This window comes from Mixophyes fleayi, chromosome 8 (assembly GCF_038048845.1).
Source record: "Mixophyes fleayi isolate aMixFle1 chromosome 8, aMixFle1.hap1, whole genome shotgun sequence".
Taxonomy (NCBI): Eukaryota; Metazoa; Chordata; class Amphibia; order Anura; family Limnodynastidae; genus Mixophyes; species Mixophyes fleayi.
Window position 1 is genome coordinate 48,082,619 of NC_134409.1, and position 72,089 is coordinate 48,154,707.

General features: G+C 41.3%; 1 protein-coding gene across 1 annotated transcript; it reads left to right on the forward strand.

Annotated features, from left to right (window-relative positions):
• Nucleotides 1-11,096: 11,096 nt before the first annotated feature.
• Nucleotides 11,097-56,314, forward strand: LOC142100234 (putative defense protein 3). The gene is made up of 6 exons (XM_075184166.1): nucleotides 11,097-11,174; nucleotides 39,328-39,526; nucleotides 51,715-51,851; nucleotides 53,435-53,526; nucleotides 54,076-54,253; nucleotides 56,159-56,314. The coding sequence occupies exons 2-6, from the start codon at nucleotides 39,328-39,330 to the stop codon at nucleotides 56,312-56,314; spliced, it is 762 nt and encodes a 253-aa protein (XP_075040267.1). The 5' UTR covers nucleotides 11,097-11,174.
• Nucleotides 56,315-72,089: the final 15,775 nt, after the last annotated feature.

The following is a 72,089-nucleotide window of genomic DNA, read 5'->3' on the forward strand; positions in this document are numbered from 1 at the left end:
GGCAGAAGGAGCTAACACCAAACATTACTGCAGGGTTGTGTCAAACCAGGCAGACTGCAAAGATCTGGCAGATCCGCATATTTGTGACACTCTATATATTGGGCCACAAATTCATATAGTTTTAATTGAGAGATGCAAAAAGGGTATGGTTATCCAGAAATGAAAAAATGCTATTTTACTTGTACATAAAAATGCAGAATTCTCACACACATTGTATGTATGGTGAGCCACCCGCCCCGTCAAGGCACTTCTGCTAATAGGGTGGTCCTAACTCTAAAGAATGACAGTCCCTATATATTGGGACACACATACATGTGCTTTTATATTGAGAGCTAACTTGCCAAGAGGTGCCCCAGTAGCCTCCAAATGGCAATAGAGTACCAGCACTTCCCATCAGCTACTGACAACAAACATGCCTCTCAAACAACAATACAGAAATGGAAGTTGTTCAATCAATTTATAGGTTCATAGCAGGTGCTTGGATGGTGGGGTCATCCATAAAGGAAAAAATGCAGAGAAAAATCCTCCAGCAACACTGCTGTGAGGCAGTAAAAGAGCTGTACTTATAAAATGCAGTAGGTGTCATACTCAACTGAGGCACATGTCATTGGTTCCAATTACAGAGGGTCTTCCAGCTTCTGTATGCCCTGCTGAAAGGTTTGTTCCTCTGCAATTGCACCAATTGACCTGCTGTGAAGCTCCAGTGTGTTGCCTGAAAGTTTTCCTGACCCAGAGGAATCTGCTGCACAGAGTCACTTGTCACCAGTCTCATTTCCAGAGGTTCCCCCAACTCCTGGATGTCGTGTTGAAAGACACAATGTTTTGTGATGACTCATCACCTTGAAAGCTAAGAGAGCCAGAAAGCTGAGGCCTGGTAACCTGGTGACGCTCGTGTGCAGGAGGTCCCTGAACAAATCCCATGGGTAGAGGCCGCAAAGCCTTGGGGATGGATGCAGGCTGATAGATTTGATTTGCAGGCTGTGCTGACTTAGTCACCAGGATGAAGGAGCAAAAGGGGGAACCAAACCCCATCTCTATCCCTGGGGCATTATGTAAAGGGAATTTGGGGATATGGCGCGTTCAACTGCGGCGAGTACCTGGGTTGGGAGTGATGAGCAACGATGTAGGAGGACAGGGTGCAATGGAGGAAGAGGAATGAAAAACCTCCATTGTCACAACGATTGGTAGACACATCGGATCCCAGGATAAAAAGAACAGCACACCCGTACCACCGCCATATCTCGAACAAAGTCTACGGACGAAACGCGTAGGTTACCTGCACCAGTACTCACGACATTCAATCAAGAGAACCCTCACGCAACCACAGAAGCCCGGATCCACCTCTCCACCAGCAAACAACTTCAGAACGGAGAAAAGGACATCGGAGACCTGCACAGCAGAGGAACGCACCGGCGTCTGTGCTTTCCATCCAGAACCCGGAAGTTCGGCATTTGGAGCGCATTGTGCGTTCCAAGTGCCACTACAGGAAGCCGCTCGGCCCTAGCTACCTCACCGCTCACCACCAATGGAGAGGCCGTGCATCCCACCGGCCATCACAAAAAGGAAGGCCGTAAAGAATACACAACTGTTCTTATAAGAGCAAACACAAAAAGAGCACGCTCTTCAATTCCACATACACACTACACATACATCAGTTCTATAACCACCTCATTCACATCATACACATATTTCCATTTTTAGACACATAACAAACACATAGAACTACAGAACAATCTACACAACACCACAATATCCCCCAGACACATAACACAATAATTACACCACTGAACACTGCATACGAGCTATAAACAAAAGAGCTCTTAACCACAGAGCTAAAAATTAGAGCATAAACTCGGAGCTATCAATACGGTGATTTAAACACTGTAAAAATATCCAGAATAGGACACCGAGCTATAAACATTGAGCTATAAACAAACAGTTGCCACCACCTAAACACTCAATATACATTGCAATAGAGCTATAAACAGAAAAAGCAAAACAGCTATAACATTTAAAACCGCAAAAAGCTATAATCATCTGCTGCATCTCCAGCAAACCAAGTATATTGTTTGTACCGATACATCTGTATATTCCCCCCATTTCTCCCCTTCCCCAATACCCCACCCAATTCTATAGGCACCTCAAGTTGCGCCACGGCAGAACCAACCATAAACATTGACATTTGTGTCTGTGGTGCAGCTTCAGCAATCTTTGCCAGTTTGATTTTGTGTATGTGTAACCCATCTGACACTGTCACTAGTGTCCTCTTGCAGCCTCTTCACTCACCTCTTGGGCTATAACACCCTCCCTGCTGTCCTCTCTACCAATCTGGGTCGTACTAAATTTTGCTACATTACGTCTTGCAGCAACCCTCTTTACATGCTTCCCCCTATCTAGACATCCCTCAAATCTATTCCATTTCACTCATATTCTATCTGTTATGATGTACTTTGGCCCCCCGTGTCAGCAGGCCACGGACCCACTCCCAAATTTGCTGGGGAATCCCAGGAATTTCTCCCCTCCTTTCTGGGTCCCTGGTTGTGGCATTCTCACCACACACTTCTCTTTATCTCATACCAGCCTTATATTACTAAGTAAAAGTTCCTGGTGTGTCTCCTCTGGGTCCTAGTGTTGGGGCCATACATCCAGTCACACAGAGGTGTGAATAACAACATCAGAAGGGCTGTCACATGTGGTTTTAACATTGAATACAGTCTCATTATTCATATGAACAGTTTATGGCATAATTATTCTGATTAGATTGACAGATACATTTTAATAGATTTATAATAACAGTTATGTTTCATGTCACACAAACAACTTATCCTGCTATTAAGATATCTGTCTCTTATATTACTAAGTAAAAGTTCCTGGTGTGTCTCCTCTGGGTCCTAGTGTTGGGGCCATACATCCAGTCACACAGAGGTGTGAATAACAACATCAGAACGGCTGTCACATGTGGTTTTAACATTGAATATAGTCTCATTATTCATATGAACAGTTTATGGCATAATTATTCTGATTACATTGACAGATACATTTTAATCGATTTATAATAACAGTTATGTTTCATGTCACACAAACAACTTATCCTGCTATTAAGATATCAGAGACATATACTAGGACTATATTTGTGTGAGACTCATTTTCTTAATGTTTACCACAGCTACTTTCCCTTATAACACCCCTATCATTCAAGAACTGACATAAAATTATTAACCACTGAGAAAATTCTGGGGTTTTCCTAGAATTATAGCTATCATTCCAGTGAAGGATACCTCTGCTTTTGGCTTTTCTGACCACCCAATGCTATATTCATTTGAGGACTTTGCTACTGGCATCCCAATTGCCTAATCAATTTTGTTTACAAATACAAATTTATAATACATGCCATTCTGTCTCTGTTCAAGTTCTTGACATATCTATAAACTTCATACCACAGATTCCTTCTTCCGCGCACAACCTCTCCTCAAGTACAACCATATCTCTTACCACTAATAAATAAAGACACCGACAACTTCAGCTTTGGCTTAAAAAGGTCACAGTTTATTAAATGTATAAACCTGGTGGGGCGAGAGCACTTGCTTTCAGCTAACTAAATAAAAGCGAAACCAAACAGTGTACGGCCCCCCGGCCTACCACTGATACCGGGACCTAGTCCCTTACGATTGGCCGGTGCTAAATCTGGCGTAATAGTGACCACATCACTTCAGGGCTCACAAATGAATTGCCGTACAATGCAGAACACAGGGTCCCCGTACCGGGTAACCACGAACCAAGATGCTTCGAAGTATGTGGTGGCATTACCCAATCAGCGATAGCACCGTATGCCCCAGTTGCCAACTGCAAGGACTCTCCTGCTTAACCTTACTTACTCTGTGACTACCAAACCTTATAATATAACAAAAAAACAAAACAACAGGGTGGGTGGGAGGGGATTTCTGCGACGGAAGAGACCCAGCATCCTCTGCGTGAGAATATATGGGCACACAAACCTAAACACTCCCACAGGATTCTATTGGCTGGAGATGACCAACAACTTAACCCTCAATGGGTAAGTGCTATGCTTCTGAACATGTGGATAAGTTTAAGGACGTTTGGCTTAATGTGCCTCACTTCTCATAAACTTCATACCACAGATTCCTTCTTCCGCGCACAACCTCTCCTCATGTACAACCATATCTCTTACCACTAATAAATAAAGACACCGACAACTTCAGCTTTGGCTTAAAAAGGTCACAGTTTATTAAATGTATAAACCTGGTGGGGCGAGAGCACTTGCTTTCAGCTAACTAAATAAAAGCTAAACCAAACAGTGTACGGCCCCCCGGCCTACCACTGATACCGGGACCTAGTCCCTTACGATTGGCCGGTGCTAAATCTGGCGTTATAGTGACCACATCACTTCAGGGCTCACGAATGAATTGCCGTACAATGCAGAACACAGGGTCCCCGTACAGGGTAACCACGAACCAAGATGCTTCGAAGTATGTGGTGGCATTACCCAATCAGCGATAGCACCGTATACCCCAGTTGCCAACTGCAAGGGCTCTCCTGCCAAGCTGATGACCTTAAAGGGCAGCCAGCCCGCCACCAAGTGACCTAATGACCTCAACCAAAGACAACCCAATCTGCTCTATAAACAAATCGTTCCCTACAACCGACAAATGTACCCCGTCTTGCCTATATAGATGAACTTTTGTAGCTGTGATCAAAGGATGAGGAATAACCACCCCTCCCAGGGACTGCAACGTCTTGCTCGCCATTCTATTGGCTTTGGAAAGCAGCGTTTTCATAATGGCCATCGATATGGGGGACCTCCACCTAAGCCTAGGTATAATAATTGACCAGCATATGCGCACTTGCGGCCAGTAAGCCTGAATAGCGCGCAAATCTTCTCTTATTGCTATAAAAGGATCAAGGGACTTCCCCTTACCCAAATCGTTACCCCCTAGATGCAACACTAAAATGTCTGGTCTTCCTTCACTACACTCCAATTTCTTCAATAAAGGAATAAGAGCACTCCACTGCATACCCCTATAACCAAACCATTTAATTTGAAACGAATCAGGTATTTCTGAACCTCTTACCTCCCTATCGTGCCTGGATGCCCAGTACACATAGGAATGACCTACCAACCATATCTGTCTCTCTCGATCCGATGCACCTGTAAATAAAATCTGCATTACAACCAGATCGCACACCACGATCCTCCTGATCCATTCACCTCAGTTCACAACTCCTTTACCTGCCACCTTTACCAATCCTCTGAGAAAACCTTTTACCAACCACTTACCATTCCAATACTAGCTCCATATCAACCGTAACCACATATCATATGTAAAAATAATCTTGCATGAATACATCAACAAACCTTAGAATAATATTATAAGCCTACAATAACAGTAAAGTGATAAGGGGTTTAAACGTTGACCCAGGTGGAGGTAAACACCCAACCATTCATGGAGGCGCACCACTAATCAGGCCTTGATCCAGAAAGGATGAAAAAAATCCCTCCACGCCCCTGCTAAAAGCGACGAGCAGCGGAGCCCTGGGCTAACGTACAATGAAGGGGGCTGCTAGCCTAGCTCAGGTCTAATATATTTCTTATAAGCATCAGACTTCCATCTACCTATAGACTTAATTGCAGATATAGACGCTCCTCTCCCAGCCGCTGCAGTAGCTGCCCCAATCCGAAATGAGTGGGTACCATACAACTCTGGGTTCAAACCAACATGCTTCAGCGTAGCTTTAAGTACTGCATTGAACTGAAACTTAGTCAATGGAGTCCCATCCGCATGTATCAACCATGGCTCAGATCCACTGGGTCGGACCCCCTCCAATTTAGAGCATAACATAAACGCACAGATACTCTGGTCCTCGTGAGCTTTAATCGACATCCAATACCCTTTGCTCATTTGATCCGTCTTTGATCTGAGAATCTTACAAGAGAGGACATTATGTGCAAGTAAAACATGCCTAGCCATTAGTGCATTGCCGATAACATGTTTAGAGGGGGAAACCAATTCGCTGATTCTGAACGCACCAAAAAAGGCAAGGGAAAATGCAGTACTAAACAACAGGGTTTCATAATCTGACTTTGTAACACTAGCCAGCGCAACTATCAACTGCCTCAATAGACTCGCCTCTATGGGCCTACGATGATCCTCAACTGATGGCTGCTCCCTTGCCCAACCTCTCATGGCCTTTGATATAAGAAAACCCTTTGTTACGTCATTAAACCCATATAAACGAGCCATAAAGGAGATGCCCGCTAACATGGAGGACATAGCCGCCTTAGATAAACCCTCCTTGAAACGTTCCCAAATAAAAGCATCTATATCCTCTTTCTGACCTCCATCTTGTCGACCCTTTGATTCCAGAAATCTACACCACTGCTGCCAGGCTGCCTGATACACTCTCCTGGTAGAAGGGGCCAACGATCTTACAGCTAGATCTTGCAAGCCTGTTCGACAATCTGCCAGATAGATGGGGGACACGGGGAGCCAGTGAGCTTAGCTTGAGGAGCCAAAGTTCTAAACCTTGTCCATTGAAAGCGCGATAAGGCATCTGCTATGTTATTGTCTACGCCTGGAACATGCCTAGCGCTAAAAGTGATGTCCTTGTCCAGGCAGCGCAGCACCAAATGTCTTAGTAAGGCTATAGCGGGAGGAGATGAAGAACTCTGCTTACTGATGCATTGCACCACCCCCAGGTTATCACACCAGAAAATGACTTGTTGACCTACCAGCCTATCAGACCACAATTCCACCGCAACCACAATAGGAAAGAGTTCCAAAACCAGCAGGTTTTGAACTAACCCTCTAAGCCGCCATAGATTGGGCCACAATGCAGCGCACCACTCCCTGTCAAAGTAGGTTCCGAAGCCTGTCGAGCCCGCTGCATCGGTGTGCAGGTTCAGCTGCTCGTTAGAAGCGATGGGACTGGGCCCAATACGAATTCCGTTAAATTTAACGAGAAATGACAACCAAATGCGCAAATCCTCCCTAATTTCCTGCGACAGTGTCACCCAAGCATGAGGACGAGTGAAACCAATGATTGCCATTTGCAGCTTCCTGCAGAAAACCTTCCCCATAGGTATTATTCTGCACGCAAAGTTAAGAGACCCCAAGAGAGACTGTATGCTCCGCAACTGCAGGGACCTAGACCGCATGGCCATTTGAATTAAAGTCGCCAGCTTGGTAACTTTTTCCAATGGCAACCGACAACATCCTTTAACCGTGTCAATCTCTATGCCTAGAAACGACAGGCAGGTCATAGGTCCCTCAGTCTTGCCCTGAGCTACTGGAACCCCTAAAACTGAAAACAGATACTGCGCATCACGCAATACGTTGGAGCAAACTGGGGAATTGGCTGGCCCCATGAAAAGGAAGTCGTCCAGGTAGTGAGCAATACCCGGATGACCAGATCCTGCCTGCACACACCAGTGAAGGAAGGAACTGAACTTATTTAAAATAAGCGCAGGAAATAGAACACCCCATCGGGAGGCATAAGTCCACATATATACCGTCTGGAAGCCTAAAGCCCATATAATGGAACGACTCTGGATGCAGGGGTAACAACCTAAAAGCCGATTCTATGTCTAGCTTTGCTAACAAGGCCCCTTCCCCAAATGATCTAACCAACTCCAATGCTTCCTCAAACGACTGGTACAACACTGAACTATCTTCCGGGTCAATAGCGTCATTAACTGAACTTCCTTGGGGGTGCGACAGGTGTTGTATCAATCGATACCTCCCCGCTTGTTTCTTTGGGACTACGCCTACCGGTGATAACACTAAATCCGCCAATGGAGATATTTCAAACGGACCTGCCATGCGACCTAAAGACACTTCCGTTTGAACCTTCTCTAACAAAATCTCTGGAAAAATATAGGCAGAACTCAAATTCTTTGCAGCCTGAGCGCACACAGCACCCTTGATGGGTAAACTAAAACCATAACTAAATCCTCTAAATAAAAATTCTGCTAACTGTTGGTCAGGGTGAAGGCGTAACCATCTAGTCAAAGCTTGCACCTTCACTGGTGAACGTGCTTTACTGCTTAGCACCTGATGCCTGCCCTCCTCTGCCTGCCCCTTCTCTAATTCTTGTGCAATCCCGAGCCGGGTGAGTCCCTCTGTATAGGGTGCAAATGTGCTTGTATTTGCAAGCGACTCCCCTTGTACATGTACCGCTATTGAAAGCGAAGCATTTATTGCGAGCGGGAAAGGAGGCCCCCTGCCTCCCCGGCCCTGGAAACCTGGGTACGGCGTTACTTCTCAACTCTGAAACTGAACGTCTAACCATATCCATCCATGTTTCAACATCCTTGGTACCAAACGGGATGTCCCTCTTACCACTTAACCTTTCTCTGAACACCTGATCATACTCCCTCCAGATAAATGGGGCGTCTGACTCGTACATCACCGTTATCATATGCAGATAACGCAGAATATCACGCATGGCATCCGGTCTGGTTTCCAGATATACCGCGGCAAATGAGCAGAAACCAGAAATCCACTTGGTAAACGTTTTGTATGCCTCCTCACCCATACCTCCTTTACTTGCTGCCTTTTCTAACTCTTTTTTCGCACGCCCCGTGATTGAAAAAATGTCTACATAAAAACCTTTGTTTATTCGGTCTCTTATGCATGGCCTAATACCGGTAGTAAGCCCTGTGTTAGCGCAACGCACCTTGTCACTGCCATCACCTCCTTCTTCATAAACGGGTACTGCGCCTCCTGAATTCCTAACCCCTTTTGCTCCGCCAAAATGCTGCTGCAACACTTTCATGAGCTTGCGCGGCCCAGCCTCTGTGTCAGATTCGTTGCTACCCGAGGATGACATGGGAGGACTACATGAATGAGCTACCGGAGAAAAACAATTTAAGTACTCACCGCTGCTTGCTGCTTCCTGCCTGGACGCAGGCGACGCCTCCCTGGTTCCGTGCGACGTTGAAGTACCGCCCTGTGGACCCGACTCGACCCGACCATCAGAAGAAATGCACTCGCCTCCTGGCATACCCTGTAATACTGAATGACATATCAACAGCGGGACTGCTCCCTTGTAAATTCACCCCTGCACCCACCGCCCCACTGTCAGTACTGAGAACTTGACCCGGGAATGGTACTAAGTTGAAACCAGGCGGCATTGGGAATTGGCTGGACGGCGCCTGTGATTGACAGGCAGAAGTCTGCAACATTTGAAGGTGGGCACTATGTACGGTAGCGGATATCGTGCCAGCATAGGGGGTAGGCAAAGACATGGGAGAATTAGGAGGGGGGTAAGGGGCGGACCATTCCCCAATGGCATCACCTCTGAGCGGCATCCCTTGCTGAGACTGAGTCTGCGTAACGGGACGAAACTCTACCTGTGCGGGCTGGGGAAATGGGCCTCGTAACGGTAGATAGGAACCGGGACCAACTAATGTCTGAGAAGGCATATACCATGTATGCGGTTGTGCCTGACTATGAAACACATTCTCCACGTGACCTAGCTGTGGGAACCTTGTCCCGTTACTGTGCCAGGCTGTCGTGTGAACCTGAGGGATGGGCTGGGTAGGGGGGAACGGGGTAAATGAGGAACCGCTAACATCCCGTGAGAATAATAAAGGAGACATTCCCTCTGCTTGATAGCTAGAGAAGGGGGGCTGTGTGTTAAGAGCTGCCCTCTCCCTAGCCTGATTCTGAACAAAACTGTCCTGTGATTGTACGTTTTGGTGCAACCTGGGGTCAGGTATCTGAGCAGGCAAAACAAGATTCCTTGCAGCCTGAGACACAGCGACTGGCGGTGGAAAACATACCAAAGACATGAGAGGGGGGGCGCTGTTGGGCCTCGTGTTCTGCGGCTGCCTCTGCCTCACAGTCCCTACTTCTGACCGGGCATATGATGGGCTAGCTCCATTCCCCTGTTGCCTGTGAGCCACGGGCCTCTGCCCACTACCCCCCACCCCCAAAGGGTTAATAGTGTAACCGCTACTGTGCTCAGCAGACCGAGCACCCACAGGAGAGGGGGACCCTCTCCTCACCGCGCTCAGCCTGACCCTCCCCACTGCTGTAACGTCGGATACAGGCGTCACGGCCTCCCTCTCCGGCGCGTGCGCCCGCCTACCAATGGCCTCCGGAGTTGCGCCACTCCCCTTTGATGAATGGCCACGGCGGGAAGAGCGTCTGACCCTCTCTCTTCCCCGCCCGGCTGCCCACGCTGCTGTGCGTTTCGCCCCACTGCTCCCCCGGCGTGCAGCCCCAGCGTCAGCGCCGGAGGAAGCAGCGGGCGTCTGGTCTGTGGAGGAGGCCAGGGGGACATTACGGGGAGGAGAACCAGCGCCCTCCGTGAATCTAGAGGGGGCAGGGGCGCTTCTCTTCGGGCGGGACATGTCCTATTAGTAAAATACAATATGCAAGTGTAGAACTCAGCGAGGGAATGATTAAAGGCCCAATGAAGAAATAAACTTATGGGTAATGGGGAGAAAATTTAAACACAGCTAGTCGCCAGTAATCACAGAGAAACGACAGTCAATACAGTCACACTGTTCACATAAGTTTAAATGCAAACCACTACAGAAAGGACAGCTAAAATGCAGCTAAATCACAAAATGCAGCTACTCAGCCTGACACAGCTACTCCCTGGGGACTTCTGCGATGGAAGAGATCCAGCATCCTCTGCATGAGAATATATGGGCACACAAACCTAAACACTTCCACAGGATTCTATTGGCTGGAGATGACCAACAACTTAACCCTCAATGGGTAAGTGCTATGCTTCTGAACATGTGGATAAGTTTAAGGACGTTTGGCTTAATGTGCCTCACTTCTCATTCATTCTTAATGTGCTAGGTTAGATTATGTTGTATGTTGTAATATATCAGCTTTATTTTTGTATTTGTCATGTTATTTATGTTGTATTTCATTATTGCAACTATATTTAATTATTACATCACTGTTGTATTAAATTATATTCTATTAAATTATAATATAAGTTATTTCTTAATGTGTTATATTATCATATTGTGTATTGCAATACAGCTGTCTCAGTGTATACTTCATTCTAGTGAATGAAAGAGCAGTCTGGCACCACCCAGTGATGTTTGTTACTTAGCTGGTTATCCTACCTTATGAATAAGAGGACACTTGAATCATTTTACTTGTGTAACAAACCCGACAGCACATCTAAAGGTAAGATTCACGTCTCTGTGTAGACAAACTAGAGAGCAATAGAATGCCTTATAAAACAGCAACTACATTTGGCAGCAATTTACCTTTCGATATAATTTTTGCATTGACAATAGACACAGCTGCTCAGAAAAGAGGACATTAATTTTCAAGGGAATAATAATTATGTATACGAGTGGTATAGTAGGTAAAGAGGAGTCATATATTCTAGCATGCACCTGTTAGATCAATTTTAAATGTTTTACTAATGAACAAAATGTGTGTGAATACATTGCACCTCTTTTGAATGCTATATAAGTAAAGTGACTTTACTAAAACGTATAATAAATTAGATGTATACATTTTAGACCATTATTATAAAAGGCAAGTAGCTTTATAGCATTTCACAATAATATCTCCTTAATAGAAAGGTAAAACTGGCAAAATCAGCAACATTTTTGTATCCATGATAGAAGCTGGTGTGATACAATCAACTACATCATAATAATAGGTTATAATCTGATTAAATAAATACAATTCAATTAAACAAATTGGTCCAACTGCTATTGACAAAGTTTAAGAAGCTTTTGTTTTAGTAACTTGCAGCTTTTCCTGTAGCATTGGGACCACTGTTCAACATGCTTACCAATTTGATTCATCTTTCATATTTTTAGACTATTTATTTTTAAATGTTTTACTACTTAAGTAAGTTGAACAGTGCAGCTTCACAGTGCATACTGTTTGCGCAAATGTGTCCATTTGAGTTCTGTACACATAGATTGTGATATCAGTGCACATTCAAGTAAAGACTGCAGTCCTGTTTGGACTGTCTCTTTAATTACAAAACTCAATTTTATCTTCTTAAATAATATGTTTTGCAGCCATATGTTATGCCTTAAACAAATAATGAGACATCATGGACCATCTTCATTTTCTCTTTCACATTTCTACATTTTAATGTTTTTAGTACATTGGTATACATGTAGCTGGTACCAGATATAATATAGGATATACCGCGAGGGGGCCTATTTTTTCTTTGTTTTTGTCTCAAAATATTGCCTTATGTTGTCATAGCAGCTATCCATCAAGACTATTTAAGGCCCATTTGGGTGTGACTCGCAAGCCAGCCCCTGCTAGATGTCAACCCCTATATCTGGGAGATGAATGCATCTGATTTTAACTGCATTTTAATGGTGTTTAAAACATATATGTCAGTGTAGGACCTGCATATAATGAGGTGCCCTTGACGCTGGGATGCAGGCTTAAATGTTTTGATCATAATATAAACTAATACCTGATGTTTTCATTTTGCTAAATACACACATATATGTTAAGGATAAGCACTGTCTTTTTGATTGCTATACATATATTTAAAGAGAGTAGAAGCTAGGGACATGTCTTTGTGTACTATGGAGTAGGAAGTGGGGTTTCTGCTCTCCTGCAAAAATCTGTTTATACTATCCTTATCTTCTGGTGCCGGTTACAAGGGTCCTGGATATCCCTCCAGCCTTTGGACCACTTTAGATTTTATTGCAGCCTTATTTTGCCACGATAGTCCCTAACCTGCCGACTGCCTCTGTGTGCTGGGCTTGGACCTGCTTGCTGACGGTCATGTGTTGTAACTGGGAGTACAGTTCCTTCTTTCTGGACCTCTGCCCCTCATGCTCAGACTGTTGAATCTGCTGTGCTTGTAGTCTGAGCCAGAGGAAGGTCTATCATATCTCTGCTATACAGAGAATTACAGTCTGACGGGCATTCATCTTGAATTTGAAAGGAGGCGGACAGCATGCACAATTTTCCCTTTACAATGCAGCGCCGCTTGAAATTTAATCGCCGAACACGCTGAACACGCGGGTGTTGAAGAACCCGCATGTTCATACATTTACCCCCAGATCTCTTGACTGGAGGACACTACTGCTCTATTCAAGTCAACTTGCCACACTGGCTACTTAGATCACTCAATGTAAGCAAAAAAATAACTAATTTGGAGGGCCATCTTCACCGCAATAACCTGAGCTTTGTTTGCCTCCCTGTGTGAGACCTTCCTCGAGAACTGGTTATTCCAAGAGTTTGGAAGAGAGGCCTTGTCCCCTAATTTCACAGTTGAAAGGGCTCACCACTTCCCTCCACAGCACCACCGCTGGGTGTGCCATTGTGTACCTTTATTGCCAAGATCCTGCATTTCAAAGACTGGCGCACAATTCTTAGACTTAGACGCCAGCAAGGCCCTCTTAATTTTGAGAACCATACTGTTTCTTTTTTTCAGGACTTTGCATTGGAAGTTCAAAAATCAGGGCTATGTTTACCCCAGCTAAAAGAAGGCTGCATGTCTTAAAACTCCCAAACTCCCATACTAGGCACCAGGTGACCATGGATGGTAGGCATCACTTTTTCTCTTTTCCACAGTGATGGATTGGCTGGACAAGAGACCGCCGGCAAGAGCTTGGGATGCATAATGCCTAACTTTAGATGTTTTGTCTTTGTATATCTGTTCAAGCTGCTTGGGGATTTTGCCAACAGCTCATTTTGATTTAACGAATGTCCTATTAGCAACAGTATAGAAGTCATATACAGAATGTTCCAACTAACAATTGCTTAGTTTGGTTAGCTCTCATAGCTTACCTCTATTCTTTCTTGATATTGGGTGTTTGGGGTGTTAGCAACTAGTTATCATAGGTTTCAGGTAGTTTTTATTTAGTTCTGGGTTCCAAGCTGTTAACATTATGCTGGGTATATGTCTTAGGTTGGGTTGTAGGTATTTTCCACTATGTCTATTTTGCAATACTGTATTGTATTTTTTTGCCAATAATGTTATAACAGCAGGATTTTTGGGGTGGGTTAGTTTTAGTCAGTGGTCTGTCTATTTGTGTGTATTTCCCTGTTTTACGTGGTACATGTCCCTTTTGTTTTTTTTGTGCCAGCTGTTGTAAATATTTCATTTGTTGTGTTCCTGTTGCGCGCCGGACAGGCTCCATGGGTCCCTCATTCCACCAGACGTCCTTCACTCTCAATTTGCTCCTGATGTATCCATTTAAACCCTGACACACCTTGGTAGTGTGTTAGGGTATACATCCTGTTGTGGGGAAGGGGCTCTGTTTGCACATCTGGAATGTTTCCCAATCATAATTCTCACACACTATATTTGACGCCTAAGAACTCAGAGGTAGTATGGGTGACTGTTCTGCACCCTCACCTTAACAAGTTGAGAGAGTCCACAGCCCAGTTACCTCCCCGACCCACCCAATTCCCCAGACTCATGGAGGAGATGGGTCTTGTTGCTGTATGGAGACTTCAGCATCCAACACACAACCATTTTCATGCCATTCCACCTTTCTCACATAGAACTCATTCTCTTGATTCATAGACTGGTTCCCCTTGTGACTAATATTGAATATTTGGCGGAAGAGGAATCTCTGATCACTCTCCACTGTTGGTTCGGGTTGACATTGCGGAAAATTTTTGGAAACTGAACCCAGCTTGGCTTCAACCGATGGCTGTTGGTTCGTATTTAATCTATATATGGGAGGACTGTTTAAGAGACAACACTCAGAACCATGGCCAGGCTCTTTTGTGAGAATTCTTTAAAGCCTTCCTTAGAGGTACGCTCATCAAACAGGTAGCAGAAATAAAGAAATTTAACAGACATAAAGAAACTGAACTGGAACAGGCCTGCAGGGACTTGGTGTGCTCATACATTTCCTTGCGTTCACCGGATGGTAGGATTAAATGGCTCCATATGCAGTCTGTGGGGACAGATTACCTATTTGACAAGTCCAAACATAGGCTCTTATTCTCTAGACATTCTCAATACTCTATAGCGCATATAGGGGGGAGTTATATGGCCTGTTTGGCCCAGGATGAATTGGGTGGCAGAACAGTCACGACTATTTTAGATGACCAGAACATCAAGCACTTTACTGGTGAGAGTATCATCACAACCTTCTTGAATTACTATCAGAACCTGTATGGGTCCAAGGTTTAATTTACGGACTCTCAGCTTGCTGCTTAGTTAGATGATATCCAATTCCTTAGACTTTCTCGAGATGCAGCTGACTTGTTGAATTCCCCCCTTACCGTAAAGGAATTAGATTTCGAGATTACCTTCTTTGCCAACCACAAAGTGCCAGGTGTGGACGGCATCCCTGTTAAGTTATATAAAAAAATTCAGAGATTGTTTTTGCTCCTCAACTGTTGAATAATTTCAAGTGATTGTTAAAATTGGGTCTCTAGCCCCTTTAATGTCATAGGATCTGATTATTGTATTACCTAAACCTGGGAACGACCCCCTACATCCAAACTTCTTGCCACTCGGCTTAACTCTGTACCTAGTCACATTGTGCACCCAGACCAGACAGGGTTCATTCATATTTGGTGGTGTAACTGTCCCACTTGATTAACTGGTTGCGGGCCTCTGTAAATAGTGCCCTGTTGAGGTTCCTGGGTGAGCATACGGGGTCTCCTGCTACTCCACTTCAGGTTCTTCTGGTGGGCAAGAAGGGAAAGAGAAATATCGCTCCTATTGTTTTACAAGAAATTGAGGTGTAGGCCTCGATTCACAATATTTTGGATGGGGAGGGCTACGATCCCGACACTCTATTTTGGTCTTCCCAACTCTGCCTTCTATCATTACGTGCAGTTGAGACATGCTGCCACTGCTCGGTTTGGTAACTCCACTCCCCAACTCTCTGCCTCCCCTTATTAATATGTTTTTGTTGGCTATGGGTAAGAGAGAGGTCATATCTACGCTCTACAGGGTCACAGTACACCCTTTTATTTCAAAAACTCTACAGGAATTGGGCCGATTGGCCGATTTCAAGATGGCGCCCATGTTTGGTACATACCGTAAAAGATAGACCACGTCACCCATACATTACTGGAGTATTCAGGTTTCCCAATTTCCTGTAGAGTTTTTGAAATAAAAGGGTGTACTGCGACTTTTGAATCACCCTGTATTTTGAACTTAACTTTCATTATGCCCAAGATGGCCTATTAATGTAGGAGGGGTCTGCGGGGGTATTATGACAAAATACAATTAAATGACACATCATAATCAGTAAAGCAACTTAATATACCTAATGTAATGAATAGTAATAAAAAAACATAAACAGAAAAAAATACAGGTGTTTTAAAATACAAAACACAAACTGAGACAATCAGAAGCATCTTGCATCACAATTGGGAAACAATACAGAAAGATTTGATCTATGTTATATGATGTACATATCACATGTGATGAACAAATCCAGAATAGCATTTAGGAGAATAAACATATAAGCAAACATACAGTTAGAGCATTTTACACTAATACGCAGATATTGTTTAACAACAATTAGGAAAGATACATTTTCATGCTTATCATACTCATACTGTAATTCCACTGTAAAAGGGAATGTCTTTCACACTCTAATGAAGGCATATCCTTTCCCTGCAGTGGTTTCCATACCTGTGTAGTGACTGTTCATATGTTATCTATTTTCTAAAACATCCAAGTGTTCTGGGTTATGTGGGTTATACAAGTTGAAAAAAACAGAATCTGAATGATAAAAAAAAGCCAAAGCAGGCACAATGGAAACTTTCCCAATTGCAATAATAGGTGTTACTACCAAGAAAGGAAGAGATTTAACAAAACTGCTACTTAAAAGTGAAATAAAGTCATTAGAGAAAACTTAAAATAAAAATCTGGACAAACAATTTTCTTATTCATCTCCTTAATTTGGTATATATTACATTTTAAGGCTGCAAAATATATTATATATATATATATGTTATAAATAAGAATAAACTATAAAATAATTTATATATACATGCAGATGTGTACTTTGTGGAACTAACTTTTATCATAGTATATTTGAATAATATAACGTATATTTTTTAATGATGTGATGCAATCTAGCATCTCTAAATATTATTGAATTCACAACATTAGAAGAGCAATGTATTAGGAAGCAAACAAATATCATTACATATATATACATTAATACACTTTATATGTTCATTTTATTTTTATCTTATTGAATTGTGATATATCTTCTTATATATACCAATATTAGAACAATACATACATTTATTAATGTTTATCATACTTGACTATGCACTTTTGCATTCACTTATTTTTCAACGCTTAAAAGATATGATAATTATGTCATGTGAATCTGTTAATTGCCGTTGGTGCACATGATATGTAACCGTACTAACTCATTATAATGATCAAACATCTGATGCTTAGAGTCTTTTCTTTTTCCTGGAATAAAAAAAACACTCCTCAGGGAGTATTTAACTTCTTTGTGCAGCTCATTGTAGCTCTTATGAGTTGTGCCTGAAAAATCAGTGAAGGGTTTTCTTTTTCATCCGTTTACACCAGAGAAAAACAACATGAGTGACTTTCTAGTTAAGAGGTGCAGCAACATGGTTTACTTTCAAGTTACATAGGTAGATAACTTTACATTCTAATGTAGAATTTTCTGGTGCTTTCCAGCATTCTTATTACCCTCAATCACTTCTGGGTGATGAGGATACAGAGCCGCTGAAAACCAATGTGCTGTCACCCCATCCCCACTTAGTCTAAGAGCAGACATAGGCAAACCGAGGGGGGATTTCCTAGTGCCTGGAAACCCCCCTCCAAGCCTGGGGCACTGTTTGATTGAGGTGGCTGGACCCTGCCCCCGCTTCACACGGCTCTGCTTGAAAAGGGAGAGCTGCGTGCACCTAACAGTAGCGCACGCAGCTTTGCCCATGTATATTATGGGGATAGGGAGAGTTGGAGAGCAGCCAAGCACTGTCTAAAATTATAGCCATGCCCCCCATGCATGCTTGTCACACCCACTGGTGGCGTGGTGTGGAAACCCCCCTCTGCAAATCCTGCATTTGCCCCTGAGCAGATACAATTTTAGGTCAAAGTAACACAAGAATAAAGATAATTCTGTAGGGTTCACAAACTTTTATTTCATCATATGCACAGTCATTCCTCTTTAAACCACTTGGAAAAGCGTTATGGAGAGAGGAGTGTTATAGAGATTAAAACCAATACTGAATTATTATGGTTAAGTGCACATTCCGTAGGAGAATATATCTGGCACCATGATCTCACAAAATGTAAATATTACAAACCTCTTGGACATGCTGAGGTTTTTGGGTTAAAGATTTAAAGATTTGACGCTTTACTAATTTTGTCTCTTGTATTTTTCCGGCTTTGTTTTTTTTTTGTTTTTATTATGGCATATAGCATTCATACTGTAAAATATAAGGATACTTATATAGTCATCGGTACTCCTGAGGCCATATAAAAGTATGACACTGCAGATTGGGAGCAGATAACGTTTGGCGTTGAAGCAATAGAGAGGTGCTTTTATACAGGTCATGGAACTTCAAGGTGACTGTTATTGTCTTTATATTGTCCTTATTCTTTATAATACTTGAGCAGTAGTTGCATGACAAAGAAATGTGAAATATTTTAGTGTTTTAATTATCATTGTATAAATGTATGTTTTTGTTATACATTTATATTTGATTAATTATGTATTTATTTCCCCCCCTCCACTGGAACCTGCTCCCCCACTCCATCAGAACTTCCCCTAATCTGTTCAGTTTCAAACGGTGTTTAAAAACCCACCTTTTTCTTAAAGCTTTCCAGTCTCCCACTTAACTTCCTGTCACTCACCGGACTGTGAGTGCTTCTTCCCGGACATTTAGGAACCGTGGCCGTCCTCCATCCTGAGGGACTGCGCATGCGCAGTCCTTTCCATACCTCCAGTGTATGTTCCTTTAACTAAATTGGCAGATCAGGCAACCTCCCTATATTAAGCACCTGTGGTCATCACCACATTGCCTGATCTTGGAGTCTCATTCCCCATGAGTCTCTGAAGGTGTTCCTGTGTTTCCTTGTTTATTCAGCCCAGCTGATTCCTGTGGTTTCCAAACCACTTCTACCTCTGTGGTTTCCAAACCACTTCTACTACTGTGGTTCCCATACCACTTCTACCATCTACTGTATCATCGTGACTGTGAGCTGATTCCTATCCGCTGCCTCCGTGCACTACAGTCTTCTAATCACTTCAACTCTACCATTTATCATTGGGACTGTTAGCTGATGCCTATCCGCTGCCTCCGTGCACTACAGGCTTCAACCACATCCACTCACCTGTTCATGATTGTGACTGCCAGCTGATTCCTATCCGCTGCCTCCGTGCACTACAGGCTTGAACCTGCAACTCGTCTGTGTTTCATCACCGTGACTGTTTGGCTGATTCCTATCCGCTGCCTCCGTGCACTACAGTCTTCAACCTGCAACTCGTCTGTGTTTCATCATCGTGACTGCTAGCTGATTCCTATCCGCTGCCTCTGTGCGCTTCAGTCTTCAGTCCTTGTCAACTCTACCGTGTTTCCTTGAGTCTGCTGCCACTATTGCTACCCGCTACTCTCCGTGATCATCTGTTCCAGTTCAACTCTGCTCCGGGGTCCCATCGTTACTGCACCTGCTGGTTGCTATTGGTTACCTCCGTGTTCCCGCAGAGACCCGCTGCTGTGACTTCTCAGCGCTACTCATCCATCTACTGCTGATCCGCTCTCCACGCCTTCCTGTGTTCCCTGCTGGTCTACCTACCTGTGCGCTGCACCTGCTAGACCCCCGCTTCACCCATCCAGGGACTTTATCCTGCTGGCCTCCTGCCCTTCAGGTATCTCTGCACTCCTGTCTGACTGCCTTCTCCTGAACCACAGTATGCATACTTCCCATTGACTGTGCTGTGTATTGCATACCTTGCTGGACTGTGTTGGTTCTCCTCTGGAGTGTACTATCCGCTGAGTCTATTGCCATCATTGACTGTGTTGGTTCTCCTCTGGAGTGTACTATCTGCTGACTCTACTGCCATCATTGACTGTGTTATCTCATGCTGGATTACTTCAAGAGACTTTCTATATTGGCAGTGTTGTTCAGTCATTTATACATTTATATTGTGCATATTACTGTGGATCAAAGTCAAGGTGCCCGTGTATATATTGTGTTGCAGTCTCTCCCCGTGCACCTCCTCACATATATATTCAGTGGTACAACTTGCTAGTGGCAGACCACTGACTCCTGTTTACAGTTTCACCTGTTCCAGTATCCTCTCACATAGCAGTGGTACAACTTGCTAACGCAGACCACTGACTCCCCGGATACCTCCACTTGGATTCCATTCCTTCACTCAGACAGCGGTACAACTTGCTATCCGCAGACCGCTGACTCTCATCACCTCCTCGTTTCTGTTGGACATTCCTCCTCACTATAGCAGTGGTACAACTTGCTACCGCAGACCACTGACTACCTTCACGTGTCCTTTGTCCATACAGTTCCTCGTGTATTACTACCTCCATATTGCCAGTGCTGCTAGTCATAGACTTTCCTGAGCATCTCATCATCTGCTATTTCCTGTTCCGTGATCACCCTGCTACCAGAGTACCATATTACCACCTATACTGCTCTGGTAAGCCTATCACCTGGTGATCCCTGGGTAAAGACTCCTAGTGCCCGTGACAGTAAGATCAGGCCATGACAGACCCAGATACGGAACCTACCGCTAAAGAGATGCTGCAGCATCTGGTCAGCCGTGTGGAGCAACAGGATGCTCGCCAACAGCTGTTACTTCAATGTTACCAATCGTTAACCTCCCAAGGAACATCTGGACAGACTGTTACAGCTAGTATTGAAGCTCCTGTGCTTTCCTCCGTTTCCCCAGTGCCATCCCAGGTGTCTACAGCTCCTACGCTTCACCTGCCTACTCCGTCAAAATATGACGGGGACCCCAAAACTTGTAGAGGTTTCCTTAACCAATGTTCAGTCCATTTTGAACTCCAACCTCAAAATTTTTCTACCCATCGTTCCAGAGTGGCCTATCTTATCTCATTGTTTTCTGGACAAGCCCTGGCTTGGGCCTCCCCTCTGTGGGAAAGAAACGATCCAATTCTACAAGATAGTGCCAAATTCATTTCCACGTTCCGAAGTGTGTTCGATGAACCAGGTCGTGTGACCTCCGCTGCTTCCAGCATTCTTCGTTTGCGACAAGGCTCCCATACAGTAGGACAGTATGTCATTCAATTTAGGATCTTAGCCTCTGAACTTCAGTGGAACACTGAAGCATTAGTTGCCGCCTTCTGGCAGGGGCTCTCCGATAAAATTAAAGATGCACTGACTACCCAAGAGCTTCCTTCGTCACTAGAAGATTTGATCTCTCTTTGCCATCGTGTAGATATGAGATTTCGTGAAAGAGAGTCTGAGAATACAACAGCTGTCAAAGCACCTCTTCGTTTAAACCCTCAATTTCGTCCAGCTCCATCCTCTGTGATTCCCATGGAGATAGGACGTTCCAAATTATCTTCAGAGGAAAGGAAACGAAGAGTAAAGAATAGACTCTGTATCTATTGTGCTGATTCCACGCATATGCTCAGCTCTTGCCCTAAGAGATCGGGAAATGCCAGGCCCTAACTAGTTCTGGAGAGGTGAAGTTAGGGTCCCTGGAGTCCTCTCCATTGTCTATGAAATCTAAAGTCTGCGCTTTTGATGTTACGATTTCCTTTGCTACCAAATCCTTTGAGTCACAGGCATTGATTGATTCCGGAGCAGCAGGAAATTTCATTTCTAAATCACTAGTGAATCAATGGTCCCTACCAGTGATCACTTTAAAAACACCCATTACTGTGACGGCTATAGATGGATCACGCCTCATCAATGGTCTCATCACCCAGAGTACGTCTCCAGTAACCCTTCAGATTGGTGTACTACACCATGAAGAAATTTCGTTTTTAATTCTTCCAGTTACGACAAGTCCGATTGTCTTAGGCCTTCCATGGCTTCAGTGTCACTCTCCCCAGATTGACTGGCGCACCCCTCAAGTTACGTCTTGGGGGTCTGAATGTCACCATCGTTGTCTCTCTCAAGTTATTCCTCTTAAAGTACAGCGATCTTCCATCTCATCTTCCTCCCCGGGACTCCCTCCTCAGTATGCTTCATTTGCCGATGTGTTTGATAAAGCTCAGTCTGAACGTCTTCCTCCTCATCGTTCTTGGGATTGTCCGATCGACCTTCTACCTGGCAAGACTCCTCCCAGGGGTCGGGTCTATCCTCTCTCGTTACCTGAAACTCAAGCCACATCTGAGTACATACAGGAGAATCTCCAGCGTGGGTTCATTCGACCTTCCACCTCTCCCGCTGGAGCTGGGTTCTTCTTCGTCAAAAAGAAGGATGGATCATTACGCCCTTGTATAGATTTTCGTGGACTCAACGCCATTACTATCAAGAATCGGTATCCCATTCCGCTGATCACTGAGCTATTTGATCGCATCAAGGGAGCTCGGATATTTACTAAGTTGGATCTTCGTGGTGCCTACAATTTAATTAGAATCCGTTCCGGTGACGAATGGAAGACCGCGTTTAACACCAGAGATGGGCATTACGAATATTTAGTAATGCCCTTCGGGCTGTGTAATGCCCCCGCTGTTTTCCAGGGTTTCATCAATGAGATCTTTCGGGACTTATTATATGTATGTGTCGTTGTCTACCTAGACGACATATTGATCTTCTCACAGGACCTGCCTTCTCATCACCAACATGTGGCAGAGGTCCTCTCCAGACTACGGAAAAACTCGTTGTTCTGTAAATTGGAAAAATGTTCATTCGAGTTACCCCAGATTCCATTCTTGGGGTATATAGTTTCCGGAGTTGGCCTGAAGATGGATCCAGACAAAGTAAATGCTGTACTACATTGGCCTCAGCCAACTACTCTTCGTGCCATCCAGCGTTTTTTAGGTTTTGCCAATTACTATAGACGCTTCATTCAAGACTTTTCATCCATTGCATCTCCCATTGTGGCCCTAACTCGGAAAGGGGCTAATACTAAGCAATGGTCATCTGAGGCTCTCCAAGCCTTTCAAATCCTCAAAGAGGCCTTCTCGTCTGCTCCCATTCTGCGACAGCCTGATGTGACACTCCCCTTCTTCCTAGAAGTAGATGCCTCTAATGTGGGCTTAGGAGCTATTCTCTCCCAACGCTCGGAGCAACAAAAATTACATCCTTGTGCCTTCTACTCTCGGGGTCTTCTGCCCGCAGAGAAAAATTATACTATCGGGGACAAGGAGTTGCTGGCCATCAAAGCTGCATTAGAGGAATGGAGATACTTGTTGGAAGGAGCTCGCCATCCGGTGACGATCTTCACGGATCATAAGAACTTGTCATATTTGCAATCTGCTCAATGCTTGAACCCTCGTCAAGCAAGATGGTCTCTTTTCTTTTCCCGTTTTGAATTAATTATAACCTTCAAACCAGCCGCTAAGAACAAGAAAGCTGACGCTCTATCTCGAGCTTTTGTGACGTCCTCTGATGTAGAAGAGGTTCCCAACCATGCTATTCTAGACCCCAAATGTATTTCTCTGGCTGCTTCATCCACCAAAATGCTACCATTTGGGAAGACCCTTGTGCCTCCTACTCTGAGGAGGAAAATCCTTTCGTGGTTCCATGCCTCTCGTTTTTCTGGACACGCCGGTGAACACAAGACCTTTGAGATTCTCTCTCGTAGTTACTGGTGGCCTTCAATGAGGAGAGACGTCAAAGAGTTTATTGCTTCCTGTGATTTATGTTCTCAGTTCAAATCCTCCCGCAGAACTCCAGCAGGGTTGCTGCGACCACTACCCATTCCGTCCAAGCCTTGGACCCATATTAGTATGGATTTCGTTACTGATTTGCCACCAAGTAAGAATCACAATACTATTTGGGTAGTGGTAGACAGATTTTCGAAGATGGCCCATTTCGTCCCTCTGTCCGGTTTACCTTCCTCGTCTACTCTGGCTGAACATTTCATTAAAGAAATCTTCCGCATCCATGGATGTCCGTCTGAGATTGTGTCGGATAGAGGAGTACAATTCGTTTCCAGATTCTGGCGGGCCCTTTGTAAAACCTTGGGCATACGATTAGCACTCTCATCGTCTTACCATCCGCAATCTAACGGACAAACGGAACGAGTCAATCAAGATCTTGAGACTTTTATTAGGATGTTCTCTTCAGCCAACCAAGACAACTGGGTAGAATTGCTCCCTTGGGCTGAATTCGCCCATAACAACATGTACCATGAGTCATCATCCAAAACTCCATTCTTTGTGGTCTACGGTCACCATCCGTCTTTTCCGGAATTTCCTGCCCTCCCGCCCACCCAAGTTCCTGCTGTGGAGACTGCTTGTCAAACCTTCAAAAATATCTGGTCTCAGGTCAAAACCTGTTTAAAGAAGACATCTAATAAATATAAGTCTTTCGCAGATAAGAAGAGGCGGGCTATTCCACCACTAAAAATTGGAGATCGTGTCTGGTTATCTACCAAAAATATTCGTTTGAAGGTTCCATCTATGAAATTCGCCCCTCGTTTTATTGGTCCATATAGGATCATTCAAGTTATCAATCCAGTATGTGTTAAACTTCTTCTTCCTAAGAATCTTCGGATTTCCAATGCCTTCCATGTGTCCTTGCTCAAACCTCTCATCATCAACCGTTTCTCGACTCCTCCCTCAGCACCGCAGCCAGTTCAAGTTCATCAGGAGGAGGATTTCGAGATTACTGAGGTATTGGATGCAAAAATTTCGCGAGGAGTCCTCCGTTTCCTCGTTCATTGGAAGGGCTTTGGTCCTGAAGAGCGTTCATGGATCAAAGCTGAAGATCTTAATGCTCCTGCCCTTCTGAAGAAGTTTTATTCCAAAAATCCGGACAAGCCCGGTTCCAGGCGTTCTGTGCCCACCTTTAAAAGGGGGGGTACTGTCACTCACCGGACTGTGAGTGCTTCTTCCCGGACATTTAGGAACCGTGGCCGTCCTCCATCCTGAGGGACTGCGCATGCGCAGTCCTTTCCATACCTCCAGTGTATGTTCCTTTAACTAAATTGGCAGATCAGGCAACCTCCCTATATTAAGCACCTGTGGTCATCACCACATTGCCTGATCTTGGAGTCTCATTCCCCATGAGTCTCTGAAGGTGTTCCTGTGTTTCCTTGTTTATTCAGCCCAGCTGATTCCTGTGGTTTCCAAACCACTTCTACCTCTGTGGTTTCCAAACCACTTCTACTACTGTGGTTCCCATACCACTTCTACCATCTACTGTATCATCGTGACTGTGAGCTGATTCCTATCCGCTGCCTCCGTGCACTACAGTCTTCTAATCACTTCAACTCTACCATTTATCATTGGGACTGTTAGCTGATGCCTATCCACTGCCTCCGTGCACTACAGGCTTCAACCACATCCACTCACCTGTTCATGATTGTGACTGCCAGCTGATTCCTATCCGCTGCCTCCGTGCACTACAGGCTTGAACCTGCAACTCGTCTGTGTTTCATCACCGTGACTGTTTGGCTGATTCCTATCCGCTGCCTCCGTGCACTACAGTCTTCAACCTGCAACTCGTCTGTGTTTCATCATCGTGACTGCTAGCTGATTCCTATCCGCTGCCTCTGTGCGCTTCAGTCTTCAGTCCTTGTCAACTCTACCGTGTTTCCTTGAGTCTGCTGCCACTATTGCTACCCGCTACTCTCCGTGATCATCTGTTCCAGTTCAACTCTGCTCCGGGGTCCCATCGTTACTGCACCTGCTGGTTGCTATTGGTTACCTCCGTGTTCCCGCAGAGACCCGCTGCTGTGACTTCTCAGCGCTACTCATCCATCTACTGCTGATCCGCTCTCCACGCCTTCCTGTGTTCCCTGCTGGTCTACCTACCTGTGCGCTGCACCTGCTAGACCCCCGCTTCACCCATCCAGGGACTTTATCCTGCTGGCCTCCTGCCCTTCAGGTATCTCTGCACTCCTGTCTGACTGCCTTCTCCTGAACCACGGTATGCATACTTCCCATTGACTGTGCTGTGTATTGCATACCTTGCTGGACTGTGTTGGTTCTCCTCTGGAGTGTACTATCCGCTGAGTCTATTGCCATCATTGACTGTGTTGGTTCTCCTCTGGAGTGTACTATCTGCTGACTCTACTGCCATCATTGACTGTGTTATCTCATGCTGGATTACTTCAAGAGACTTTCTATATTGGCAGTGTTGTTCAGTCATTTATACATTTATATTGTGCATATTACTGTGGATCAAAGTCAAGGTGCCCGTGTATATATTGTGTTGCAGTCTCTCCCCGTGCACCTCCTCACATATATATTCAGTGGTACAACTTGCTAGTGGCAGACCACTGACTCCTGTTTACAGTTTCACCTGTTCCAGTATCCTCTCACATAGCAGTGGTACAACTTGCTAACGCAGACCACTGACTCCCCGGATACCTCCACTTGGATTCCATTCCTTCACTCAGACAGCGGTACAACTTGCTATCCGCAGACCGCTGACTCTCATCACCTCCTCGTTTCTGTTGGACATTCCTCCTCACTATAGCAGTGGTACAACTTGCTACCGCAGACCACTGACTACCTTCACGTGTCCTTTGTCCATACAGTTCCTCGTGTATTACTACCTCCATATTGCCAGTGCTGCTAGTCATAGACTTTCCTGAGCATCTCATCATCTGCTATTTCCTGTTCCGTGATCACCCTGCTACCAGAGTACCATATTACCACCTATACTGCTCTGGTAAGCCTATCACCTGGTGATCCCTGGGTAAAGACTCCTAGTGCCCGTGACACTTCCTACCTTTTCTTCTGACTCTTCCCCCTCATTCCCCTTCCCCTATCCTTATCCTCCGTTCCTCCTTCTCTCCCGTGTGTCTCTCTGTCAGTCTTCCCCTCCCCTTAGATTGTACGCTCCTTCGAGCAGGTTCTTCTCTTCTCCTGTCATTACCACTTTTAACTCTGCTCGCCAGCTACCTAGCCTTACTCCTTGAGGACCCTCTTCCCCCATCCCCTCTCGCTTCCTCCTCTTCCCCTGAGGGTCTCCCTCTCATCCGTGCCCTCCCTCCTTGGTGCCGTTGTTGGCTGATCTTCCCCCGCCCCTCTAGCTGTGCCTTGAGCTCACTGAGCTACTGTGATTATTGTTTACTGTTCTGTGCCGTCTCTCCTCGTATTGTTATTTCGTTTGTCCCTGTACGGCGCCGCAGACACCTAGTGGCGCCTTATAAATAAAAATGAATAATAATAATAATTTATTTATTTTTTAATGAGAGAAAGGAAAGCTATCAGGCTGTAACACTGCTTTCTCTAGTGAAGGGATTCTATATGTCACATGTTACTGATATGGGAGTAGCGTTGCATGGTATTTCATGCAGGCTTTGTTCTTTGTCTGTTTTGAATAGTGCAATACCTGACTGAGGTAAATTTGATGAAGGGATTGTGAAATATAATAGTTTGTCACACTGGGTCCTAAAATTGCCGCTGTGGTTAAATATCGTATCTTTGAGTTTTAGTGATGTCAGAGCTTGACAAAATAAAATCCTTACAGAAATGAAAGTTGCTCAGACAATTTATAAGTTCACAGCAGGTGCTAGAAAGGGAAGAGGGTTATTTAGGAAAGAGACAAACACAGACAAAGTCCCCAACACACTGCTATGAACCAGTAAAAGAGCTGCTATTCTATAGCTTTATGTACATAAATGCTGAAGCCTCAGGTACACACATTTGCAAATATATAATAAGCCACCCTCCAGATCCCTATACTCCTGCTAATAGAGTGGACCTAACTCTAAATAATTAGAGTTCCTATATTGAGTCACATATTCATATGTTTTTAAATTGAAAGCTAATTAATTCGCAGGGACCCCAGGATCCTCCAAAATGGCAATATATAGACCAGCATTTGCTGTCAGCTACTGATCATCTATATATGAGGTGTGATGCAAGAAAATTGCCACTGCTCTCCAGCACACTGATGTATCGCCAGTGTTTCCTCTGTGGTAGGTTGAGAGTGATTGTGTCATCATGTTGCATCCTGCCCAATATCCCAGATTCAGCGAGATTGCCAAATTCTCACAGCAGTCAGACAAAATACCTAATATTTTATGTGTCTCCTAGACAGTCTAGATGGCAAGTATGTAGAGGGCCAGTAATATATAGTTTATTGCATAGCCCTAAAAATGCTTTGACTATGAAGGATAATAGCTGGGTTCACTCCAAGTGCATTAAATATCCATATAAGCAACATAGTACATCAGAAGCACTACGTTCCATAATCCATGTTTGAGGAAGAACGCTGCATATATTTGTAAACAGTGAAACTAGCTGTATGACATGTGTCATCAATAGATAAATAGATAAAAATAAAATAGATATAATGAAGCAACAGAGATAACATATCTTCCTAAGAAATCTATATAACATATTCATATATCATATGTATATGTGCAGGAAAACCAAAACTTTAGTGAATGTATAGTGTATCACCGTTATGTTCCAGAATTATATTCCAGGTATAGAATTCCTTACTATAAGTATTGTTGAATAAAACGGTAATTAAAACAGATTAGCATACTTACACACCTCTGGGGGGCTTGGGCAAAGATAATGTTTGAAAGTAAGAAAATGATTTTAGAAATTGTCAGTTATATAGGCTTAGTCTTCTACTGATTAATTTTCCAGATATTCTAGCCTCCCCCAGGGGTAAAATTATGCAATGTGTATGAAAGCAAGTTGTTTTTTTTGTTATTCCTGTTTTATTTGAAGAAAACTGTTTTGCATTTATATTTTCTTATGTCCACATGTTATCACAATTTTTATTTTTTCAATAAGCATTGTTACTTTTGGGTATATAACTCACCGTTAGATATATTTGTTTTTTATAACTCCACGTTTAAGGCAGTGAATATTATGGTTTACAGTAACTCTGATTAAATTAGGTTGTGAAGCCAATTTGAGTCAGTTAGGGAGTAACTGAAGACTTCTCAGGGTGACAGTACTTGAACTAATTCTTAGTGGTAACAGAACAGGGTGTTTAATAGTGGGTGTGATATATAATTTGGTAGGATTTTAGTTAGACAAGGTGTTGTTTGTTTATTAACCTTTTCTCATGTCACTGATGGCCAGGTGGGTTTAAATGTGTCACCTTCACCTTTCTTGTTTTTCTTGTTCAAATTAGAGCTCAAGATATCTCATCCTACTTGTTTTAAAAAGGTTCTTAGCCTGAAGCTGACTTGATACCATTCATTGGGGTAGCCCCACGAATGATCAGACACATGGAATACTAAAACAAGTATGTGCAGTAAATCACACTGCTGTAGATGCAGAATTGTGTGATACCAGGCGCATTGCATAATAAGTTATATGTGCACAGTAAGGACCTCATTTAGAGTTGGACGTAAAGTTCATTTTAGGCGCATCCAACAATAAAACACTATCATGCATGTGCAGAAAGCACCAAATCCGCCTGCACCTTGGACACTTGCGCCTAAAACAGACTTTGCTTCCGACTCTAAATGAGGTCCTAAATCTACAAACTACTTCTTGGACCTACAAACGCCACTGCATATGCACAACAATATGAGAAAGGGTAACAAGCATAATATGTATGTGGAGTGTCTTTCTAATATAGATGCAGAACTATGTGAGAGCGGGTCCATGGCACAAAATGTCACTGTACTTCCTTGACCTGTAAAATACTCTGCAGACACAGAGCTATAGCATGTGACACTAATGTATTAAATCGAGATTCACAGAGCACTATTGCTGGGTATTTACTTGTGATTTTGTTCTGGCTACACTGGTATCCATCTGCTAATCAGTCTCTGCTGAGTTAACACTTTGCATGCTGGACTACAGTAAACAGCCTTTAGCTAAATTACAATCTCTGTGTATAGATCTGCAAGCACAATTCTCTCTTCTGAATCTAGAGCTCCCGTAATCACATTCTATGTATAGGTGAGTAAAATCTTCAAAACTGTTCCGTCAAAGAGTTGCCTCACTTTGCATTTTGCTGCAGAATTTTGCATGTTTCACTGGTGCAATTTGGCCTTAAGTATTCCAAATGAAATTTCCTAGAAATGTTGTTCTTCCCTGGACTTCTCTCTTAATATACCACAACCACACCACAAATTAGAATGAATTTACATCATAATCATTGCAGCTGTTTTACAGACCATACATTTATTGAAATGCAGAATGCAAATTTACAAATAAATGGCAGAAGGCCATTCAACCAGCTAAAGAGCCACAAGTAGAATTTAAAAATTGTATCGCAATGACTTTGCACTGCAAAACTCGATTCACATGGAATGTTGCTGCAATTATACTCACCTCTAATTCTGTTTTAAGAGAGTGAATGTATTTAGAAGATTACCCCTGCATCATTAAGAATGAATTATCTGGTTACTATTTTCAGCACAAACATTAAAAATTCAAGGATAAAAAATAAAACATTTATTAATTAATATAAGGATGAAGTAGAGTCTGTGCGGGAGTGTAAAAACTCTATCAGATGCCTTTCATTAATTGCATTATCCAATCAGCTAACTCTGTACTCATGTTTAAGGACAGGCTCTGACTGGCCCACTCGCTTGCCTGGAAAATCCCTGGTGGTCCCCACTGCCTGTGGCAATATGGTGCACTGCAGCGACACACTGCGTATATACTTGTCTTCAGACTCCAGTGTTCTGCATGGAATTCCCTTATTATTTTTGTTCCAGTTAAACATCTCCCTTATTTTACCTCAATCCCACCATAAAGGAGAATGAATTGACAATGTTGTTGCAGTTCTATTTACAGGCTATGGGCCTGAGTCATTAAGGAGAGCAAAGCATGAAAAAGGAGTAACTTTGCACCTGGGCAAAACCATGTTGCATTGGAGGGGGAGGTGAATTTAATATGTGGGGACATATTTATAGTTGGGATAGGGCAGTGGTGGGCAAACTCAGTCTTCAAGGGCTACCAACAGTTCATGTTTTTAGGATTTCTGTCTGTAGAAACAGCTGGGATAATTACTGACCCAGCCAAATAGATTAACTCAGCTGTGCATGATTAAAGAAATCCTAAAAACATGAACTGTTGGTAGCCCTTGAGGACTGAGTTTGCCCACCACTGGGATAGGGCATGTCCTTGATCAACTTTCAATTTCAGTGTAAAAATAAAGCTATCAAGTATTTGTTTGCTAGATGAAAAAACAGTCAGAATTTAACTAATTTTAAAAATAATAAACTAATTTACACCCCTTGCATTGTAACATGGTTTGTCCAGGAAAAAATGTACTCCTTTTTTGCCTTACTTTCCTTAATGACTCAGGCCCTATAACTTCAGCAAAATGCAGAATTTACAAATACAGTGCAGAATGCCATTCCGTGAAGCAAAAATGGATCTCAACGTGCATCAAAAGAACTACAAAACAAACTGCATAATTTGCCCAAATTTCAGACACAATTTCATCTCTACTGCTATATGGATGTGAAAGGGAAAATGTACAATTCTTTGTCATAGCTACAATATTTTCCCTTTTTTTAGAACTGGAACATGGCAGTGGACAGGAATTCCCCATCCCTAATTTTTTACTCTGCTTTGGCTAGTAAAGGCTGCAGAGTTGAGGGGGAGAGATGAATTTATTTCTCAGTCTTACAGTCTTACAGAGAAGGGACTGTCCTACATTTGAAATAAAAAAAATAACCTACTGTTGTTTGCTGCCATGTTCTAGGTATGGGAAATGAAAATTATCGTAAGTATAATATACATTTTCCTTTATACATATATATTTAATATATAAGGCAACTTGCAACTTTTAGACATGTATATTGACAACTTCCCGTACCAACACAAGCTGGTTCACATAGCCTAAAACCTGTCTGCAGTTTATTTACCCCTGTTATGGTTACACAATGTTCACTGTAGTGTTTTGACAAGACCAATGGTCAAGCCCCAAATCCAAGCTCAGTATATTTGTATATATTTTATATATTACTCCTGCCATGAACACACACAAAATAAATGTACAAGTGGCACTATAAGAAGATGACCATTCTGTTCATCACAGCTATACTGCCATTACAAACAAAGCTTTCTTGCTGCTCAATTGATGATGATGACGATAATAAGTTTGGAATCCTGCAGTCTTCCAGCTCACTGTCAATAGCAAATTAATCAAAATCGTTCTGAAACACAGGTACATGTGGTGAAAAATGTTACTTCAGTGTCCAAACTATTATAATTTTCAATCATCAATTGAAATGTTTGCATGTTTCTCCTAAAATACTGCTCATCTTAGCTTCTGGGAATTAATCTTGGGGCTCCTACCTCTGGAGGCTGCTGCTCTGTGATTGAGTTCCACTAGCTGTTGAACAGCTGTCTGTTACAGCTACCCAGTACTGACATTAGCTTTTAGAACAGGCAGAATATGTCTTCACCTGTAGCAGCTGCCTTTCCTGTAGAGTTATATGCACTCACAGGTACTTAGATGCCGCTAGGACTTAACTCAGAATAGTAAAAGCTTATGACTAGACACTGGCAGTGCGGGGATAGGAGGCAGAGGGAGAGATAACTCCCAGCAAGGAATTCCAGGGCCAAACTAAAGGTCTTGGGTCAGAAACAGCCTTGGAAAGTTGTAAATCAGGCCAATAGGTCAGGGCTGGCAAGCAGGGTTAGTCCTAAAGTACCAGCAAAACAGTCAGAGACAATCAAAGTCAGAGACAATCAACAAACAAGCGAGTTCCAGGAAACAATCCAAATGTCAGAACAGGTAATTAATCAGAGGTTCGCAGAACAAGGAGAAGGTACAGGAAGATGCAGGGCACGAACACTATACTTGACAAGGAGGCTAAGGCCTCCCTGCCTTAAATACTAATAGGAATCAATCAGATGTGGAGGAGAACAGGCCCCCCCACGCCAACCCAGGAGGCACAATGAGATGATTGTAGATCCGCAGCGCTGGCTCTCTGTCACACAGCTGGGGTGGAAGTGCGGAAGGAATCCCGGTTGCCCAGGCAACAGCTGGGATGCGGTGACTGACAGGTACTCGAGTCGAACGGCTAGTGCGGTGGCTCATGACACTGCTTGCTTTTGCCCTGGTTCCAGCTCGGTCTGTTAACCTGATGTTCTAGGATGTTCAAGCTCCACTACTTGAATTCCTTTATAAGACAGGCCCTGTCACAACCTCCTTGCCAGTATATTGACCTCCTGCCCGTAATCTAGTTGTTGCAGTCTCCTGCTGCATTCTGTCTTCAGTCATTTTCTATACGTGTAGCGTTACAAGCTTTTCATCAACTTCACCTCTGCCTCAACCCTTTGGTACTGATCTGCCTTACTATGTACAAAATCTGATTTGATCATTCTTTGGTCTAGTGAATCTATCTCGGTCTGCCTTCCTGTCCAGCTGACTCTGATTCTGACTTCAGATCATTATATTAGCTTAATTTATCTTAAAATATAAGATTGAGGGAGTACTAGGACTGTCTTTATTGTGTGACCTTTTTGTGTGTTTATTTTTCTTACATTAATCAAGGCGTGATTAGATATAAGGTTATCAATAAAAATACAACTGAACCATGCAAAGCTATCCTAGTAACAGTATAGCATGAGGTTCAATCTCCACCACCACAAAGTATGTGTCAAAATAAAATCATTTTTTTAGGGAATACAGAAAACCCAAATAATCCAGATGATCCTCCTTGCTTTTTGCTTGGAAAAATAAAATACCCTTTAGAACGTGACGCAAACCTGCACATGAAGCATAAAAAGAAAATTATAGCCACTCTGTCTATTATAACCTGGGACTTTCCTATGTCCTTGGCGCTGAGGTCGTGGGAGAGCCCCAGGTTATAAATAGATATAGCAGTTGTAATTAAGTCATTACACAGTGGGGAGCTCTTAATGTCAAGAGCTAGTATGTGATGTTGTAAAGGGTTTGTTATTTTTCCAAGCACCCTTCCTCTGGATTATTGGTTATTTTAGCATGCTGCAGGACCAAGGATTTGTGTTTTTGTGGACATGGCTTTTCTTTTAAGATCAAGCTGCTAGATCCAAGGATTTTATTTTATGGACATGGCTTTTCTTTTAGTTTCAAGATGTTAGATCACAGGATCTGATTTTATTTTATTGACAAGTAAGGATTCAGATAAAGAACCTGGATGTTGGTGAGTATTACAGGGGTGTTTTTTTATTTATTTTAAATAAAAAAAATCTAAAGGGGGTGTGTGGTTTATTTACATTTTGTCTGGTGCACTACAATTGCCAGTATGCCCTTGCAGCCATACGTATGCTGGTGCTTGCTATACTATAAGCACCAGCATACCCAAACTGTTACTGGCAGCCTGGGCTTGCTGGAACCTGTTGTTCACTAGGGACAAAATGGTTTCTTTAACATAAAATCTATTTTTATTACCGCTCAGGGGTGTCTGCAGGTACTCCTGCTATAGTGCCACCAGCCGCAGCTGGCAAAGCCTAGTGCTAGTACTAGTAAAATCGTCTGGACCCCATGCTGTTTGTCCTCTAAGTTTTCTGGCAGCACTTGGGTTAATGTGTTTTTATAGGGGCCAGGGGGGTGGCGTGTTTTTGCAGGGAAGGGGGGTGACATGCTGTGTTTTTTTGCTTTTTAAAAGTATTAACTGTATTGTGCTGGCATGTTGCCATTTGAATGTTGACATTGTGACGGTTGACTTTACTACCTGTCGAGAGTCACAAATGTCTCCATTGTAACAACGTAGACACACCGAACCTGTTGACATTTCCGACTGTCAAAATTTTTGTGTCAACAGTCTGGCTGTTGGGAGGTTATGCATTGACAGATTGACTACATCCCCAGTTATTTCAGTAAGTTTATTATACCCAGTGATTTTATTTTTGGGGGGGAAAGATTGATTTAAAAGACATGTCAATCACAAAAATATTTTTATTGCTGATTCTGCAAATTGACTTTTAGTAGATGACTCTATTACAGTCATGTAGAGATTACCCTCTTTGTTGTGTGTGTGTATGCAAATGTGTGTGTGTGTGTGTGTGTGTATATATATATATATGTATATGTGTGGATATATGTATATATATGTGTGTGTAAATGTATATGTATGTATATATATATATATATATATATATATATATATATATATATATATATAGATGTGGCACTTTTTATATCAAATGCATTCATTTCTAATGTTTGACTTCTGATGCAATAAGCACTTGCTGAGGAAGTCTGGTTTGTAACTTTGCTAGAGGAAATCTCCAATTAGGCATATGTGGGGAGGGAGTCTGATAGCAGGAAATGCTAACTAAGTCTTTCGATGTGAAGTGTCAAATGCCTGCTATGGCTGAAGGCAGGGGATCGTTACCTGTGTGCATGTCTTGTTAGACAGACAGAAAACCTAACATTTTAAACAGCACATGATGTAGGATATCTCAGATAAGTGTAAATTTTGTTAAGTATGAATTGCATTTAAATATATGTTTGGAGAAACATGTATTGCCTCCTGATACTAAAAATAACTCAGGGGGCTGGCTTACCCTCTGAGGCTGTGTCCAAAACTGTATAGAAATCCATTTCCGGCAGTTTCTGAGGTTTGGACCCAGCTTTCCAGCACCACCGCTCTGCCCACTAACCAGCAGCTCTAGCCAGTGTGATAGGCCAGAGGAGATCCACCCACAGCAACCTTGATCCATAGGAAGAGGTGAGAGGTACCAGCCCAGGTACAACAGCAACGGGGTACGCTAGCAGCGACAGTTACCCAGAAGGAACACGGTTCTGGATGCCGTTAAGGAGTCCAGTGGTGACAACAGCTTAAGCCCCTCCTACTGTGGTTAGAGGGCACATTTGGATAAAGAATGGGAACAGTGGCACAGTAAGCCCAGTCGGTTCCCAACAGCAACAGACAGGGTGGCATAGGCGGTCGATCCTGTCACAGTCACCATTAAAAAAGATTTATGTTTGACAAAGCTAAGGAAAACTGACACGAGCGACTTTATTCTCGAGCCTTTTCTACTATAGTCCACTGTTTCTGGGATAGAGAAGTGGAGAGACATTTGCTTGTCATTAATTTCCTCATAAGACCACTTAAATGCATTTTATTGCTAAATATGCATATGTTGATGTATAACATGTTAAATTAGTGGAAATGTGTTAAGTTTAGAATGTACTATTGCTAGACATTATTACAGTTGGAGAATAATTGCAAGTAAGCATTTAAGGTAGAAGTACCTCTTGGCTAGGGTAAGAAAGGTTAAGTTATTGCATTGTATTCTTGTACATTCACTATATTTCATCTGTTTTAAAGGGATACTTTTAAAATACAGTTTATATAAGAAATATTCTATTTTGGTATATATAAAGTCTAATTAGATATGAAAATCTTTTGAGAACACGCGCCCAATCAATTAAAGTGTTGGCGTGGCTTTCAAAGAGCAATTTGCCTATTGGTGTTTCTTTCTATGTGTGCCTGTGTTTTTTTTTTGTAGGGGACAGAGGGTTCCTTGGTCTCCCTCTGGTGTTGCTTGTCAAGAACGTAGAATAGAAGTAAAGAAAACACCACAGATGACAATACACTTTACATAGACACCCAACTGATCTACGGGAAAGAGGGTGCTACATATAATTTTAAAAAATAAAATCAAAGAAGGTGAAGAGGCCCTGAGCTCATTGTGACTGGCTGGCTTATAAGTGGCCAGACTTAACATTGTTCTGCTTAGTCACTTGCCCCTTCCCAGGGACCAGCCAACCTATCGCACGAGTTGCGTGAGTCAGCCCTGGGCTGATCTGTTCCTCATCTTTCTGTTCCTTGACCCATCCCTTTCCCATCCCTCCATCTGCTTGGGTCCCTCCCTGGTAATCTTCTGGCATCAGAGGTTAGCAGACACCAAGACACCATGCAGTGTCAGCCGGTAGCAGAAGAGAACTTAAGTTCCATGCTGTGTGACCATAGCCACTGCATGTAAGCTGCTCAAAGAGAAGGGTATTGCTTTAATGTGTGGGAATGTGGGAGTATTAATTGATGTAATATGTGTGGGGGATATTTAACATTGCAGTATGTGTGGAGGATATTTTTATCGCTGTTCTTTTTGATGTGCATTTTTTCTTTTTTGTGGGATTAGTAGTATCCCCATTGTGTGATTTAGCAGCTAGTATATACATTATTTATTGTGAATATAGAAACCAAATTTTCCATGAATAAAAATAAAATGTTATAATATATACATATAGAGAAAAAAAATTCTCATTTAAGTTCACACTTGAGCTTAACCTTGTTGCTAGGCCTGTTAGATTACTGACAAGGGGCCTAATATATTAGGGTACGTATCTGCAGATTTTGTGCGCATGCCCAGAACCAAGACTTACGTGTGGAAAACAGGGGGATACGGGCGCACAAGCAAGCTAAGTACTTACGACACCCTACGTCTTTGGGAGGAAAAAAGGGTGTGCGGTGTGCGGACGCCACTGGGAAATACTCAAAGTAGGCGTTTACCTCAGGATACGTCTGATTAATACTCTGCTGCACACAGTAATTTAAGCAATATTACACGTCACACTTGCAACAGCTTGGGGACATGTCTAAGTCCAAGGCAATATTGGTAGCGCTGGATAAACACAGCTCTGACACTCTCGTCATTTGATAACACAGTTGACCATACACCTGCATACAGTTATCTCATTGCAAGCCATTATAAAAGATTTACTTGTGCATATTTACAATTGTTGAGAGTTTGAAGTGGTTGTTGTGATAAATTATATATATATTTAGCAAATTAATTTATTTGCCTGCTTTTTTTCTCTTGAGAGGTATGTTTTCTCTGTCTTATGCAGTGTATTTTTTTAATGTCTAAATTGTATTGAATCTTTTTCGAGTCACATTAACAATGCTTCTCTATTTTAAAATCTTGTTACGTGCCTTTTGAATAGTTTTTCACACGCCTCATTGCATTTTTTTGTTATTTAGTGTTTTCTTTGTAGCTTACCTGTGCATCTCTTATCAGTCTATTTTAATTTTTTTTTATTACACTTTTTTTGTAAGATGCTTGTATATATGTCTGTTGTAACTTCCCAAAAATAATTATTTTTTTATATATCATCATCATCGTCATCATTTATATCCCTTCCCCCTCCCTAGAGGTTCCCACCCCAGTGATGAAAGCACTGTAGCCCTTCCATGACAAGTGTTTGTGGGGTAATAAAAATAATAATACATGAAAGTTATTTGTCCCTTGTGTACTACAGGTCCCAGGATTGCCAGGCTGCCATTAAGTAGCATTATTACTACAAGCACAAGCATACTCCATGGCTGCAAAGTCATTCTGGGACCTGTAATGTACCAAAGACACATTTAAATACAACACAGACACAAGTGTAAACATCATTTGCAATGCCAAAAAATGACACACACATTATTCCTCACCTACACAAAGGGTCTGTCATGTGTAATACATAAAATGTTTCAAATAAAACAAAATCCCTGGTAGATGATACAAAATCAGCTCCCCTGCAAAGTAAGCTCTTTGTAAATACATTACTTTTATTATTTTAAATGTATATAATTATTCATTGAAAATTATAATAAATAGTTTAGATCAGTCGATATTAGTTGTATTGAGTTCTGCTGACTTGAGTTAAGGAGACTCCTTATTGATCAATCTTGAGTTTACAGTGCAGAACAGCTAATAATAAAGATATATATATATATATATATATATATATATATATATATATATATATATATATTATACGCTATATAATGTAAAACAAAAAAGGGTGGTATGTACCTAAGAACGGTTCTGCACAGTAAACCATTATAATAATTATTATAATATACGCACTCATGTGCATATATTACGTCGCGCAAGTTGAGCTCAGAACACGTGACCTAATGAATTAGGTCCAAGAAGTCTCATGTACAAATCAAAAAACTGTAATTATGATCTAATCTCAAATAACTTTAGATCGAACAAATTTCTAAACCTCCCAACATTGGTCCAGAAAAAATCGGGACACAATAATTCCTGTCCCTCATCCGTATAATCTATTCCACTAATTCACACAAACACTGCCCCAATTTTCCAAATTATGTCCACTCCCAATAACCACACCCATTTCCTGGCCAAGACCCACTCCCATCTCTGTAAACCCTGCCCCATTCACTGTCTGCTGAAACCGAGATAGTCGGGAGGTATGTAAACAATACAATCCTACTAGTAGCTTTTTTAAATTGAATATTAGGTTTAGTAGGCTTAATATATATAGCAAAAAAATTCAGTCTACAATGTGTAATTTACAAAGCATTGAAAATCATTTAGTTATTTGCATTGATATATAAATGTTGTAATGAACGTATACTTTCCCCAACAGATGGATCCATTGTTACAAAACATCGCCATTCTACTCATTGCATCTTTTCACAACTGTATTTATGCCTATCCAAATGGCCAAGTTACAGATTCCTGCAATACGATGATACCTATTCATGGTGCCTCAACCCAAACCACTACCTCACCTTATACTTTATCCTTGGCTAAAAACACCTATAGTTCTGGGGAAAATATTGCAGGTAAATACATAGTATAGTAATTAATGTTGACTAAACTCATTACATGCAGTATTTAAAATGTTAGCTAAGAAATACAAACACATAGTATATTGCCTTATAATTATTGCAGAGCCAGATTTACATGATGGGAGCCCTCGGGCTTACAACCTTTGATTCCTTCAATTCCACCCAAGTCCCTACTCACATATTTTAAGCTGAACCGTCTGTAGATTTTTCAACTTAAAAACAATGCAATAAATTGTGCCACTGCTGTACACAATTCACATATGTATTTTTTTTTTGTTTTTTTTTCTCATTCACACTTATGGAGATTAATTGTACATGACAGAAAATATGTTATGCAATGTGCAAAGGGACGGACTGGGACTAAAAATAAGCCCTGGCATTTACAGCATACAGGCCTACCTGCTATGGGCTCCATGCTCGACATTGGTGCATGCTGATGTGACGTCGCTGGTGCAGTGCAACATGAAGCACTGGCACAAACTTATGTATGGTCTTCTGCCCACATGATCATTTCCCTTGTTCTGCAAAGCACCAGGAGCACAAGGAAAATGCATAAAACACACTTTTATAATACATCAATAACCGCCCACATTACAGCATTCAGCATCACCCCCCACATTACAGCAACCAGCATGACTCTCCACATTACAGCAACCAGCACTCCCCCCCACATTACAGCAATACCCTCTCTTACTTATTAGCAATACTAAGCCCCGAACACTACAGCATTACCACCACCCTGACACTACAGCAATACCACCAATTATACGGGCGCCACTGTGGGGAACCAATGTTCTTCTTTTTTCAAATCTCCCACAAAATAGCAGCAGAGTAGTTGCACACATGTAATTAACAAGTACCCCTTTCTCTCAATTAAGCTGGAATGGCAGAATTTTCATGAACCATTCCACACAAAATAAAATGCTAACAAATATATTAGAAAAATAATGTCAGAGGAAAATAATCTTTTTACTACAGTAATTGGATAAGCACCTTTTCTATTCATTCTAAATAACACCGTATATAAACTAAGTGGGAAGGAGGGGGTGGGTGGGAGCTAATTGGATGTGAGCCATCAGTTTGATTAGATAGGAAACATTTAGATTATTTACCTGGAGACATCTGCCCCCTTGATTCCCAGGCAGGGCCTCCAAGAGGAATTTTGGGCCTCGGTAGAGCAACTTCTTGGAGCTCCCCTCATTAGTCGACAATGATAAAGACTTGTGCGTGAAAAAGCACTAGGCCACCCCCCCCCTTTGGCAGAAGTTCATATTATGCCACACCGTAGTGCTCCCAGTTCATATTATGTCACACAGTAGTGCCCCAAGGTTCAAATTATACCACAATAGCACACCCAGGTTCAAATGATGCCACACAGTAGTTCCCCAGGTTCCAATTTTGCCCCACAGTAGTGTCCTCCATGTTCAAATTTTGCCCCTTAGTAGTGCCCCCTAGGTTCAAATTTTGCCCCACAGTAGTGGCCCCCAGGTTTAAATCATGCCCCACAGTAGTGCCCCCAGGTTCAAATTATGCCCCACAGTAGTGACCCCAGGTTCAAATTATGCAAAATAGTGTCAACATGTTCAAATTATGCCCTACAGGTGTGCCCCCAGGTTCAATTTATGCTACAGCAGTGCCAACATAGTAGTAATCAAAAATACATTGCATATAAGAAAATGTATACATACCTGATTATGGTGCTGTTCTGGGTGCTGAGCAAGGAGGGAGCTGTAGCTGTCAGCTTCTGTGTGATGAAAGATGGAAGCACCCCTCGGAGAGCAAGGGACAGAAGAGGCTCTGAGCATCCGGGAAGAGGGGAAACGGAGCAGCCCTTGGCTGCTCTGCGTGTGCGGCACTGTTAGTAAGGTGGTTGGTTCCTGGGGAGGAGCCAGCCACCCAGAAGTCAGTGAATGTCGGAGCCGGGCACTTTAGCTTTGCTGCATACACTGCCTTGCCCAGATCTGATATGGCAGTCAGGTCCTGAAGGACAGTGATGCTGTTCTGGCATTGGTCAGAACTGCCAGATGGCCAGTTGGGCCCTGCATGTGCAATATCCAGAGAAAACGGCCTCCTCTCAACCTCTGCTGTCTTATGCTAAATCTGGGTCTGGTGTTATTACAGTGCTTGCTTCAAGCTTTCAACTATAATATGCAGGATTAACTTGGAACCACTTTAGTTTTATTAATTGCAATAACCACTTCCCAGTTTGTAGCAGCTATTATTAACCACAATTAGTTTTAATGATTTCTATAGAGACTGTGGCTGGATCACTTATAAATAACTTATTGTATAAATTTATTTCAGTTAGTGGTGCAATTCCCCCAATGTACAGTATATCAATGCAAATGTACTGATTTTTGTATTAGAAATGTATTGATTTCTGATGCAGTAGGCATATTTTGGAGGAAATGTGTTTTCGCGCGGAAGAAAGGAAATCACATGCTATTTAGGGCTAATCATTTGTGAGTGACCAAGACCTCTTTTAGCCTGAATGCACAAGAGGAAGTTGTTAGGCTTTTATCATGTGTCTTAGAGAGATAAAAAACCTAACAGCAAGTAATTTAGGAAAGCACTGATTCATCTTCATCATCATCACCATTTATTTATATAGCGCCACTAATTCCGCAGCGCTGTAAAGAGAACTCACTCACATCACTCCCTACCCCATTGGGGCTTACAGTCTAAATTCCCTAACATACACACACACACACAGACAGACACACACACAGACTAGGGTCAATTTGTTAGCAGCCAATTTATCATGCGCCGGGGAATCGGGTCATATACCCGATCCCCGGCTTACTTACCTTCTCCTGCCGTCCGCTCGGTTCGCGCTGGGTGCCGCCATCTTGCCGCGTCTGGGCATGCGCAGACCCGATCTGTCAATTATACTGTTCCTCCTCCTATTGGTTAGGAGTTTTGGCTCCAAAGTTTAAACGGCACCTCCTCCCTGTCCTCAGTGCCTGATCTTCATGTACCTTCTATGGGTTCCTGGCTCCAAGTCTGCCTCTCGTCCAAAGAGCTGACTATCTACTGGCTGTTCTGCTGTTTCACCATCCGTTTAACCTGCTGACTACTGTACAGTATTCCTGCCGCCACTCCGTGGTAAACAGTTGTCTGCAGAGCTGACACTCTACAGCAATTCCTCGTGTCTCTGCTTAACCTGCTGGATTCCTCCTGCAATCCATCATCACCATCCGTGTATCCTGCTGACTACTGTATAGAATCCTGCCGCCACTCCGTGGTAAACAGTCGTCTGCAGAGCTGACACTCTACAGCACTTCCTCGTTTCTCTGCTTAACTTGCCGGATTTCTCCTGCAATCATCCTCACCATCCGTGTATCCTGCTGACTACTGTATAGAATCCCTGCCGCCACTCCGTGGTAAACAGTCGTCTGCATAGCTGACACTCTACAGCACTTCCTCGTGTCTCTGCTTAACTTGGGGGATTTCTCCTGCAATCATCCTCACCATCCGTGTATCCTGCTGACTACTGTATAGAATCCCTGCCGCCACTCCCATGGTAAACAGTCGTCCGCAGAGCTGACACTCTACTGTATTCTCCGGTTGTCCTTTATCTGCTGGCTACATCCCGTGACTCATCTCTGCTATTTGTGAGTACCTACTACTCTTGTGACTTATCTCTCATATCATTACTGGTCGCTTTCAGTAGGGGCCGCGACCTGCAAGGGGGTGCAGCTAAGTCCAAACCGCTTTGCGGCTGGTCCCTGGCGAATATCTCTCCCTTGTTAGATTCCGCGCCTTACTGGGAGTTGCATTAGTTCCAGTCTGGTTACCGTTCATTACCACTCCTGTCGCAGAATTGTGACGCGGAACCGTGACACAATTAACCTACCAGTATGTTTTTGGAGTGTGGGAGGAAACTAGAGCACCCAGAGGAAACCCATGCAAACACGGGAGAACATACAAACTCCTCACAGATAAGTCCATGGTCGGGAATTCAACTCATGGCCCCAGTGCTGCAAGGCAGAAGTGCTAACCACTATGCCACCGCAAATTTTGTTAAGATTGAATTGCATTTAAATCCCAGTAGAGAACATATTACATTTTGATGCTATTCATCTAATGTAATATTTCAGACTTTCTGGAGCCAGGTAGGAAAGCGGGCTGGTTTACCCCCTGCCAACATGTGTGTCAGAAACAGTATATAAAGTGTTCTCTTTGACCATGTAACGTATTATACCATCTGTACTTCTGGATGATCCCTAGTACCTCCAACTAGTGTTCAGTGGTCCTTTTAAGGACCTCTTAAGCAAATAAACATCACTGCTTGAAGATTCTGTGTGACGCCTATTGCCTGCTGTATCCTGTGACCAACAGATAAGAGCTTACACTTTAATCCATTCCCCGGCTGTCCTGTTTGTGTCAACTCTCTGCCTGCTACCTAGCAGTCCTGATCCATAGTAAGTGGTTAGGAGGTACCAGCCAAACTACAGCAAAGAGCCGCTATAGCAGCTATACCAGCAATCTCAAAAGTAAGCGGTTCTAGGCACCATGAAGGAGTCTAGTGGTGACAGCGAGATTCTGCTACAACTATTGCAGAGTTAGCATTTGCTTGTACTGATGAAAGTGGCCCTTTTCAGCAGGATAATGCACCCTGCCACACTGCAATAATTGTTAAAGAATGGTGTGAGCAACATGACAAAGAGTTCAAGGTGAATACATGGCCTAAAAATTCCCAAGATCTCAATCTGATCAAGCATCTGTGGGATGTGCTGCAATAACAAGTCCAAGCCATGTAGGCCCCACCTCGCATCTTACAGGACTTAAAGGATTTTCTGCTAAAGTCTTGGTCCCAGATACCACAGGATACTTTCAGAGCTCTTGTAGGGTCTATGTCGTGACCAGGGCCAGATTTACCACTAGGCAACCTAGGCAATTGCCTAGGGCCCAGCAGTCCCCAGAGGGCCCTCCCAGGACCGGCGGTGAGACCACCCTTTAAAAACGGGCCGCTACTTATGGGCCAGTGCTATATGCTTGCTCCCCCCCCGGGCTAAAGTCTGCCAGCCAGCCCCTATATGTTATGCTAAAAAACTATAGTGCTATGGATTTTTTCAGGGAGGGGGAACCAAACCAGTAGCTTGCCTAGGGCCCCATGAGGTGTAAATCTGGCTCTGGTCGCGACGGTTCAGAGCTGTTTAAGCGGGCCAGAGGGGAAACTACACAATATTAGGCAGGTGGTTTTATTGTTGTGGCTGATCGGTGTATATACACATTGGTCTAAGTGGGATGGTAAACGGTAAAACTGTCAAATTCCATTCACATCTTCCATACCACCACTTCTAAATTTCCAGTTCAACCACGAATATATATAATCTCTTTTTATTTTATAAAGGGCCAATACGCTACGCAGTGCTGTAGATTGAGAGGATCATGACACAAAATACATACAATAACAGAAGGTAAAGATGGGCCTGCCCAAATGACCTAACAATCTAAGAGGTGTAAGGGAACACATGATATAGAAGGTAGTCAAAAAATAACTGGTGAGTAAAGTACTTGGGAAATGGCATTTCTGTGCAGATATTGGTGGTGCAGCACAGTTGTAATGAGGAGAGACAGCGAAGAGATGAAACACAAACCAGTCATTTCAGAAATCCCAACACAGTACACTGCTGGCAATATATATATATATATATATATAAGTCAGATGGAACAATAATGATACATTTCAGGATAAACCAGTGCTTTTTTATACAGTTTTGGACACAGCCTTGCAGGGTGTAAGCCAGCCCCCGGGAACTCTTTGCTAGTCCCAAGAAGTCTGAATTATTTTTAGTATCAGGATGCAATATGTTTCCCCAAGCATGGATTTCAATGCAATTTACACTTATCTGTGATATCCTACATCACGTGCTGTTTACAATGTTCAGACAGGTTATTTTCCCTTTATCCAGGCAGGATACAGGTAACGACTCCCTGTTGTGTATTCAAGGGTTGGTCACTCACATTGAATAGACCTAATTAGCCTTAATAAGGAGTTCCTCTCGAAGTTACACACCAGACTCCTCAAACAAATGCTCATTGCATCAGACATATACCTCAGAAATGAATGCAATTCCTACACAGAAATATAACAGAATATAATAAAATAAGTACATTTCTAATACACAGTATCAAGAATCAGTACGTTTGCAACGATATAAATCGGCACACTGTTCTAATAATTTAAATATATTATTATAATAAGTTATTTATAAATGATTCAGCCACACTGACCCTGTTGCCCTCCTCGAATTTGGTGTAGAGTGTACATATTAAGCCGGTATGAGACAAAGAAGGCGATTTAGTGATCCAATGTTTCAGTTTACTCAGAAACTTTCATCAGGGAAGTACAAAGGAAACAAGTACAAAACACTAATCCAAAGGGTGAGCATGCTCACCTCACTGCATATCCATTCAGATAGACGTTCATATCGCTACAGATATGTTATGTTAATTTTGAGCTGCCTTTCTGCGTGTTTTTAACATGTTGATTGTGTGTATGGTTGCCTTAGCCACCGACAGTGCGTCCAGATGCATAGATGATGTCATCAACAATTTGGATGGTTTGGCGGCTCTCTTCCAGTACCTGGGATTGTTGCTCCCTATTGCTCCACAATTCTGTTCAAAGAGTTAAGAATAATAGGCATAATCTCATATTCATGAAATCTGTGGCAGTGTTGATAATTCAGGACACATGGATTTTCTGATGCCAAATCTTCAGTCAGGTACAGAGCCACAACAGTACGGAAGGTGAACAGCCAGTATGAAAGCAACAAAAACTGCTTCATCAATAATTAGTATGGGGAGTCAGCTGTAACAGTATAATTGGTAATAACACTATCTATTTTTTTCAAGACACCTTACAGGTCAAGCACCAACAGTGCACAGGTAGCCATGGTCAGACATGAAAACTGGATCAGCATAGTACTGATAAGCAGGCAGTAGTCAGATCAAATAGCCAAGTCAGTATATGGGGCAGAAAACAAGTGATGGTCAAATGAAAGCAGGATCAAATGCACAGGATAGGTAACAGGTATGCTGGTCATTAATCTGATAGACTCATCATTAGTTTGACATGGTAGCCTTGCACTGATCAGATCTTTTAGTCACGTGTATGCACTCCGACACCTGCATGACATCCTCTCATCAAGGAATCTTCCTTTGTAAACTGTGCACAGAACACTCAGGGCTTCAATTTCACCTGTGCTTCCCTTGTCCAAGTTCTGGGGCCAATCTATAAAATATCTGTGAATGATAACATTTTGCAAACTTTTTCTACAAGTGCCTACTTTATCACCTATGTAACTCTGGGCTTCTGAGCACCGGAAATAGTCTCAGCTGACATGGTTTGTGCAGCGAATTTTGCACCAAATAATAATTGGGTTTGAATAACCTCTCAGGGAGTTGGATAGGTCGGAATTATTATTATGACATTAAGTAAAACAACAATCTTTACATACTGATATTTATTGAGATGTGTGGCACCCACCTGCCTGTCTGAGCTTGTTATACTGTGTGCATGGAGCTCCTTCTTCCAGCTCTTACATGCCAGTGGGAATGTTTGATATCACATATAGGAGTTGCTGACTGGAGGAGTTGCACTCTGCACACTAGCATATGGGTCTGATAAAGCCACCATGCACTACGTGTAGACATAAATATGGGTACCTGGCAGGACCCAAGAGGGAGAAGTTCTCCTTGACCTACTGCAACCATTCATCAGAGGCTCTATGTTAAACAAAAAAAAAGTGCACTGCTCATGGACCGATTTGTGAGAGGCAGCTTGGAGCTGGTATCTGGCATTGGGCATCACAACTTGAATCAGAGTCATGGAAGGAGATACAAAGACATCTTAGCCACCAGAAGCAGAAGTGGATTGCTTTCAGTATTACGAACGCAGCTTTGGAATTCATTTTCAGTGTTTCTTGCACATACTCAGTACATACCTGCTGGTGTCAGAGTTCCTTAAAATGGCAGCCCCCACAGGTTTTCATGGCTGCTTTGCCCTTTTTTGTGGTTTAAAATAGCACTAGTGTTGTATTATCTAGAGAATGTTTCTCAGAGCCTTGGAAACGCATTGAAAAAGGATGGAATCTGAGCCTAATCCCAAACAGCTAAAAAGTACCCATTTGAGGTAAGCCCTTATATCCTGTGTTATTTATTGCGTGCACAGTTTAGTAGAGTGAGTATAGGTGTCCTGATCTTGTAACATATTGTTTTCTGTTTAGTGTGTCCTGTGGATCTTCCAGGAGGAAAGTTGCAAGCAAGAAGAAACAATCTAGGATTTGTGGTGCTTGCGATAATTTTATTCCCCAGGGCAAAAAGAGGTCCCTTTGTGAAGATTGCATGACCTCTGTGACTAAAGAAGTTCAACCTCCTACTCAATTTGCAAGGATTGTTAGCTGGATAAGGAAGGCTTTTGACACAAAAGCAGATTTGTTTGCTTTATGAGGGGTTAAAAGGAATAAGTCTCAGACCAGCGTTGATGTAGACTTAGCTTCCATGGTCTCTGAGGTAGAGTCTCTGGATGAAAGTTCAGAGTCTGGTGAGGTCACTGAGAAGTCAGCTCTGTTTAAACTTGATCAGGTCGATCCACTATTAAAGAGTATATATAAAACTCTTAATTAGAAGGATAATCCTCCGACTGAGGCATCTATCGATCCTCTGTTTGAGGATAGGTCCAGAAAGCTGGGACCTTTCCAGTATACCAAGTGTTAAAACACCTGGTCACTAGAGAATGGGAAGTTCAAGAAAAGAAGGTTGGTAGTTCTGCCTGACTGGATAAAATGTATCCCTTCTAGGGTATAGATCTGCTGAATTGGTCCCCAAGATTGATGCAGCTGTGAAAAAATAGGGAGGCTCTCTAGGGTTTCACTAGGGGGAAAAGTTCTGGGATCCGCACATGTCTGTGAACAGTCTGTCCAGGACCGCTGGGTGATCAATGTTGTGGGGTCTGGATATCGCATAGAGTTTTCCAAGATTCCAAGAGACAATCATTTCATTGCGTTAAAGAGGCTAACATCACCCCAAGAGTTAGAGGTACTAGAGGCAGACCTGCAGTCCTTCTTGCAGTTAATTGTAAAGGTTCCCTCAGGAGAAAAAAGCACAGCTTTTTACTTGTCTCTTTTTCTGGTGAAGACTCAGGGGCTTGCAGGACTGTCTTAGATCTGAGGTGCCTGAATAGCTTCATCTAAGATGGAGACACTGAAGTCTATTCTTCTGGACATCCATATGGGATATTTCATGGCCTCCATAAATCTGGCAGATGCCTACTTCCATGTTCCTATCTTTGTTCATCATCAAAGGTATCTCCGAATGTTCATACTGGGAAGACACTTCCAGTTTACCTGCCTGCCTTTAGGAATGTGCACCATTGCAAGGACTTTCACCAAGGTCCTGGTGGCCTTATTAGAATGCAAATCTCCAGAGATTGCCTGTTCCAAACCGAATCAAGTCATCGCAGGCTGTCAGAACCACAGCTGCATCCTAAAATTGGAAAAGTGCCAGCTTGTTCATTCTCAGTGGCTGAAGTTCTTGGGTGTCAGTATAGAGGCTGATTTTGACAAGGTGCGCCAGTCTGAAGAATGCTCAAAGTTATATGCATTGATCAGCTAGGTTTTTTCTCGGCAGAGAAGGACCACCAGAGGAGGTTTAAAGCTTCTCGGGATGTTGGTGTCCATGATAGATGTGGTACTGTGGGCAAGATGGCGGATGAGAAGTGTTCAGATGGACCTTATTGCTCAATGGGACTGGAAAAAGTTCAGTGGATTGGTTTACAAAACAATGTCAAGAAGCTGCTCAGGTGGTGGTTGACACCGTGTCTGAACAACAGCCCTCTTACCCCCTTCGAGGGGTGACTATTACCACCGATGCCAGCAAGATGGACTGGCGATCTAATTTTCAGGGGCAGATAGCCCAGAATTGCTGGTCTCAGTCCGAGAGTAGACTTTCTTCCAATGTGTTGGAGATACTGGAAGTATGGTGGGTTTTCCAACACTTCCTCCCTCAGTTGCAGGATAAGAGTCTTTCAGGCTTTTCAGACAACCAGACAGCTGTTGCTTTCCTGAACCATCAGGGAGTGTATAAGGTGTTCAGCGATGATGGCACAAATCTCATAAATAATGTTACTAATCTTTCTTTTCTTCAAAAGGTCATCTCTGATTTCCACACCAATCAGGAAATTGTGTTGCCTACCTTCTACAGGAATCCTCAGAACGAGGAGGAAGAAAAACTTCGCACTCTTGATCTAGCAAGGGCAATTATAGTCTCTCTTTCTAGGACAAAACCTTTTAGGTTCACGAAACACCTATTTGTGCTTCTCGTAGGGGCAAGAAGAGGTAAGGTGCCTTCTTCCCATATGATTGTGAGCTGGATCAGAGAGCTGATTGTCCAAGAATACAGTGGAGCAGATCTGGAGATTACCATGGTGATTTCCATGGGCACATTTGACCAGGGCACTGCAATTTCATAGGCATGAAAGTCTCAAATTTCCATAGACGATCTGTGCAGGGTAGCAGCGTGGTCCTCAAAGCACACTTTTATTTCTCATTATCAGTTGGATGTGCTATCTGGTTCCAGTTTTGGGAAACAGGTGCAGTAAAATAAAGATTTTTTTTGTCTGAATACCTGAGTTATGTGTATCTTACCCTCCTTCTATAATTGCTGTGGTACTATTGGCAGCTGCCATGGAATGAGGAAGATGAAGAAGAAGAAAATAAAGGATTTTGCTTACCGCTAATCCTGTTTATCAACGACAGCCTATTACTCATACTGATACTGATATTTTTAAGTGTTTTGTCAGTAGGAATTGGACACTCAAAGACAAAGCTAAGGAGGTGCAGCTGGGCTAAATAAAGCAGGGGAGTGTTCTTTTTGCTGTCTCTACCTAAGTGACAAGGGACTTAACCCATTGTTGGCTGCCATGGAGTTTCATCGCAGAAACAGGTTTATGCTTGCCATTAATCCTATCTTATTTCACTTTAACACACCTTGATAAAATACTGAATTACCTGCTGCTACCACTCTCATTCACCTTTCTTAAGGCAATACTAAAGCAGCCTTATCAATTCCTCTATTAAAGAGTACTATTGCATTCTCTTTACTTATATTAGTGTTGTCCTATGATATCATCACACAGCATTCCAGGAAATGAAGATCAATCAAGTAGTTATCTGGTCTCCACAGTACTGACATTCCAATATATGGGACAGGGAAAACACTGCAGGATCTAATATTTGGAAAATGGAGTTACAGATGTAGGGACGGAAGACGTGACATGGGAGGAAGCAGAAAAAAAACAACTGGTCACGTCACCCACCCCTCTTCAGCACCCTGGGCTACAGTCTGTATTTCCACCCCCAAAACAGGCATATTTGTAGAATACATTCACCCTGGTGCAAGCTGTAAAATTTAATTTAAGGAGAAACTATCTTGCATATATACCATGTGCACTAAAGTAGTTTTTTTTTTAATTTCCTGAAACTAACAGGTTTTATTTAGTATACATGTATAATAGTTTGAGGAATTTCAAATACTGTTTATTTTGTTTCTATGGAGTAATGTTATATCCTGTTCCTGGCCAGAACATCTCTTCCTGACCTTTCAGTGGGTTGCAAGGTTACTATATAAAGATAACCTTGCTCTACTGCCCTTCCCTCACATACCTTCCTTCTTTGCACAGCACCTCATTTCCTGCTCATAGAAAAAGGGAACACTAGGGTTTCCTGCCACTTGGAACAGAATTTTATTTTGGAACCCTGGATTAATGGTTCACACACACACACCGCATGGGAAGGTTTCTAACCTCTTTGCTGTGTTAGTGGTCACAAAGCAGGGAGCTCATTAAGACCCATGCTAACCGTGGATGCTGCACAGGGGAACAGGGCCACAATGCATTATGGGCGGCAGCTTTAACTGCCCAGCAGCTGAGAGGCTTTCAGCATCTCCTCATCTGTTACTCTGGTATTTACGTCCTAGCTAACAGTGTTGCTACTATATTTGTGAGGTAGTTAGTATAAAATAGATTATAGCTCAAATTACATGATTTTATGATTCCTCCAGCAGCCCTGATCTGAGTACACCAGACAGGTCCCAGGCATGTTAAACTAATATTCCTTTTGAAAGGGTAATCCATGTTATAATTACATGTTCATGACAGCCTTTCTGCAATTTTTCAGTTACTCTCAGCAGCACTACTGGTACCACTCAGTTCAAAGGTTTTCTGATCCAGGCTCGTTCAGGCAGCACCTCCACACCAGTGGGTTCCTTCAAGATCAGCGCGAATGCACAGACTTTGACTTGTTCTTCTTCTGCTGTAAGTATAGAGTTTGTTCCCTTGGAAATACCTTAAATGTGTTTAATACATCTTAACTATGACAATAAAACCCTCATTTTGCATTTTACATAACTCTCAAGTATGAAAGATTGAAAGAGGTAAGTCAATGCGAGCTAAACCTTATACAAATGCTTCACAGGTCTAAGGCCAATCCCCTATATAAATAAGTGAAATGTTCCTAAGGACACTTTTTATTTTTTTAAATCCTAAGAAACATGCTTCCTCAAATCTCTGTTGGTCACAAAGAATTTTGTGGCTGGGGACGCATACGCTCAAGTTCCGTGCTCATTTTAAAAATGCAATCTGCGTGCAGGCTGTGTTTGAAGATGAATTAGGCCAAGTATGTCTGGGAAAAAAGCATGTGACTTATATATTAAGGGAAAATGGCGTACAGTACACATGACATTGAAAACTTCTGAAATGAACAATACAATGTATAAACTTGCTAAAAGGCAATACCTACAATGTGACACTAATGACTGTGCATACACAGTGTTAAACTCAGGGCAGAGCTGTTATACAGTTGTGTAGTACAACTGTTTCAAGATGAAGCAGAATGGAGTAGAACTTAGGAGTGGCAGAACATGAGATCCTGAGCTGTAATAAGGGTGGTGCACAAACGAGGGGGTGGTGGCACAGGATTAATTGCTTTATTTTATTTAATAAGCATAATTATGATTTATTTATCTTTATATTACTGGGGCTGTGGAGTCTGGTGTAGCCTGCGCAGTTTACGCAGAGTGCACAAAGATCAATGCCACTGTGGACAGGAACTGTGTAGGCGGGGTTAGCTGGTGATCTAGCACTGGTAAAGTGCTAAACACACCATCACTGAGTTGGTCACACCTCCTCTGGCACACCACCACTTCGCTGCCACCCCTATTTTTGCTCCCACCAGGGTGGGATGTTTGTGGAGTGCCAGTGTTCTCGCTCATCCAGGTCACTAAAATATCTAGGTTTTTTGCTGAGCTCCTTTAAAATCTAGTGACAACACCAAGGGTTAAATATACTAAAGTGACAGTAAAAAGGCTGAAAACAACAGTTTTAAAAAACATCACTTTAGAGATCACCACCATTTATTGCTGGGCAGGTGATAAAATGTGGCGCTGTCTTGTGTTGTCACTGCATTCATATACACCTGGGGTATGTAGCATGGGCAAAGAGAGGGCGGCCGTGGCACTCCTTTAGGATTGGGCCCTGTGTGGCCATACCACCCTCGTTACGTTGTTGTGTGCTACTATACTTTCTATAATTGTAACCTTCATAATAACAGCTCCAAGAAAACACTCTAAACGATCTTTTGCCAGTGCTAAGAGAACAGAATCAAGGGCAGCAGAAAAAACACACAACCCTTTTTATTTTGACATAATTACTGACATTTTTTTGTTAATGATTTTATTTGTTATCATTTTATAATACTGTTCTTTAGCTTGTCATAGTTTGGACATCAAGTGGTAAACTACTGCTATTATACAGGACACTATATATTGGAAACATGTGTTATATGGTGTATTATTTATTATTGCTTTCACACTAATATTATTTGCATATTGTAATTGCAGGACTCAGTGAGTCATATATCAGGCAGTGGAAAGACCAGCATACAAGTGACATGGGTGGCACCAAGCTCCAACATTGCAGATATCCAGATCAGGTTAGATATCCACATCACTACCTTCTTGGAAACTACCATACCCTTAGCCTGAAATTATGTTTTAAGAAAAGCTTAATGTTAATTATGTGTATCATATACAGGCATGCCCACAACATTAGTAGACTTCAAAATACATGTTAATCCTAAACAGGCTTACAATTAACAATTGAATTTAGGAATTAAATTTTTTTATTTGGTGCCAGAGTAGGATTGTAAACAGAAGAGTTTGATAGCCATGCTAAAGAGAACTGGGAAACTAACAGAGACAAAGGGTAGTTGCATCCAAATCTAAGACAGTTTGAAGGTATGAACACTTGCCTGCAGGCAGTTGTGATATTATGGTAATCAGTTTTATTTGGAAGCACCAGAGGATAAAATACTTTTGATGGGGGGGAATAGCTGTCCATAAGTGGAAGTAGTTATTTTTTTGTTATTTAATCTTTTATATGAAAAATTAAAAGATGTGTATAGTATAAAACCATAATTATGCAAATGTGAAGTATTAATCAATTATTTTGCCCTGATCAACAAAAGTACATTCATTTTTAGAGCCACCATTGTACAAACAGAGAAAACTTTCTGGACTAATGTGGTTAGTTCAAAAATTGCATATGTTGCTCCTGCCAGTAGTGCCACATCCAGTACCACAGTGGGAAATTCCACATCAGCTACAACAGTAACAACTACTACTACGAAAAATCAAGCCAACAGCGGATTTCAAATGACTGTAAGTTTCATTTCTTTTCTCCATCAACTTGTAAATCCTGTATATTGCTTTAGTATTGTTGTCCTACTGCCATAGACATTAGGAAGAGTTTCACATTTCTGTGATCACTTTAACGAGTTTCGATTGTCCCAGTTTCATTAGCAGCATCCTGATCTTTGGTATTCAAAAGCTTCTAGAATTTTCAAGAATTGTAATTATTTACTGCATTTGGCTTTTGCACTCAAAACAAACTTGTTTTGGTATTTATACAACACAACTTCAGGCCCATGGTTTTCTGCTTTAAACAAATGATATGCTGAAATTCCACTTTAGTCCAACAGTGGCAGAGCACAGCCCTTTAAATTCATATATTAAACACCATGATTTGTAGACAATTCTAGAGCAGGCATTAAAGGAATACTGTGCACTTTCAGCCTGTATAATATTTATTTGTTTTCTAGTATCACTGCTGTTCAAATCATCTGAGCTTATTTCAAAATTGTTATGGGTTGTAACTCATAGGAACCAACCAGATGTCTGTTTCATTCTCTAAACTGTACTATAAAATAACAGTTGATGTGGGTTATAGTATAGTTGTGCACATTGCTTCATTGATTTAATAAGACCACATTGTATATAAGCCTTGTTAATTGAGGCATAATGCATGCTCAGTCTATGAAGTATGTTGAACTTTTATTGTATGACTGTATATATTTCACTCTGACTTTTACCTGCTATTAACAGAACTTAATTTGCAGGCTCTGAACTTTGAAACACTCCTCTTATTTTATGTTTTTGTCATCACTTTTGCCCTTGGATGAGGATATTCTGAATTGGTGGAATTATCAGGAAGACTGAAGAAATTTTCCAGTTGGGATCCGTGTCTTATATATATTTAGATAATGATGTTGGCGGACTGAATCTGGACATTAATTTTACCTCTGATTGAAGAAATTATGGAAAAAGTTTGATCATTCTTTTTTGTATTTACACATCCATCACAGTAGTTTTGATCACTACTTTGAACAAGCTTTACTAGGTGCTAAAGTGATGATATTTTAGTCACAATATAAATAATGAAATAAAGTTGAAACAATCCGAAAGTACAACCTCACTGCCAATCTTAACAGGAAAAATGGCAACACTGAAGTGTTATATATACAGCTCAATGAGACCAACGCTGAGGGACGCTAAATAATCTGAGAGAACTAGTTTCACATTCCACAAATCATTCAACAATCAATTATCATCTTCATCATCAACACCATTTATTTATATAGCACCACTGATTCTGCAGTGCTGTACAGAGAACACACTCACATCAGTCCCTGCCCCATTGGAGCTTACAGTCTAAATTCCCTAATACACACACACACACACACACACACACACACACAGAGAGACTAGGGTCAATTTTTGAAAGCAGCCAATTAACCTTCTAGTATGTTTTTTGGAGTGTGGGAGGAAACTGGAGCACCCGGAGGAAACCCACGCAAACACGGGGAGAACATACAAACTCCACACAGATAAGGCCATGGTTGGGAATAGAACTCATGACCCCAGCGTTGTGAGGCAGAAGTGCTAAGCACTGAGCCACCGTGCTCAGTGCTTAGCACATAACAAAACATAACACAAATTACATTAAACAACATGCAATGATGCACTTAATATACAATATATCAAATAGACCAAGGCTGACAATACAAAGTATCCCAGGATACCCTTTTCTAGCACAGTAGTTACAAGAGTACTGTAGAAGAAAACTGTGTGAAATTCTAAAAGCCCTTACAAGAGGTGTTCAAATCTTTAACTATTGTGCTTCAAATGAGCTGCACTATAACTGCATAAGTGTCAGAAGTGCAATACAAGGAGTCTTCCCTGGATAATCTATTAGTGTAATGGAAGATATGATATTTACTGGTAAAGGATGAGCTGAAGTCCGTTGTGATAAGCTGTACTCGCCATGAATATCTAATGAGAGGTTTTTATTGCTGGGGCAATAACCAGGAGGATGCAGAAGAAACTATGAGGAAAGGTGGTGTAACTACTGCAAATAACCTCCGGTATTGCCAGATAAACTGAGTACCAGAATAATCTCTGCATCTGAGGTGCAATTTACATTGAGTAACTAAGGTCCCAAACAAACTGAGTTCCCACTGCAATCTTACCTTTAAAGACAGAGCATGTTTTTTCTAGACATATTGCAAGGTCCAGTGATTCCCAAGACACGGTACACTGCTCCATTATATTTCAGTGGTAGTTCTGCACTGTTAAACAAGCACCATGCCCCAGCAAAACATTCAAGAGTTTTTTCCTAAATTCTCCAAAACAAATTCCCATTTCCAGAACAAATTGTTCACATTGAAGTGACTTTTATCTTCATGAACCTCAGTCCTCTCATACCTTATTGCACTTAGCAAGAGATATCTTACCTAAATATATAATGACAGATGACACTTGTGAATGAAAGATCACAATTTTTATTGAAAATTAAATTAAAGTGGTGGAAACTTAAAGCAAGACCAATCCGTTATCCACCATCCCAAAACCAGAATTATAGCAAACTAAAATATTCGGACACTTCTAGGTGGTGGAACCTGACTCTACCCTATTTTGGCTCATTAGCTGGGCCCCACTTGACTAGGCAGTATCCCATAACTCCCGGAGGAGTAGTACTACTCATTTAACCTCCCTGTTAAGGGAGAGTGCCCAACCACCACCGGTTGTGTCATTATGGCATTATGTTACTCTCACTAGTGGTGCCACTCAGTGGCGTGGCGCCGTCATACCTGTGGGCTTCTTCAATATCAGCACGAATGCACAGACTCTGAATTGTTCTTCTTCTGCTGTAAGTATAGAGCTTGTTCCAATGGAAATACCTTAAATGTGTTTAATACACCTTAATTACAACAATAAAACCTCATGTTGCATTTACACAACTCACGAATGAACGATTGAAGGGGCAAGTCAAAGGAAGCTAAACCTTATAAAAGTGTTTCTGAAGTCTAAGGTCAATCCCCTATATTAAATAAATTAAATGTTCTTAAGGACAATGTTTATATTTTCAAATTCTAAAAAACATGCTTCCTCAAATGTCTGTCTACTGCAAAGAAGTCTATGGTTAGCAGGTTATATTGTCACAATTTTTATCACCTTTATAGTTAGATACGTTAAGAGCACAAGCTCACCCATTGTGTGTCCACCTTACTTCATTTTGTATGTGACTCACTAAAACCTCTAATAACACTAGTCAGTCTTACCCATTGAGCCATGTCCACTTTTCTAAATGTAATCACTGATCTCAACCATCCACCGTCAACAAATATGTACTGTATATATAACTTGTAAGGTTTTGCTGCATAAAATCCCCAGGCGTGGTTGTACACCACTCATACAGTGGGCCTGATTCATCTTCGGACGTAAGAAATTGCTCTGCGCATGCTCAGAAATGGACTTCACACCAATGAATGCAATTGTTTGCAATTCATGCCTGAACGCAAATGCTACTTGCAACTGCCTATGACTTGAGGGCAGAAAGGATAAGGGAACTGGTGGATAAATGTAAGCAATGTACAGTAAGGGCTTGTCAATGCAGATGCAGCTGATTCAAGTTGGGCATCTTGTACGTACTTTTTTTTTTTTTAGCCTCATCATTTGCACCTGCAACAGCGCAGGTGTAAGTGCTGACTGATAATGATGACTATCACGGGATCATCTTTGTATTAAAAACTACACCTATGTGTGCCACTAGACAGCACAGAACATGTGTATGCAAGAAAGATAGACTATAAAAACAGATTGTATGTACAGTGCGCCTTAAAAACATCCAGATTTTTGTATTTAATGTAAAAAAAAATGAAACTTTTTTTTAAATTAAAACTCAGTTTATTATTAATGATTATAGTATTATGAGATGTTAATTTCTTGTATGCATTTTTTTTATGCATTTTGATGGGACTTAATATTGCACATCCTACAATTTGTTCTGTCTGTTAACATACAACAAGTACTGTTTAGGCAGGGCATACTTATATCCATATTCAAATAGAAATGTATCTTGAGATCCACATAAATTTGAATATGGCCACACGTACGCACAGGTTTCGTGCTCATCTTAAAAATGCAATTTGCCTGCAGGTTACATTCGAAGATGAATCACACCCAACATGTCTGGGAAAAAAGCATGTGACATATTTTAAGGGAAAATTGCGTACAGCAGACATGACACTGAAAGCATCTCAAATGAACAATCAAATACATAAAGATGGGATTTTGTGTGCTACAGAACCTATTTAAATTGTATTTAGTGTTTATTGCTAAGAGGCAATACCTACAATGTAACATTATTGACTGTGTATAGCACAGTCTTATATTATAGTATAACATCAAGTCATTATAAAGTGCATATCCTGTACAATAACCATTCAATTTTGTTTGATATCCAGCATATGTTCCCCATAGGGAGAAGTGGGGTGTCTGCAAGTTCTGTTGGTCTAATCTCCTCAACCTGTAAACAATAATTTAGATAGAACAATTTCAATATAAATAGACTACATGACTACATAGAGCTTTAATATAGTTTTCCTGTGTTGTAATGGCGCATATTTCATTCATTCTAAGTGTATAGGCAATGCTATACGATTTGTAGAATATGTTAACAAAAGACACATTACTTGTAGATGGAAGTTAATCTAAAATAAGGACTAAACACAATCAATTAAGTGACTAAAGTGTACAGTAAGCATAAATGAGTGAGTCACTTGGCAGAATTGTTTGTAACAGTAGTTTCAAGCAGTAGTTCTCCCCTCCAGGTCGGTCACCTGAAAATCGCACTTCTCCTATCGCTCAAACTGCTGTCGGATTTACTGTAGTCGCAGAAGTAGCTACCACCGATAACAATATGTGTGGACAGGTCACTGCCTCCCACAATATCAGCACACTGATTTGCTTTTGTGTCTATTACATTAATTTGATTTAATTGGATTCCTTGACAAGCAGTTGAAAATTTAACACACCTTAAAAACTTATGCCAAAAAGGTTTCTCTACACTGAAATGAGCATTTTTAGTTTAAAGTGTTTTTAAAAATGTGGGGTTTTTGAAGAAAATGAAAAAAAAAAGGAAGCGTAATATGGCTGGTAATGATAATTTCTGGCCATGGCCCTATTTTGTCTTCATTCAGTGCTACATTAGTGTATTGCAGAGTTGAGTACTACAACTGTTTCAAGATGGAGCAGAATGGAGAAGAGCTTAGGAGTGGCTGAACATGAGATCCTGAGCTGTAATAAGGGTGGTGCACATCCGAGTTGGTGGTGGCACAGGATTAATTGCTTCATTTTATTTAATAAGAATAATTATGATTTATTTATCTTTATATTACTGGGGCTGTGGACGCTGGTGCGAAAAGATCAATGTCACTAAGGTCAAGGACTGTGTAGGGGGGATTGGAGGGTGATCTAGCACTGGTAAAGGGCTAAGCACACCCTCACTGAGTTTGTCATTTGTCACACCTCCTCTGCTACACCGTTTTGCTGCCACCCCTCTTTTTGCTCCCACCAGAGTGAGGTGTTTGGGGGGTGCCAGTGTTCTCTCACTCCACGTCACTAAAATATCTAGTTATGGCTCTGCTGGGCTCCTTCAAAATCTTGCTACAACAGCAAGGGGTAGATTTACTAAAGGACAAACTGCCATTACAACAGCTGTAAACAACAGTTTTAAAAAACACCACTATACAGATCACCATACTGGATTTTTACAATGAGCATCATACAAACAATCAGCTTTATTGAGCTGAGAAAAACCTTGCAAAACTGCCAGCCAAACACTCAAAACAAAAGCGGTGGATGTGAGCAGTGAGATAGTTCAAACCATAGCGGTTTGAACTATCTTGTGTGATGGGTATCTTTCCCGCATCTCTGCTGCTTCTTTTTTCTTTGCCTAACTGGCTCCTCTCAGCGCCTCTTTATTAACAGTGTTTTGACGTCACAAAGCTGCAGGGTGCTGGTAGCCGGGTGCCCTTTCATCTGTCTGTGGGCGGGTGTTGAAATGTAGTGCTGCAATGTGTCTGCACCGCATAGATATACACTTGCTGTATGTAGCGTGGGCAAATAGTGGGCGGCCATGGCGCCACTACGACATAGAGCCCTAGGTGGTCGCACCTCCCCTGTTACAGCCCTGTGTTTTGGTCCTGTAGGGTTAACGCCCGGCATCTAGGAATGCTCAGACCAATGCTAAGTAGCCTTGGTCCCCTCCTGGTGCTCCTGATATAAAATCTAGTATGCCCCATTCCCACTATTAGTAAATCTGGTGTGTACCATTCCTACTATTAGTAAATCTAGTGTGCCCCTCTCTTACTATTAATAAATCTAGTGTGTCCCACTTTTACAATAAATAAATCTAGTGTGCCCCACTCTTACAATTAATAAATCTAGTGGGCCCCGTTCCGAGTATTAATAAAATTAGTGTGCCCTGCTCTTACTTTAAATATATCTTAGTGTGTCAGCGCATACTTTTCAATAAATATATTATACCCTGTTCTTACATTTAATAACTATATTGTGGCTTGTTTCCTATATAAATAAATAATTTTCCTGCCGTATTGTAACTACTAAATAATTTACCCCTTTTTTTCTGTAGTGTAGTGGTAAGAATATTTACCTTCCATCTCCTAGCTATTGTTCCAATGTAAACCATTGGCTTGACTGAGACAGATGCTAAGTAGCAGGGCCCGTGCTTTAATCTCGCATTATAAGTCAACGTTTTGGCCCTCCATTTGGACCTTTGTCAAGACAACCACATAGAACAACAGACAAGACAGATATTAAAAAAATCATGTAGTTACCTGACTTCCTATGCAATCTCTGATTCAGCTGCAGCTCATGATTCATCAAAAGGCGATAGTCTGCATATCATTGCAAAACATATGAGGCAATGGCTCCCTTGTGAGGCACTTTGAACAATATGCATTCCACACTGCAATGCATAACTGGAAGCGCCAAAACTGGAAGTACACAAATGGGTTTTCACTATAACAACCAAACACGGCGATTCCTAGGTGAGTAACTGGGACACCTGTCTAGCAGGTGTGTATTCCCCATGAGTACCTCAGACATGTACCAAGGAGGTGCAATAATGTACCTTCATTATCAAATGCACATTCCAGAGGTATACATTCCAGCTTGGATTGCATTAACCGGAAGTGCAATGACGCACATCCTGTATAACAAACATTATGGTTCCATATTTTCCTGGAAATTACATTTTGCCTCGTTTTCAGATCTGATTTTGGCACTAAGAATCAAGCAACTGGATACTAAATCCGGCGGTTTGGAGTCATAAACCGATGGAAATGTGCAGCGGATTAAAACTGCTTCACAAAGCATTTTTTAGTAAATTTTCCCAAAGTCATTTTTGGTTTTGCCCCCGTTTAAATAACATAAAAATGATAATCTACCTAATATAATATGAAAGAAAAGTTATAACTTCCACAAGTGTAACATTTATTTGTCTTAAATAGACTTATCAAAGCTTAGTATGAGAGAACAACTTTTTCTGCATGTTTGCATGATTAAAAATAATTATCATAATATAAAAGTCTCCAACTTGATAATATTTATGAAATGTATACCAAATGAATATCATTTATTTTTCATAATATTGGAGAGAAGCTTTTCTTTGTAGTGGGCATATGCTGGTTTTATGATGATTTTATTCTTTAATAAAGCCTTTCGGTCTTAATAATAAATGTCTATGTAATCAGTGGACAAGATATGTTCAGCTCAATAAGTTGTGTGCTACTATATGTTGTATAATTGCCACCCTCATACTAACAGCTCCAGGAAAGCACTCTAAACAATATTTTGCAAGGGCTAAGAGAACTGAATCTCCAGTCTTTTATTTATCCTTTTATAAAACTGTTTTTAAGCTTGTCGTAGTTTGGACATCAAGTGGAAAACTACTGCTGTCATACAGGACACTATATATAGGATACATGTGTTATATGGTGTATTATTGCTTTCACACTAATATTATTTGCAAATTGCAGAACTCAGTGAATCATACATCAAGCAGTGGAAAGACCAGCATACAGGTGACACTGGTGACACCAAGCTCCAACATTACAGATATCCATATCAGGTTAGATATCCACATAATCACCCTTTAAGAAACTTCCATACCCTTAGGCTGAAATGGCTCAAGGTTATGTTATGTATATCACACATAGGCATGCCCACAAACCTTGGTAGACTTCAAAATACAGGTTAATAATAAACACACTTAAACTTAAATATGTTGAATTTAGGAATGAAAATATTGTTAGGTGCCAGAGTAAGATTGTAAACAGAAGAGCTTGATAACAATGCTAATGATAAATGGGAAACTAATAGAGCCAAGGGTAGTTGGATCCAAAACAAAGGCAGTTTGGAGATTTGAACACTTGCCTGTAGGCGGTTGTGATATTTTAGTAATTAGTTTTATTTGGAAGCAACAGAGGATGAAATTATTCTAAGTACTTTTGATTGGGGGAATAGCCGTCCACTAGTGTAAGTAGCAATACTTTGCTTCTTAATCTTTTTATATGAAAAAAGGAAAGATTTGTATAGTATGAAATCATAATTATGCAAATGTAAAGTGTGACAAAACGAGTGTGATAACCCTGTAACCATTCTGTTTCTCGTTTCTCACATAATGTGGATTATAGCAAGTACTTTTTATAGCCCTTGCTTTTGTTCCCCAGCTCATTAGACTACAACTGCATTGTCTAATTACATGTGGCTAAGGGGACATTGTAGCTCAGTGTAAATATTTATATTGTATATTGATGACTATCAGTAAGGTTATACATTGTCTTAAAAGTGAAGCCAGGGGGATTATGGGTAGGGATCAGGTTGCAAGATGCTGGAGTGGGAAAACTAATTAGTGTCCATTGTTCTCACCAGGCTAGTCCAGACAGGCCATCTAACAGGGGAGGTTCTGTGGAAGGACAGCTCATCTTCACTCCCCTCTCCAACCCCCCTAGTCCAGTACTGACCAATGGTTAAGAAGAATAGACTCAAGGGGTTTGCCCAGGGAGGGGAAAGACTGTGGAAATTAGACCCGAGATATAAGGAGCCACTTCAGTGGGGGAGGGGTGCTAATTCTGGGATTTCATTTATGAAGAGTGCAAGATATGGTTTTGAGTTGTCGTTCTCTACTAGAGTCTATATATGCAGCTGAGAGAGATCCAAGGTTTGCCAAGTCTGGACTGCCGGGTGACAATAACTCCTTAAGCTAGTGGGTTAAGGGACAGATGATGTGGTAAACCTGCCTGGCATTTATTTACTGTGTGCAGATAATATTCTAGTGTTGTTTGTATGACAATAAATGTACTGTTGTATTTTTCTAACTGCATTTGCCTGAGTGACTATACGAATCCTAAAAGGTACTGGGTAGACTTCCCTGGCATAGGAAGGCATCCGTGGGTGGCCAGCCAGCGTGAAGTGGGTAGCATTGGGGCAGAAAACCCAGTATCTTAACATAAAGTATTAACAAAATATTTTCCCCTGATCAACAAAAGTGCATTCATTTTTAGAACCAACATTGTACAAACATAAAACTTTCTGGACTAATGTGGTTAGTTCAAAAATTGCATATTTTGCCCCTCACAGCAATATCACATCCAGTACCACAGTAGGAAATTCCACATCAGCTACAACAGTAACAACTTTTACTACGAGAAATCAAACCAAAAGCGGATGTCAAATGACTGTAAGTTTCATTTTTTTTTCTCCATCAGTTTGTAATTCCTATGTATTGATTTAGTATTGTTGTCCTACTGCCATAGACATTAGGAAGAGTTTCAAATTTCTGTGATTACTTTAACAGAGTGTTTCGATGACTCTTGATTTTCAAGAATTGTAACTCAGTGCTCATGAATTATTCTGAATTGTTGGAATAGACATAAATTACTATTTACTGCATTTGGCTTTTGCACTCGAAACAAACTTGCTTTTATATTTATACAAAACTTCAGGCCCATGGTTTTCTGCTTTAAACAAATGATATGCTGAAATACCACTTTGGTCCAACAGTGGCTAAGCAGAATCCTTTAATTTCATATATATATTGAACACCATGGTTTGTAGACAATTCTAGAGCAGGTCTTATAGGAATACTGTGCATTTCCGGCCTGTTTAGTATTTTTATGTTTTCTAGTATCAATGCTATTCAACTCATCTGAGCTTATTTCAAAACTGTTATGGGTTGTAACTCATAGGAACCAATCAGATGTCTGTTTCATTCTCTAAATTGTACTATAAAATAACAGTTGATGTTGGTTATAGTACGGATGCGCACATTGCTTCATTGATTGAATAAGACCCCATTGTATATAAGCGTGAATTGAGGGATAATGCATGCTCAGTGTATGAAGTATGTTGAACTTTTATTGTATGACTGTGTATATTTCACTCTGACTTTTACCTGCTATTAACAGAACTTAATTTGCAGGCACCGAACTTTCAAACACTCCTCTTATTTTGTGTTTTTGTCATCACGCTTGCCCTTGGATGAGGATATTCTGAATTGGTGGAATTATCAGGAAGAATGAAGAAAATTTCCAGTTGGGATCCGTGTCTTATATATATTTAGATAATGATGGTGGCGGACTGAATCTGGACATTAATTTTACCTCTGATTGAAGAAATTATGGAAAATGTTTGAGCATTCTTTTTTGTATTTATACATCAATCACAGTAGTTTTAATCACTACTTTTAACAAGCTTTACTAGGTGCTAAAGTGATGATATTTTAGTCACAATATAAATAATGAAATAAAGTTGAAACAATCCGAAAGTACAACCTCACTGCCAATCTTAACAGGAAAAATGCCAACACTGAAATGTTATAAATTCAACTCAATGCAGGGAATTCAATCGGCCTGCCTGTAGTAACAATGCGCAGGCCGCGTTACTTTCGACAGTTATGTGGCCAATTGAAATCCCCCAAATGAGGCCAACGCTGAGGGTGTACCATGAACAGAAATAATCTGAGATAACTAGTTTCACATTCTTCAAATCATTTAATAATCAATGAAAAACACAACACAAATAACATTAAACAACATGCAATGATGCACCTAATATGCAATATATCAAATAGACCAAGCCTAATAATACAAAGTATCCCAAAGTATACCTTTTTCAAGCACAGTAGTTACAAAAACACTGTAAAATAAAATTGTGTGGAATTTTAAAAGCACTCATAGATTTGGTCAAATCCTCAACTATTGTGCTTCAAATGAGCGGCACTATAACTACAATACAAGGAGTCTTCTCCAGACAATCTATTAGTCTTATGGAAGTTGTGATATTTACTGGTAATGGATGAGCGGAAGTCCGCAGTGATAAGCTGTACTCGCCATGAATATCTAGTGAGAGGTTTTTATTGCTGGTGCAATATCCATGAGGATGCTGAAGAAACTAAGACTTGTAAAGGTGGTGTAACTACTGCAAATAACCTCAGGTATTGCCAGATAAACTGAGTACCAGGATAATCTCTGCATCTGAGGTGTAATTTACATTGAGTAACTAAGGTCCCAAACAGACCGAGTTCCCACTGTACTCTTACTTTTAAAGATTAAGCATGTTTTTTAGACATATTGCAAGGTCCAGTGATTCCCAAGACACTGTACAGTCCTCCTACAGTCCTGTACAGAACAAATTGTTCAATTTGAAGAGACCTTAATCTTCAAAACCTCATTGGACATTTAACTCAAATCACAAGCTTAGGTGGATTCCTTGTGCTCACAGCTGTGATTATTGCAAACTGTTTTTGTCCTTATACAAATGAAAGAAGTCTTCCAAACAAAATAAGTAAACAAGAATTTAAGATGTTGAAAGACAGTTATAATATAGTGGGGTTACTGAGACTTGTCAAGATAATAGTTAGCTTAGAAGGATATAGTATGTTTAGTAAGGGTAAGGCTGGTTACACACTACTGGGTTTTCAGCCGATTATTGGACCAATTACCCGATAAACGACTGTTCGCCCCCATACTGCATTAGTGTGTACACTGCAACAATGAGCGATTATCATTCCAAAGCACAGTGTATCGTTTCATTTGATTTTAAAACCTTACAAAAATCTCGTTCAATGATGAAACAATGTCCTTCCAATTATGCAGTGTGTTTGCACTCACAATCAGGATCTCCATAGAGTTTTACAGAGTCAGGATCTTTTCAGCACATGGTTATGACAGATGAAAAGCACAGATCTGAGGGTAAATATTTAAAAACATTTATAGTGTGTACACATGAATTGGCATGCTGATCCGGACTTTTTTTTGCCTTCTTTTATAAAATCGCTACTCTTACGGCATCGGGAGAAATTTTCTGTAGTGTACAGGGCCTTAGAAAAAGAGGATAAATCTGTTTAAGACCAGCCCAGCAGCACAATATCTGGGAAGAGTATGACAATGTACAGGGACATTCCTAAGAAATGAGCAGAGAGTCAGCTCCTGGGTTCAGGGACTCTCCTGTAATATAAGTAACATATCAGCTCCTGACTGAGGGGTTTGTTTTACATATTTGCTTGGTGATTTTGCTTAATATCAGTAATCTACCATTACAGACCACTCCTACTGGACCTATTTGTCTAACCCAGTCACTTGCTGTTTGTAAATCCCGACTGTGCACCACCCTGCTGTCCCCAGTTGTAGAAGAGTCACTGCTATTTGACTCACAATTGGGGAGGGGGTGCCAAAGACCCCTTTCACCAAGCTCCATTTAGTCTTAAACCAGCACTGGAAAGTTCAATGGTTTTCTGCTAGTCTGTCTTATAGCTACCCTGATGTGATCATTTTCTCTCCTTACCCTGATTCCTAATCTTTAACTCATTTACCTCCTTCAAATGCTGCTTTACACCTCTGTTTCCTGCTTTCACTTTTATGTTCACACTCCCTCTCCCTCACCTTCCTCCAGCTGCTATGGATTATTTTTTACAAAACCAGTGAAGGAACATCTTTAAGTGAACAACAAGTTGTAGAACTATAAAATACAATTGATTGGTGTTACCAAACTGGGTAAAAACGTGGACTAAACCACCTGTTAGCGAGTTTTCCTGCACAACTAGAGCACAACTAGGGATTGAAAGGTGGAATCAATTGCAAATTAAAAAGTTAGATATTTTTGGAACAACAACTCAGTATTCAATAGGTTTTCTGCTTTTATTTGCAGTTACTGGAAATGATACTACTGAGTATATACTTTATGTTTGAGGGTATATTGTTCCAAGAGATTAGAGGTATGGTAATGGGGACTACTAGTGTCCACACATTTGCTTGGCCACATATCATCTGGGGGCTGCTAGAAGGTGTTTGACATGCCAGCATTTGGGATGCATATGGCGCTGTGTCCAGAGTTGGAACTATTGAGCTGTGGGTGCCGGTGCGGGGAGGTGGAGAAGAGGGAACCATTATCTTCATGGATCTAGGTGCACAGCACCTGTCGTTCCAATGGTAGTTCCACCACTGACTGTGTCCAGTATATTGACTGTACACTCCTTATGTGGAAGAGTACAAATGGTGAACTGAAAACTACTCCATAAAAAAGAGCCTCATAAGCTGTATAAACTCTTTAGAAAGAGAATATATTGAGCAAAATTTTTAAGCAAAATATCAGAAGTCTAAGGATGTAGATATAAAAACAGTCCTGTATAATAGCAGCAGTAAAACAAAACAGAATTCAAATGGTTTCTAAGATCACTATGCAATGGCATCAGTTCAGATAAGTTCTGTCTAATCACTAGTCTTTTTGATGGATTGGCATTCATTATTAAAATTGGTAATTCTGTTGTGATATATAATTGGGAACAAATACAGTAATAAAACAATACTTGGTAATACAGACAGACAGATAGAGAGGTAAAAATGTCTATTAATCTAAGACGTTCATTAATTTTGATGGAACCAGAACTTACAACACACAGGAATTATTGGCTCACTGGTCCATGTAAGCTAATATATGCAAGCAAAACAAAGATAGCCTGTGTTTAAAGATGTTTGAACACTGCAAAGACATTGTAAAGAAGGACTATGATAGCATCAATGCTCAGCACTTTACTGTAGGTAATGGTGGGGATCGGAAATAATTAATGATGTTCAGAGGCATTAAACATATGCTCAAAACATTACGTAGTCAATAAACAGTTGTATACTGAAACTGATATACCTATGTGCTGCAAGATGTAAACCCTAAGAGCTTGATGCAACAAGGTACGCATACTGAGCACAATGTGCATTCGTTCAGAACACACGTAATTCCGGTATGTGCACATCCAAGTTCAACAAGGCACAGATCTGTAGAAAATGAATAAGGGTGTATGTCTGCACAGCTCTATTACACAGGACTCTGCAGGATGCGTCCAATACCCGTGGAATAAAATTCTTAAAAGAACGCATAGAAAAAAAGAAAAAGAAAGATTGAATTAATGTCATCTGGTAATAATACATGCATTAATGACAAAACATTAAACTTTTTTTTTTTAAAAAAGTGGGTTTTTTTCCTCTCCATGACACACATTATTAGGATGTTATTAATGTCTACTATACATAGAATACATTTTTACAGTTGCTACTGATTGCAAACATCTGTTATAGCATACATATACAGCCATCATCATTAGTTAGTGGCACTTAGAGTAGCCCTGTAGCTGAAGCAAGAGATACAGCTGAAAAATAAATACTTTTGAGATGCCCAGAGCTTGAATCAGACGCTGCTACGTGCGCTTGCAATTGACACATCCTTACTGTACATTGACTATGGCCAAACATCCCTTCCCTGCCCCATTCCCTTCAAGAAATTGAAGGTTGTAGTAAGTGTCCTTTGCACTCAGAGATGATTTGAACGTGGCTGCATTCTGTGGTGTATAAGCCGGTTTTGGGCGTGCACAGAGTGATTTTGCAGATGTTGGCACAAAACCCCTGTTTACGTTCCTTGATGACTCAAGTCCTACATGCTTAAATGAGAACCTAAAATGTAACACGCTCTGAAAAGAGAATTACGGGCTCATTTACAGGTGGACGCATGTGCGCTCAGAATATAAATAGGGGAAAGTTGCAAGTAAAAAAACACATTTACATTCATATGTTGAGTGGGATGCCTCTCAAAAGGCATGAGCTGAAAAACAGCAGCATTTGTGCCAAGCATATGTCAGGCGTAACAAGTGTTTATACTTATATGCATCATGATAGCATAGATTTGGTATAGAGAAAGAGTAGAAATAGCGTAGAAATATGGCTTGACGGTGTTAGTAGTTTATGCTAAGTGGCATTATCCTATTTGTACACAATATAATGAAGTGATATGAATCATATACTCAACAGAGAACATTGTCTGACAAATGTTGCATCATCCATATAAATTGTAATTAAATGCAAACACAAACGCAAAATACAAATTAAATTAAATATAAACATCTGTCCCACTTTAAAACTTAAATGGGAATCTTCTTTCCTGCATGAGTCCAAATGGATCGCACAATAACATGCGACTAGACAGTGCTGCTGAAAGTCATCATCATTATTGTATGCCATTGCACCAGCCCTTAGGCGCATGCAAGAGATACGCCTCCTCAAGGGCATATATACATCCACATTTATTTGTGTCACATTCCATTCCGCCTCTTCAGGTGTAAGGAGATGCAAATGAGCAATACAGTCTGTATACCAGTGATGGACAGAAGGTGGCTCTGCGAGCATTCACATGCAGCCCCAAGCGCCTTCCTGCTTTATTGGCATATTTGTTTGTTATAGTTTGTAACAGTTGTTTAAAATGTCTGCTGATATGTTAATAAAGATAGGTGTCTCTTTTTTTGATTAAATGTATTATTTTAACTTATTACTGATATTAATGATAATAATGTGCAGCCCTTTTGAAGGTACTAGGGCTGCACCATGTGGCTCCCAAAGTGAATCAGGTTGCCCATCACTGTTGTATGCAGACATGCATACACATTGTTGGGGGGCATTCGAATTGGGAAAATGCATGCCTTGTGCAAAATTACTCCAGCTATAAATGAACCCCATAGGCACTCAAAATTATTGTTTCCTCTATATAACAGTGATCAGTGTTTTTACAAGTAAGCACTATAACATATCTTTGAATAAATATCTGTACAAAACATAAAAAAGTAATATAGAAATGGCAAACCATGGGGACCCTACACAGTCATTTATATCAGTGTATAATGTTTCACACCTTCCCTATTCTAGAAAGGAGTGGCTGCCTGTGACGGTTATGTAGTATATGATTGATTGCTATTTTCTGTTGAATTCATGTATGATAATGTGAATATTTTATATAACCTCTCAAAGTTTGTTTTGCTGACTGACCTAAGTGACCTGTGCAATTGGCCAAGAGTCTTTTGAAATTAGCCAGATCCCAGGATAGATAAGCATCTCGGAGGAGTTTGAAGACCCAAAGTTGTAAATCATCTAGCAACTCAAGCAGAGCAGAGTTAAGAGATTCTCTGAGGTGCCCAACACATATCTTAGTGATAGATAATTTACTTCAGAAGCTCTGTGTCATTTTGGGAATCAATCTGACTTAATTGAAAATGTAATTCCTAAGATGGGGGTGAAGAGGCCTGTAAGAAGGGTTTAAAATCTTCTGCTTTATATATTACAGTGTGCATTTTCATGAGGGGGTCTATCAAAACTGAAATGTCCCATTTTTCTCAATTGTGTTCCCTCACACAAGCCAAGTCTTAACTAGTAAGTAGTGACTCTGGTTTTATTTCTGAAACGTATCTGTTTGAATTATTGTATGCCTTATTATTAACTTTTTGTAACTGAGCCTTGGAAACATTTTTCGGATTAAAATAAATGTAATCTAGTTTATTCTCTGTGATTCTTTGTGAATTTACGAAGCCCAGGGAGGCTCATGCTATATGTGTATGTGATTTAAGTATCAAATATTAATAAGCGGTTATGGTGAACGTAAGGACACCATAGTAATTCCTACGTGGTGGCAGAAAAGGTGTATTCATTGCTAAATGTCTAAGGTGACGCCAGTCACGGCCAGCTGTTCAGATGTATCCGAGACAGGCTGGGCGTTCGTTACACTGCCCATCCTGTGGACCTGTATTTCCTAGATGTAATATGAAGAAATAGAGAGGTGTCCATAGCCATAAAGTGTAGTATTTAAAGCAATTAGGATTTCCTGCATACAAATGATTTATATACAGAACACAGAAGTTAAAGAAGCTTATCTGTTGGCCAACATCCAAGGTGAATAATATTACATCTACTTTCAATATACTGGAGGCAGATGTTTATCTGACTTTCTGTATATATAATCTTTTCTTGCCACTGTAAAAATCTTCCTTCAGTGGGGATCTAATTTTCAGTTGGATCAGGTGCAATTCTGCAACACAGATGGGCTCTCTACTGTTAACATGCTAAATGGAGCAGTACTCACAAAACAATGCCTTGTATCAGCTGTAATAATTGTATATTTTACCGTAATGCATTATGTTAAGTAGAGTTTTGTGTTTCCTGATTGACACTGTAATGGACTTTTGTCTACTTGTGTGTGATTGGAGTCCTTCATACTTCGTGGGATCTACTGAAGCCCCTGGATGGGCCTACCAGCCTGGGATGAAAAATATGCTGCTCACTGTTTAAGTGCTCCACTGCTGCATAGGACATTAATCAACTGAGTTGAGCTTTACCCAAGTGCATGGTTTGTATGGCCAACAACCTGTACTATTCATGTCATTCTTAATTATCTGTGTTGTATAAATCAGCCATTAAACATCCTGCACATAGCTTATTCTCTGCTAACAATGTTTCTGATTTTATTCAGTATACTGTTGCTTTCT

Coding starts and splice junctions, on each gene's coding strand:
- LOC142100234 (XM_075184166.1), top strand. CDS start 39,328: ATGGATCCATTGTTACAAAACATCGCCATTCTACTCATTGCATCTTTT. Junction 39,527..51,714: donor TTCTGGGGAAAATATTGCAG/GTAAATACATAG, acceptor GCAATTTTTCAG/TTACTCTCAGCAGCACTACT. Junction 54,254..56,158: donor ACAGCGGATTTCAAATGACT/GTAAGTTTCATT, acceptor TTACTGGTAAAG/GATGAGCTGAAGTCCGTTGT.